This window comes from Oryx dammah, unplaced genomic scaffold (genome assembly GCF_014754425.2).
Source record: "Oryx dammah isolate SB20612 unplaced genomic scaffold, SCBI_Odam_1.1 HiC_scaffold_19, whole genome shotgun sequence".
Taxonomy (NCBI): Eukaryota; Metazoa; Chordata; class Mammalia; order Artiodactyla; family Bovidae; genus Oryx; species Oryx dammah.
Window position 1 is genome coordinate 60,979,990 of NW_024070203.1, and position 72,089 is coordinate 61,052,078.

At 37.6% G+C, this 72,089-nt stretch overlaps 1 pseudogene; it reads right to left on the minus strand.

Annotated features, from left to right (window-relative positions):
* Positions 1 to 24,985: 24,985 nt before the first annotated feature.
* On the minus strand, positions 24,986 to 25,761 carry LOC120878898 (annotated as a pseudogene).
* Between the last annotated feature and the right edge of the window lie 46,328 nt (positions 25,762 to 72,089).

Below are 72,089 nucleotides of genomic sequence, written 5' to 3' on the forward strand. Positions count from 1 at the left end.
ATGGGTATTTGTGACCATTAAAAAGACTTTAGAGCTTTGGCTAATTTTGAGAGACAAACCGAACAAAAGGAGGCAATAATAAAGTCCAAAGATTTGGGACTAGATCATGGAATGTTTTTCTCTTTTTAGTTAAAGATCTGGTGGCCTAACGTAAGCTATTTCTGATGATGTGAATTCATGAATCTTTCGAGAGTTTAGATTTTTCTCTACTAGAAGGCAAAAAGAGAGAAAGACAAACAGTAAATTTGGGATATTAAAGGTACTGATTCTAGCTGCCCTTCTAATGGGCATGTTTTCAAAAAAAAAAAAAAGACTGGAACACACACATGAAATAAAAAGACAGAATTATAGAGCACTACAACCTTTAGTCCCACTCTTTTGGGGGCAAGTTTCTCACAAGAGATGCATACAGCTCTGGTAATGTCGGGGACATGAGGCAAAATAAGATTTGTGAGGTTGTCAGGTAAGATAAAATTTCCCAGGCTGTGGTTTCCACGCAGCTTTGTGACCCCACTGTGCCTCATTTTAAAAAGGAAAGGTAAATATCATTGTTCAAAGTTATCAGGTGACTTCGGAATTCGAGGTTATTGATTCTCAATTTATTTTCCTCTTGGCTTTTGTGCTTTGTGCTGAATCGACTCAGACTCTTGTTCAGATGTGGTTTCTGAAGTTTGGGAGCTGTGCTTCACTTATTTTTTTTTTTTCTAAAACTCATGCCCCCCACACTTTCTTTTCTTAATCCTTACCAGGCTTGGAACAGGAAATAAATTATGATCTGTAAAAGATCTGACACTTGGATTTTTTTGTGGCTTTAGCTTACCATGCTATAATGAACATGATGTAAAGTGAAAGTTTCCTTGGTAGGTCTTGAATCACCACCACCATACCTGGAGTACCCGGAGCTTAAAGGGTAAATCTTAAAGTTTCCCTTTTATGAGTTAGACTTCTATTATCCTATCATCACACATAACCATTGGGACAGTCATTAAAGAGCAGTTTCTCTCTGGTGGTGACATCCCCTGAACTCTTATCCTCATATAAATGTTCTCTCTGGGTCAATTTACATCTTAATAGCTAACATTTCTTTTTCACAAACAGAGAATATGTATGCCACTTAGGAAAAAAAAAAAAAAAAAAGACCCAACATTAAATGACTTATTCCTAGCCCACCTTCCTACTTTCCTTTGTCCTCCCTCCTTTCTGTCTTTTCTTCCTTCCTTTCATCGTTTCTTCTTTCTTTCCTTCTTTCCTTCCCTCCCTTCTTGCTTTGTCCATTCTGAGATACTAGTATGAGAAATTCACTGCTCATTTCCCTCTTTTGCTGCACAATTGATCAGTTCTCGTATTCTTCCTCTCTGCTCTGCTAGGGCTGTTAACCATAGTATATGTGCCACTTCTAGACCCAGTGGGCCTCGGAACTATTCTGTGTCTCTCCCTTATTCTGTTTTCTCCCTTATTCTGTTCTCTCCCGTGGGAATGTCTCAGACTCTCATGTCAGCTGATACCTGTTAGATTTGCTCAATTTGCCAATAGAATACATTGGTTGAAAATCCGATAGAAAGGATTGAGAAATTCAAGATATTTCTCCCTCTTTCTCTGCCTCAGACTGCTCCCCCATAGGAGCTCTGTTTCCTCCATGGCTCCAGCGGTCTCACCTGGATGATCTGTGGCCATTGTTCATTTCTGTTAGCTGATTCTGGCCATTTTGTTTTTGCAGTGATGCAGTGACTTCCTGTTCTTAATCTGTCATTTTCCTACTTGTTCTTTTTTCGTGTCTCACCTCTCCTATTGCCCCTCTAAGGATTCCCTGCATTAAATTCCTTCTGTTGTACTTAATGTGACTTTTAGTTTCCTGGGTAGCCACTGACTGATATGGTATTGGTGTGGTTCTTTGTATGCTGTCTCATTCTACCAGACTTTGAAGAGAAAGGAAACTTTTAGAAAGGCATGCGAAGAGATGAAGAGAAAATACTGAGTTAAGAGTAAACTGTCTCCTTGTGAATTTCTCTACTGAACAAAAGAAATCCACTTAGTAAAAATTTCAGCATTCATCTTATTTTTATTTCATATTTTCTCCCCTTAAAAGTGATGACACCACTGTTCATATAATCAATATGTAGGAACACTAAGCTAACTGGTAATTTTGCATTTCATTAATTAGATCATTAAATGCATGGAGGTAAATCAGGCAGAGGCAAGCAAATCAGATAGAGTCAAAGCAAAAAGTCCTAGAGCTCAGATCTGCCATTTTGAAAGAGAGATTTCTGAGACTTAGATCTTAGCTTTCTTCTAATTTTTTTTTTTTTTGTACAAACAAAAAAAAGAAAGAAAAAGAAGAAAATAAACTGATCTTAAGTTTGTAAGAAAGGAAGATATAATCATACACTTCCGTTTCTTTTCACTTATATTTTTCTAATTTCCAGGGTGCTAATCTAACTCTTAATCCTCTTCTTATGTACACTGATTGGTAAGTAGTTAGTCATGTTCATGGTTTATGACAATCTTGGGAAGACCTTTTCCTCTGTTTCCTATACCAATAAAAACCCTCAGATTCAGACAGATTAATTAACCTGTCCAAAATCTCACATTTAATAAATGAAAGAACTAGAATCCCAATCTGTATACCATGGACTTGGATTCTTATATTATGCCGATGTGTTTTTCCCGCTTTTGTTCTTATCTTTTCTCTGTTGGTTAGAGTTCTATCAATTCTGAAAGTGAAAGTGTTAGTAGTTCAGTCGTGTCAAACTCTGCAACCGCATGGACTATAGACCACCAGATTCCTCTGTCCATGGAATTCTCCAGGCAAGAATACTGTAGTGTGTAGCCATTCCCTTCTCCATGGGGTCTTCCAGATCAAGGGATCAAACTCAGGTCTCCTGCATTGCAGACAGATTCTTTACCTTCTGAGCCACCAGGGAAGCAATTACATTAAAGCTGGCTTAAAAGCTGAAGGAAACAAATATTGGTGAGAATCAAAATAACATGAACTCTCATGGTTAGGACATGAAAAATGTACAACCACTCTGGAAGATATTTGGCAGTTTTTACTAAGCTAAACATGAGCTTATATGATCCCACAATTCAACTGAGTTGAAAATTATTCCACACAAAATCCTGCACATGATGGTTTACGGTGGCCTTATCTATAACTGCACAAACTTGGAAGCAACCAAGATGTTTATTAACCAATGTGAATGGACAAACCAACTGTGATAAGTCCCAACAATGGAATACGATTCAGTGATGGAAAGAAATGAGCTATTAAGCCATGGCAAGATATGGAAAATTTTGAATGTGTGTTGCTAAATGAAAGAAGCCAGTCGGGCTTCTTAGCATATTGTGTGAGCTAACTATATGACACTCTGAAAATTGGTAGCAGTTGAGTAAGATGCAAGTGTGGTGTAGGAAGAGATAAGGTCACAGAATTAGATAAAATTTAGTTTTATTAAATACTGAGTGGAGAATATTGAGCCAGATATGTGTTACAAGATGAACGCTTCCTTTTAAAAAGACTACACTGGTGTAGTTTGACTTGGATCATAGGGTCATCAGGCTGTGGAGAAAGGGAAATGGTTTGGAGCCTGTTATCAGGGACCAGATGAGAAGTCTTCAGGTAGCAGTAGTCTTTAGAGGGGAGGACTGAGTTGAAATTTCAGGTTCAGGGGTAAAGAATCTGCCTGCCAGTGCAGGAGATGCAGGCTTGATCGCTGGGTTGGCAAGATCCCCCAGAGAAAGAAATGACAGCCCACTTCAGTATTCTTGCCTGGGAAATCCCATGGACAGAGGAGCCTGGTGGGCTACAGTCCATGGAGCCACAAAAATTTGGATATGACTTTGTGATTAAACAACAACAACAAAAATACAAATTGCCCCACAGTTATAATCCATATATACAATAATATGTATGTACATAGCAGTCCTTTACACTTCAGTGTAAATTTTTCGCACTCTATGCACAGTGTAGAAAATGGAGAGGAGCGTGAGGACATTAGGAGCCTATTGTTGAGAAAGAGTGGTACACAAAATTCTGGTAAATTTCTGGAAATGATGCTATAAAGATGGAAAAGGCCAGCTTCTTCCATGCTACCATTTCTCTTGCAATGGCTTAATATGATAGGATGTAAAAATGTAATAAATCAATATACTGTAAAGATAATTAGAGCAGATGTTGATTTGCATGGCATAAAACCAACTGCTAAGCACAGATCACAAATTCACCATGACTGGGTGAATCTGTTTGATGTACAGTGTATGTTTTTCTGAATATATCCCCAAATGTATATATGTCCCCAAATGGATTTTAAAGATCAGTGCCAATTCATGTTGGCAAAAAGACATCATAAACCAGATTGCAAACATGTACACTAATATTTGATTATGATGTTCACTAAAATACATTATCACCAAATAAATTTTGAGGAGAATAAAAATATATCTTTGCTAATAAATTATTCCTATAGATTATTGCCCATGGTTAGTCTTTTCTAATGAAAGCAGAAGACAAATTTTGTCTATAGTTCCTAAAGAATGATGCTTTGCACTTCCTAAATCATCACTTACTTAACAATTCAGAATTTAGGCTGGTAAATAATTATTGTACAGAATTTTGATCTGGTAAGACACAGGTTCTGAGCCTTGTCATTGGAATATTATGGCATAGCAGGGGAACGCTACCATTTATTCCTTTTACTGATCATGAATTGGAAAAGAATAGTAACAGTTGGAGAACAGCCCATCTCCAGTCACCATCTGCTTGTTGTAACATAGCTGTATGTTGTCATTTTCCCCTCTTTTATTATTGTTATTAACACACTATAAAAACTGCATTTAAATAACATTAAGTTTGTAACACAAACCAGCAAAATGGAGTCCCTCAATCTTTAACTTGTTCTGTGGAAATTGCTTTATTCCTCTTCTTAGACGTTGTCTGGAGTCATGCAGTATCCTGCTGTTCAGTTATAGTAAAAACAGGTGCCCAGGAGAGGTAATTACCAATCTTACATTTGGTGCTTTCTTTTCTTTTGATTCAAAGCCTTTTGTTCATTTACTGTGTACTCCAATTGGTACCAGACTAATGTATGCAAGGATGTCTTAGAGTAGAATTGATCAAAGTTAAGAGAATTTGGCTTTCGTAGAAGACATGACAGTTTGTCAAGCAATATAATAAAGTTAAAAATAAAATAATATTAATTTAATAAACATTTATTAAATATATTAGAAAAACACATTGTGGTCACATTATTTTACATTGTACCTGATATTTTACCTCTAATTATTCACCTTACATATCCTGTCCAATTAATATAATCAAATTAATGAATATAAATTTTTATAACACATTCATGTTTTCTTAAAATATTTGAAGTTTTTTCAAAATGAAAATAACTTTAGCAAATGATACCTGATAAAAGATGAGAGCAAAAACATTTAATATTCTCTACCATGAGATAATCATTAGTGTGACGATCCATATGGACATCTGTGTGTGTGTATACAAATGCATTTTTACATAAAAGGAATTATACTGAGATACACTCCCTGAGAATACTCCTTAAAGTGTGGGTGTGCCTGTTTGTGTTTTTGTGTGTGTGTACTATACATACATATAGACCCCAAATTTGCAGATTCTTATACAGAGGGATGTTTTTCAGTCCCCACACTGCTGGTAAGCCAGCAGGATATTGAGGAGATTGATTAATAGACAAGCGCATCTGCCAAAGTCCAGTCAAAAAAACAGAAAATCCTTTAAGTTTCGAACAGAGGGAATTTAATGTAGGAAATTGATTACAGTGTTGAAAGGACTGAGAAAGTCAAAAGAGGAAGTGAGGTAATCCAGAGGTAGATGATGGCAGGAGCAACTACTCTAGGGAGAGAAACAAGAAAGGCGGCCTTGCGCTAAGGCTGGGGCGATCTGCCAGGCTGGTTGTGGAGCAGGGGCACTGAGAGAAAGGCTTGGTTTCTGGGAAACTGCTGCATTCTGCCATCTCCATTCTTCTTGCCTATGAACCTGCCAGGCCCTCCTATGAAAACAGGAAAAGCCTGTTCGAAGGGAGCCTGAGAAATGGAGTTTCCCAAGCCCTAGTCCCAGTGTCAGAGAGGAAAAGGATAGATGTAGAACCAAGAGAAATTCTAAGTAACTAACGCCACAAGTGAAAAAAAAACCAGAATCTTTGGGAGGCAAACCCTGGGAGTTGCCTATACTCTTGGATGATTTAATAGGTAGGGACAAAATCACTAAAGGGAATTTAAAGATTTTGCTTTTGCATTCACAGGCAGATGAGATCTGAACGTTTGGGCTATGTGTGTGTGTGTTTGTGTGAGAGACAGACAGAGACAGTAGTGGTTGGCTCATAGCAATGTCCCAAGCTGGTAGTTATCATTGTCATTTGAAAGCATTTTTTTTTTTTTAATGTGGCTACACCAGGTCTTAGTTGTGGCATGTGGGATGTGGGATCTAGTTCCCTGACCAAAGATGGAACCCAGGCCCCCTGCATTGGGGGTGCAATCTTAACCACTAGACCACCAGGGAAGTCCCAGAAACTAAATGTTTGAAGTTTTCACAGTTATTTTTACAAGCAAAAAATAATCACATTCTTTTCCCTTCTCGCATCCTTTCTCCCCACCAAAGTAATTTAATATGTTGATTTATCCCTTCATTTAACAGCAATCAAGTTTTTCTTAGGCAAAACCAAAAGGGTAAGAGTTAATTCGTTAAGGCATCCACCTAGTTATGTGGACTTCAAGATGCTGATGGTTAATAGTATTCACAAATACTCCTGGGAGAGGCATGATGCCATGACTAAGACCTCAAGATGCAGAGAACACAGAGAGTGCCAACAGCAGTGGAAGAGCTTGCAGTCTATATGGTGGTGGATGTGTAAGATGTAAAGTATGATGAATAACCACAAACAGAAGCAAAATGTTAAGCTTTACTATTTTTTCTCTCGTTTGTTTTCCTTTTCTCTTTCATACTCTTAATCTCTTGAAGTCTATCATAAAGGCAGCATAATTACTGTTTTGCCTATTTGGGTACATTCATTCAAGATGACAACAAACCAAAGCCAAGAAAAAAAAATGACAACAAAGCACATGGGCACGTGATGCCCAGTGCTCTCTCCTTCTGTTTTTATATTCTTTTCTATGTGTATAAGGGGAGTGTTTATTTTATTGTTAAAGCTGGAAGGCAGTGGAAAGGCAGAAGCTGAAGCAGAAAACAGGGGAGTCTAGAGGAAGCCGAACTAGTTTCATGTCTGGAGCAGAACTATGGGAAGAATATTATGTGAAGCCTTAGTATGGACCTGGATGTTGGTGGGCTCAGCTGCAGACAGATCCATAGAGAACTAGAGTCACAGTGAGACCCTGGCCAGGACCAGAGTGGGACCATGGAGAAAACTGGCAGACACTGAGTGTGTGAAACTTGTGATGCACTCGCTTATGAAGGTTCAAAGTATTGTGGCCTTGATCTCCTTCTAGATTTGAACAACAGAGCTTTTAATAACTATTTTTTCCTCTTTCTGGGACTCATTCATGAATCTGTGAGGCTGATCCAAAGAAGTGGATGGTGAAGACCACTGGCTTGTATCCTAAATGTATCACAGGCCTAACTGGCCAATGATCAGTGGATTTGCACAATTAGAAAACATGAAGAGGTCCAAAAGCAACACCAATGACCATCCCAAACAAGATCCGACAATATCTTTCTCCCTGTAGACAGTACCCACATGGCCTTACTCTAGGTGCATGCACGGGAATTCCCTCTCTCCCAGGAGACGCCAAGCACTCATATTCAAGTAGATTTCAAGTCATCTGCTTGTTTAGCCCCATAGATATGTCAAGATAGTTAATAAACTTGGTGTGAATATATAGTTTATGCTCAAATTTGGAATCTACAATATTTATGCCTAAGAAGTTAATTATTTTACTAGTGAACATGAAGACACAAATCAAACCCATAGTGACAGACCATTTCATACCCTTCACATTGGAAGCAGTTAAGAATATATGTACATCTATGGCTGATTCATGTTGATGTTTAACAGAAGCCAACACAATTCGGTAAAGCAATTACCCTTTAATTTAAAAATAAATTAACTAAAAAAAAAAAAAAGAAGTCTGAAAGGAGATCAGTCCTGGGTGTTCATTGGAAGGACTGATGTTGAAGCTGAAACTCCAATACTTTGGCCACCTGCTGTGAGGAGCTGACTCATTTGAAAAGACCCTGATGCTGGGAAAGATGAAGGGCAGGAGGAGAAGGGGATGACAGAAAACGAGATGGTTGGATGGCTCATTGACTCAAAGGACATGGGTTTGGGTGAACTCCGGGAGCTGGTGATGGATAGGGAGGCCTGGCTTCCTGCGATTCATGGGGTTGCAAAGAGTCGAACATGACTGAGCGACTGAAATGAACTGAACTGAATGATGTGTTGGTTCATGTGGAGTCATGTGAACTTTTAACTCACTGGTCAATTATAAATTGATCTTATAAATTATAAGAGCCACATTGTAGAACCATCAGCCTTTTCCAGGGAACCAACAGCTTCCCTCTTTGGTATTATCTTAGGGGAACTCTTGTGCACGTGCTCCAGGAAACCTGGGTGTAAGAACGGCCACGAGGGGACTTTTCGAATGAAATGTAAAGAATGCTTATAAGGGATCAAACCTGGGTCTCCGGCACTGCAGGCAGATTCTTTACTGTCTGAGCCATCAGGGAAGGATGTGTGTGTTAGTCGCTCAGTCCTGTCTGACTCTCTGTGATCCCATGGACTTTACCCACCAGGCTCCTCTGTCCATGGAATTCTCTAGGCAAGAATACTGCAGTGGCTTGCCATTTCCTTTTCCAAGGGAACTTCCCGACCCAGGGATTGAACCTGGGTCTCCTACATTATAGGCAGTTTCTTTACCATCTGAGCCACCAGGGAAGCCCAGGTATAAGGATGATTACCATATTTAAGATAATCAACATAGAGATGGGTTAGTGAGATTAAGATCAGTAAGGGGCATGCAGGTAAGGGTGTTTATCTATTTGGAGGAGGAGTTCAATTTTGGTGAGGAGCTCAACCATAACTGGTAAGGTTTTATTTCTTTGAGAGCAGGTTACATAGATTTGATATTATATTTGCTATTAGCTATTATATTTCCCAGGTTAAATATTAGTTTGGATTAGATGAAATTGCTTTTCATCTATAAAAATATCAATCTTGTGTTGTTCAGCCTACTATTTCATTATGCATTTTTAATTATTTAGAATTTTTAAAACATTACATTATAAAAAATAAAAAAAGCACACCTACGCATAGAAATATTTTTGCAAGAGTTTTTTGAATCTTATTGCAGAATGTCTTAATTTTGTTAACTCCACTGATAATCAGTCAATTATGTCTGTGCTATATTTAAATAATTGTGGGTTTGCTTCTTTAAATATTGATAGAAACGCCTATCCAAAAATCTAGAACACATGAAGACATCAAAAAGTCAGCACCATTGACAGTCTTTCTAGACATAGCTCATTTGTGTAAACACAAAGTTGTCTCCACACCGTTAAGAGTGAGCATAGGAGGTGCCTATCTATAGTAACCTGTCTTTGTCAAGGTCTTTGTTATTTTTTTAACTTATTATACAATGTTTATTCCCCATAGGAATTAAGAATGGTTTGGACTACTATGTAAGGAACATAACAGAGTCACACAGGAAGTTAAGTTCTTAGACTAACCACTACTCATTTTATTTTGACAAATTGTATAAAGGGTGAAATATATAAGAAATATATAACATGAAATAATAATGATGTGAATTGTGTCAGTTGAAACACTATCAAGTGAGTAATAATTTTACTGACAAAATAGTCAAGTCTTTCATTCTTACTGCAAGATAGTTTTAAATATCATGTGTGTGTTCTCAGATGTTCAGTCGTGTCTGACTCTTTGTGACCCTATGAAATACAGCCAACCAGGCTTCTCTGTCCATGCGATTTCTCAGGCAAGAATACTGGAGTAGAATGCCATTTCCTCCTCCAGGGGATCTTCCTGACCCAGGGATTGAACCTGCATCTCTTACGTCTCCTCCAATGGCAGGCGGATTCTAGTGGAATATTTAGTTTTGTCTTTCACTTTACTTTTTATTAACTCAGTGGAAAGCCTTAGACCACGTGCACGGGTGACTCCCTCTCTCTATTATTATTATTATTTTGGTCATTCCACAGGGCATGTGGAACTTCCCTGACCAACGATCATACCAGTTCCCAGTGTGAAAGAAGCATGGGTTCTTAACCATTATATCACTAGGAAAGTTCTGCATCTCTCTAGAGTTTTTTCAGTTGATGCTTTACAAACAAGTCATTGGATCTGATAAACTCTTATTTGCCATTAAGTCCTCAATCTCGAAATGAGTACCCAACACAGACAAACGATACATATTTCTGAATGATTCAACTTATTTCAAGGTTATTCTTTATTTAATATTTCATCTCTGATTAAAATCTTCCTTTTGAAGCTTTTTTCTGAGGGCTCTTGCTGATATGAGTTCTTTATCCTTTGAAGTGTCTTGTCTCTGCTACTCGAGGGTATGTTTTTCGAAGGCGGACTCTGTTTTGGCTAGCTTACAGGAGCTGGTATAAGGCATTTGATTTGGTAACACTCCAGTTGTGCTTGTACCTTTATTGTATGCTGTGCCTCTTTTTGGTTCTTGTGTGTTTCTTATTTTTCTACTTAATTTCTTTCTGAGAGCAACAGTCTCAGGTAGTTTGCAAGTAAATTTATGGGTATTGGAATAGACAATTTGGACAAGCAAGGGAGCTATTTCTACTTTAGAGCCAAACCCTCCTAAAGGTCTACAATTTGTTGCATATAAAGTGATAAATCCTCCATCAAAGCATGACTGCAATTTTGTAATTTCCACTATATTTAAAGAATTACCTAAGTTGATGAAATGTTAGGCCTGTAATTATAAGAACTGACCATGAATTGCCATTTTAGTTATGCTTCATTATTAATACATATGCTCAGGTATATACCAGGTGTTTGGGGGAACAATTAACATACAGGTCTCATAGTGCAGCAATCAGATAGAGACCATATTGTCATTTTGTCGACTATAAAAATTTGCACTATGGGATCGTTTTATAGTATTTATATTTTAGGGGAAAAATAATAAAAATAATTGGCCTTATCTAGGGATTACTGGGGTTCCCAGGTGGCATTAATGGTAAAGAAACCACCTGCCAATGCAGGAGACTTAAAAGATGCAGGTTCAATCTCTGAGTCGAGAAGATTCCCTGGAGGAGGGCATGGCAACCCACTCCAGTATTCTTGCCTGAAGAATCACATGGACAGATGAGCCTGGTGGGCTATAGTCCATGGGGTTGCAAAGATTCAGATATGACTGAAACAACTTAGCACACAGGGATTATCATATTAATCTTTTCCCAGCTCTGTGCTAGGTATTTTGCTTACATTTGTTCTATTTATTGTATCTATTTATTTATCAACTCGGAGGTTGTCCAGCAAACCTCAGAGGGAGATACAGCACATCATTTTCTAGTTTGGGAAACTCGTCCAAAGTAATACAAATGGTGAGTTGTGGAAGAGGGACTTAAATCCCAGTAAGTCTGACTCCAGAGTCCAGGCTAACTTGCTATGCCTTTCAGTTCTTATTATGTTATGGGGTCTCTCTTAGGCAGTTGTTGCTCTTGACCTCCCTCTGTTGCTTTATGTTTTGGCTTTCATGAGCCTATTCTAGCCTGGCTCTTGTCTCTGACTATTCCTTCTGTGGTGTCTTTGTGGGCTCTTCTTCCTCTAATTCCTCTTTTGAATTAAAAGTTTATTATTTCCCTCTCATTTCCATTCTTGAACTACTCTTCTCATTCCAAACGTCTAAATAATGTCATATTCACATTGTTTTAATTTGCTAGGAACTTGCTCCTTCCCATGGCCCCATGTGCAATAGACTCTCCAAACTTAACCCAACCTCATCTTCCTGCTTAGCCTGGCTTCTCTTCTTCTGCTCTTGAGTGTAGTGAATCCATGGTCTCAACTTCAAACTACTCCTCCCTCACCATGCTGGCACATGCTCAGATCTTATTCATCAATGAGGCCTTCGTATTTCGCATCATTTTTGTAGATCTAGCCTAGCTACTCTAGTCAAACTATTACTACTCTAGTTGAGGCTATCTTTTCTTAGCTAATGCTTAAATTAAAATTTAAAGCAAAATTTCTTGACTAGTCCTTTAGTCCTGTCCTTAATGCTGTTGAAAGAGTCATTGAAAATGAAAATCTCTCTATGCCACTTCACTGCATTAAACCCTTCAACAGCTTCTCATTACTATTGAAGGAATAACTCCTACATGAGGTCCTCTACAATTAGTCCTTGCCATCTCTCCCATCACTTCCTCTGTGCCTACTGCCATGTGCATTAAAGTTCCATAATTATAAACCTCTTTTATTACCCAAAGAAATCATACTGTTGATCAACCTCACTCCCATAATTAGGCTCACAATGCCCTTTTTAACTGAAATGCTTTTCAATCTTCACTACTTAAGGGAGCTTCACTAACTTCTATGAATCTTTTAAAATTCATCTCAGAAGTCACTTCTAGAAAGTGTTCCCAGACACTAAAAAAAAGCTTGGGGTTATTTATACAGAAACTTATTTACCTATGTACCTGGCTCCCTCAAAACATTGTGAAGTCTTTGAAGACAAAGAACACGTCTTAAGCATCTTCATAGTCCCAGGGCTTAGAACAATGCTGGCACATAGTATGTGTTTAACAAATGTTGAATAACTCCTCAATCTCTGCAAGTAAGTTTGTTTTCAAATTTGTGTCACTTCTTGTCAACTTGGGAAAAAAGTAACATTGGAATACAGGCAAAATGTAGTAAAGTGAATAGAGTCATTCTATTTCTCTTCATATACATTACTTTTGTGCTTGCTTTCTTCTGCCACCCAGCATGTTTCTAACATTCCTCTAATTTTGACTGAAAAATACACAGGGAAATGCTTCTAAGAGAAACTTTAAAAATATCACAAAATAACTGAACTTCAAAACACTCAAATGGGGCACCATGTATATTAAAAAGGATTATTAGCTATTATGTAAAAAAATATTTTAGGCCTCTATATTCAATATTAAAAAGTCTTTTGCCAGTTTTCTGAATGCCATGTACTGCTGCATTCTCATCACACTATGAAACAGCAATTAAAATATTACTCTAAATTTGCATATGAGAAAACTGGGGTTTAATGAAGTTCGATCAGTTTAACCTAATAGCAAGCAGGGCCAAAATTTCAATAGAAGTCCTTATTTAAAGCCTGAAATTGTAACTGCTGGCTGATTCTGCCAGACATTTGCTTTATTATTGAACTATATTCACAACACTTAAATAAAAACCACAAAGAAATAAACACTCCATGATTTTTTTCCTTTAATCCTTCCCTTTAGTTTTATCCCTAGGAAAGATAGCATTGGCTTTACCAAATCATGGATTCCATGTGGAAATTGTATTTGTCCATAAAGCATTCCTAGTTTTAGATCTAGGCATATAGAGATGAAAATGAATGAGAAAATATTTGGGGAGACAATGGAAACTCTTGTGGTAAAGATGATTCATCCCAAGGGGAACACAGGAGGAGAGACCATAAGACAGAGAGAACGTTTCCATCTGTGCCAAGTTCAGCTCAGCAGGACAATAGCAACTAAGCTGGCCACAGGGTCTCTTCTGCTACAAACCACAGAAATTCTGGTTCGAATCTCTGTACTTAAAAATGTAAAGAAAGCATAAACAAGAAGTTAGCTACCAGATGGGGACTCTTCTAATTAGTTAAGTCTGCTCTAATTTTTGGCCACCAGTTGGCAGATGCAACAGATGCCAAGGGAGTAAACAGAATATGTTGGCAGTTTTGAATTTTCAACCAGTATATCACAAATAGATTCAATTTAGAAATATTTCCCCCTTTGGTTAAACTCTGTAACTTAATTTTGTCAAATGTCAGGAAGTTAGAGATCTATTATGAAGCATTTCTTTTTAGACATTTCACATTTTTGCCTATAAGTCAAAGGCAATGAAATATATGTTTTCAGACATGTTATCTCAGACTCGGTACAGTAACAGTCATGCTTGCATAAAAGAAATATTTTATTATAAAAATGGACTAATATAGTATTCTGTGGTTAGAAAACCCAATAAAATGTAAGAATTGTGTTTGGGAAAACACATCTTGAGATGAGTAGGGATGTTAAGAAATTGAAGAGATCTGGTGATTATAATCACAATCTCTAGTCTCTGTGCATTGGTGGTTCATGTTTTATAGGCAGTTGGTAACTGGAAGCAAAATTACATAACTGTATAACTCAGAGGATGAAGGACAGTGTTACTCTGACTTTTTTTTTTTTGGACATAACTGCTTTCTTTTGAAATAAATACATAGGTGATGAAGTTATAATTTTTCCATTCCCAGGAATGATTAGCAAGTTTCCTTAAATTACTTTTCCACTCAGCTGCTATCATGAGTGAAGATGATTTTTAAATTATACTTTATTTACTATTGAAAATTGTGTCCTTGCTTTTATCTACATGTATTTAGTAAACCTTTGCAGGTACTTAGCATGTACTAGGCATGGTGCTTGTCCTGGGTCCACTGAGTTAAACAATACACAGTCCCTAATGATTGCTCATGTTGACAAGAAGCCTAACAGCTACCATGTATTATGACAATGTCTGCATTGGATGTAGGTCAAGTGTGTTCTAGGCATTCATGGGAGCAATCATAGAGGAGGAGAGGTAATTCTGCCTGATTTGGTGGGGTATTACAGAAATATTTCTAAAGGCAGTGATATTTAACAAAAAAAATTTTTTTTCTTTTTTTAGAAACTAAGACAAACAGATAAAGTTTGTGGGAAAGAGAATTACAAAAACAGAGACATATTTTTGGTAAAATGTAGTTTGGGGCTTTTCTAGTGGTTCAGTGATTAAGACTTGTGCTTCCAATGCAGAGGGCATGGGTTCAACCCCCAGTCAGGGAACTAAGATCCCACATGCTATGCAATGTGTCCAAAAAAAAAAAAAAAAATGTAGTTATATGGGACACAAATAATAAATGGGATCTTGATAAAAGAAAGAGCTGTTGGTGTTGGTAGGGAACAACCAGGCAAAAAGTAGTGATTAAGATGTTTCATAGGTTTTTGATTTAGAAAATTAAAAATGTTGTGCTGCACTTGATGGAAAAGATAGGAAGTGCAGGGGGCAAGCAGGTTTTATGGAAAGGATGAAGAGTTACATGTTATAAACATCAAATTAACATTATTAATATTGATATCAATATCATTAGGATATTAGTACATTGTGTTGATCATGCTAATAATGTTGGTGATGATCACATAACAATTATTTGCTGTTGACTTTGTGTCAGATGTTGAGACAAGTGTTTGATACTTACAAACACATTTAGTCCTCATCACAGTCTAATGAGATCCATGCAGGAATCAGAGGTATTCGAGATCGTGGTGGAGTTGTGATTCAAGTCCAGGTAAGTTAAGTCCATATTCTTTGATAATTCACACAATTTGGACTCAACTTCCACTGTATTCTGGTTGGAATGTCTGAAAAGCAGCTCGTAATATACTCTGGACCTTAAGAATAAGATCTGCATTAGAGTCATAAATTTCGTTTTCATCTGCCTTTAGATTGTAGTTAAAGCTATAAATGTAGGTTTTGTTTTTGTTCTGCACCTATGTAGGGCAGTGATTTCCAATATGGATGATCCTCAGCCATCGCCTTGAAATTATAACTAAATATTGTTGTCTGTATTTCCCTGAGGGAAGAAACATCCTAAAGATGTCATCACTCCATCAGCATTTTAAGAACCTTTAGGGTATGTTGAGAAGAGATCAGTATTATAATAATCCCTTGAATTCTTCATCTTGAAGAAACCTCTGGGACTGCCAATGCTTTATTGGATTTTCAAACAAAGTGATAATAAAGGAACCTAGGATAAAAGGTTTGAAGGACTAAATGTAGCGTGTAGAATCTTGGAATACAATATCTTAAGGTATTTCATTCTTGCATATCTGTAGCTTTCATCTTGGTTTGCAAGGGTGAGATGGTTTAACTAGAGAGGAAGTCATCTCATTGATTTGGTCTGTTTCTTTCTTAAACTGGTCCTTTGCTTCAGATATAATCAGGAAATCTGTCAACTCTGGTCCTGGGTATAAGTGAGGCTTTGATCTTAGAACTGATAATTTTACATATCTATCTTCTAGGCTCCTTACTCTTTCCTTTGGGAAATGATCTTGTGTTATGTGGCCCAATGTGGATGATGGTAACAAGAAGAGGTAGTTAGTTCAGTCACTCAGTCATGTCCAACTCTTTGTGACCCCATAAACAGCAGCACACCGGCCTCCGTGTCCATCACCAACTCCCAGAGTCCACCCAAACCCATGTCCATTGAGTCGGTGATGCCATCCAACCATCTCATCCTCTGTCGTCCCCTTCTCCTCCTGCCCTCAATCTTTCCCAGCATCAGGGTCTTTTCAAATGAGTCAGCTCTTCACATCAGGTGGCCAAAGTATTGGAGTTTCACCTTTAGCATCAATCCTTCCAATGAGTATTAAGGACTGATTTCCTTTAGGATGGACTGGTTGGATGTTCTTGCAGTCCAACGGACTCTCAAGAGTCTTCTCCAACACCACAGTTTAAAAGCAAAAATTCTTTGTCGCTCAGCTTTCTTTATAGTCCAACTCTAACATCCATACACGACCACTGGGAAAACCATAGCCTTGACTACATGGACCTTTGTTGACAAAGTAATGTCTCTGGTTTTCAATATACTATCTAGGTTGGTCATAACTTTCCTTCCAAGGAGTAAGCATCTTTTAATTTCATGGCTGCAGTCACCATCTGCAATGATTTTGGAGCCCAGAAAAATAAAGTCAGCCACTGTTTCCACTGTTTCCTCATCTATTTGCCATGAAGTGATGGGACCGGATGAAATGATCTTAGTTTTCTGAATATTGAGCTTTAAGTCAACTTTTTTACTCTCCTCTTTCACTTTCATCAAGAGGTTCTTCACTTTCTGCCATAAGGGTGGTGTCATCTGCATATCTGAGGTTATTGATATTTCTCCCGGCAATCTTGATTCCAGCTTGTGCTTCTTCCAGCTCAGCATTTCTCATGATGTACTCTGCATAGAGGTTAAATAAACAGGGTGACAATATACAGCCTTGATGTACTCCTTTTCCTATTTGGAACCATTCTGTTGTTCCATATCCAGTTCTAACTTTTGCTTCCTGACCTGCATACAGATTTCTCAAGAGGCAGGTCAGGTGGTCTGGTATTCCCATCTCTTTCAGAATTTTCCACAGTTTATTATGCCACACACAGTCAAACGCTTTGGCATAGTCAATAAAGCAGAAATAGATGTTTTTCTGGAACCCTCTTGCTTTTTTTGATGATCCCTCGGATGTTGGCAATTTAATCTCTGATTCTTCTGCCTTTTCTAAAACCAGCTTGAACATCTGGAAGTTCAAGGTTCACGTATTGCTGAAGTCTGGCTTGGAGAAAGCAAAGTGGAGAATAAATAAATAAAGTGCTTTGTCTCCTAAACTGCTATCTTTCTGTCTCTCAGTTTTAACTTTGTTGCTCCATCTTATCTCTCTAATGAATTTAGGTTATTTGGCAGAATTTGGCACAGAACCACTCTCCTTCATCCCTTATTTGTCATATCCTCATAGAGATCGATAATCTGGTGACGTGTTATATTTTTACTCATTCTTTTGCTCTTATGTATAAGGCATTTTTTGAATCACATTTTACAACTTTAGGAATTTTCCAGATGAAAGAACTATGCAATCTATCTAGTTATGCTAGTTAGGAAAAAGGCAAAAGTAAAGGAAAAAAGAAAATATTAGTTTCAATGCCTTGAAAATACCCAGCAGATAAGCTCTGTATGTTTGATTGAGTGAATCAGAATAAGAATTACCAGTACTTGAGAAGAGAAGGGGGCTTCCCAAGTGACTCAGTGGGTTAAGAATCTGCCTGCAATGCAGGAGATGCAGGAAGACGCGAGCTTGATCCCTGGGTTAGGAAGATCTCCTGGAGGAGAGAAATGCAACCCACTTCAGTATTCTTGCCTGGAGAATCCTATGGACAGACAAGCCTGGTGGGCTATAGCCCATAGGCTTTCAAAGGCTTGGACACGACTGAAACAAATGAGCACAGATGAGAAGAGAAGGAAGGGATGCCAAATTCCATCCCTTAGTAAATTTAAGTACTAACATAGCCTTAACAAGAGCATAAGACAGATTTTGCCTTAAAATGCCATTTCCTTACAAGGGCACTTAAAATGCAATTTCCTGGGAAGTATTAGTGGCAAAATGATAATCTTCTGGTCAAAACTCAGCCCTGCCTTGCCTAATGCTGGATGAGTGGCACAGAGTGCAGAAACTCATGGAGGGGAAATTCTGATGTCACATTAGCATGTTCTCACATATTGCTGGTTGCATACCAAGCCCATATGTCCACACAATGGCTCTTAGACGTGCCTATTGTGGTTATCCCTAAGAAGAGAAGCATCTAATAGTACAAGGTATATCTTCAAGATGTTTTGCTCTCCTTCTTTTCTGTGTTTATAAGCTCAGTGTAACTCTTCTTTCCTCCACAGTGGAATGACCCCTGACTTCTCTTTAAATCTTGGCTTTGGCATCTCTCACAAGACATCTTGGAAACTGAAGTGCTGCATCTTTGGCTGAATGTTTAAGACAGTTATTGCCTACTTAGTTTTGATAAGGTAAATCTATAAATTCTTAAACCTTAGTAAAAATGTACTCAAAAAAGATACGGAAAATTCTTTATGCCTTCCTATAAAAAAGAGCTATTTTATCTTGAATTAAACATTATTGGAATTTAAAATAATTCAATTTATATAATTTGTGACTAACAACTTTAAAAACAGTAGCTTACTTTATATTGAACCATTCCTGAATTAGCGGCATTTCAGGACAGCATTTAGGGTCTTCCCCAGTGGCTGGGTGGTAAGAGTCCACCTGCAATGCAGGAGACACAGAGACGCAGGTTTGATCCCTGCATTGGGAAGAGCTCCAGGAGAAGGAAATGGCAACCCACTACAGTGTTCTTGCCTGGAGAATCCTATAGACAGAGGAGCTTGGTGGGCTGCAGTCTTTGGGGTCGCAAAGAGTCGGACACCACTGAGCAACTGAGCGCGCCCGCACACACACACACACACACACACACACACAGGGCAGCATTTATTGTTGTTTTGTTGGGGTTAACGGTGTGGGTTCTTGAGATAAGCTAATAGTTTGATTTTCAGCTCTACCAACTGTTAGCTGTGTGACTTTGGGTAAGTCACTTAAACTCTTTCATGCCAGCAGTTAACAGGAAAATAACAATAATATTTAACAATCACATTTAACAACCACAAAATAAGATTGTTATGAGGTTTCACTGAGTTAATACATGTATATCTATTAAAAACATGCCTGGCACAACTTTAGCCAATATTTATTGATTATCAACTATTTCTTTTTGCTATGGTTCATGATGGACTAGAATGCTCTAAAGCTATTTGATAAATAATAAAGCTTCAGAAACGTTTAGTTTTAGCTAAATCTTTTTAAAATTTTAATGCAAATATATTACAATGTCATTATAAAATTTGTATAAATAAAAAATAAAAAGATAAATACACCTCCATCACTGACCATAGCTAAATTAATAGCTGTCAATAGCCCGATGTGTATTTTCTGCATTGTATGTTATTCATAAGCACACAGTTACCCTACAAAGACCCTTTGAAGATATTAGATCATTGCCTCCATATTATTCTCCAGATTGTGTTAGAAAAATAACTCAAATATACATGGCATAATCCTTTTGGGTTCATATGTATAGATCTGCCCTGTTCTTCTAATTGTGGCAAACTAGTCCTTAAAAGGTATGCATAATGAAATCTGTCTTATGAATGCCATTTAATTTGTCTCTAAGTGTTTGTTATTTCAAATAATGCCACCAATAACATTCCTATACATATAACAAAGTTCAATAACTGGCCCCATTGAAAGCCACAGTAAGAGTGAAGATTCATCTGGTTTGGGCTTCAAATTGTTTTATTTTTAATTTATTTTAAATATTTATTTATTTGGCTGCACTGAGTCTTAGTTGTGGTATATGGGTCTAGTTCCCTGACTAGGGATCAGACGTGGGCCCCCTGCATTGGGAGTGTGGAGACTTAGCCACTGGATCACCAGGGAAGTCCCTTCAAATTGCTTTAAACATTAAATAAAAAATGAGTCCACATTTATAAATCAAGTGAATTTAGATGAAAAAATACAGATTTTTGGATTATTCTCTTAAAAAAATCTAAAGATCAATAACTTCTGGGTCCTTTTCTTGAGTTGCAGTAACAAGATTTGACAGAATAGAGGCAGCTGTAATTATAAATTCATATCTATTCCACCTGCTACAGTTCTTGCCTTTTCCATTGCCTTGCACTTGGCTGGTTTTCCTCATTTATAGTACCTGCTTGATTCTCATGGGCCCTGAATTTGTGATACCTGAGATGTATCATTAAACATTTAGGTTGTATTACTAAATGATAAAGCCTAAGTTGTGAATTTCTGGGTCAAAGGGTAGAATCATGCTAAATTTTTGATAGTACTGTCAAATTATTTGTCACATTTTATTAAATACCCAGAGTGCTTTTACTTCTAGGCTCTCAGATAGACCTAGTATTTATGCAACATAAATCAAGTAGAAAAAAAAAGCAAAAATGTCTAAATTTCTTTGAATAGCAAAAAATTCAATGTAAGGATTTATAGAGGAATATTTAGAGATTGTATCAGCCTGAGTCCTGGCAAGAAACAGAATGCACACTCAGCCAAAATCTTGAGGAAAATGGGTTGAGGAACTACTCGCAGAAGCGTGGGGGGCAATAGGGCCTTCCCTGGTGACACAGCAGTAAAGAATTCACCTGTAATGCAGGAGATTCAGGTTCCATCCCTAGGTCAGGAAGATACCTTGGAAGAGGAAATGGCAACCACTCCAGTATTCTTGCCAGGAAAAAGTTCATGGACAGGGAAGCCTGGAGGGCTACAGTCCATAGAGTGGCAAAGAGTTGGACACAGCAGAGCACAGGTAGGATTAAGAGAACCAATCAAGGATGTGGAGTTTGATAAAGAAGAAGTTTGTAACCTCAATCTGGTGGGAAAGCAAGAGGACATGATATTTCAGGAGGATATGGTATTTCAAGAGCCCCTGGAAACTGGACTTCCTCATAGGAGTGGTCATGGGACACAACCACTGCTAAAATTTGCTACTGAGATAAAGTGGGAGTGCGGCTCAGCATTTTCTGGCCACTGTCTCCTTCAATCTTGCTCTCATCTGATGGTGCCTGCTATTGGTTAGGCCCCTCCAAAGCCATACAGACTGGCTGAAGCAGTTCTTAGGAGTCAGAACAGGAAGTATGGAGAATACACAGGGGAGGAATATACAAAAATAGAACGGCTACCACCGGGCTGTCTGGTCTCAAAGGTCCTAGAACACTTTCACTCTTATCATTTTCATGATCATTACATTTAAAAAATTGTATTACATCATGCAACCATAAAAAAATCTGTAGTTTATAAATATTTATTGCATTGATGAGTTTAAATGATTAAAGTGCTTGTGGGGAAATCCCCCACAATAGTAATAGAATGCATATAAAGTCTTTATCAATTTAAACAATGCTTATATTTTTTAAAGTTCATGTAGAATTACTTCAACCTTTTTAGCTTTACCAACAAGATAAAAATTTAATGAAAGCTCCCATAGGCTGAACGTAAAGAAAAACCAGAAATGTATTTTTCAAAGGGGAAAAAAATCAGATACCTAAATAATTATGTATTTGGGTAGAGAGTGATGAGAGTTTTAGATAAAGGACTTTGGAAGTTTGGAAAAAAGAAAGATCACAGTGGTTTAACTCCCTTGACACAGCTCCAGTAAGAGGTCTTTCAAAGTGCCCTTCCCTCCCACTGTAAGGAAAACTGAAATCTACAGCAAGCTAACAACTCTGCTCCTAACACTCTTCCCCTTCTGGTCCCTCCATCTGTGTTAAATTCCTATTAAGGGTTGATTGTAAATCTGATTATGCTGTTAAGTAAACCAAATCTGATTAAGCCAGTTTCGCTAATATGATGACTCAAAGCATTCAATATTAAGTAAATGAATGAATATGAATTTTAAATGAAATTTATTTTTACAAGGAATTCTAAGTGGAATGTGTTTTTAAAGAAATCGTTGATATACGAGCTAAGAAAAGTTTGCTGTTGAATTAGAAGTAGAAATTTTGAAAGTTGGAAAAGTTCATAAAATGCAAGACTGATAAAAATTTTCCAGTGTAAACATTTTCACTGTATTTAGAGTGCTTTGCACATCCTAAACATCTTGCTGCATCTTGAAGAAATAAAAAGTGGGCATCATATATTATGAATAATGGATGTGTTTTATGCAAAGAGTAGAAGGTAGAACTCTGAGGATCACTCATCAAAGAAGACTCTTGTCCTCATCACAAGTTGCAACCGAAGCATTTGTCTATGTTTCAAAATTCATTAACATTCAATATGTGTGTAGCATGTAAAAAGTATTTGTGGCTATCATATTTTTGGATTAATTAACTCATTGGAAGTCCTAAATGAGTCAGAAGAGAGCTTCCTCTAATTTCAGCTAAGAAGATAAGGCACTTTCCTAAAGAAAGGGTAATTTTCTGCTGGGCCCTTGCTAGATATCCCATTACTAGCCTTATTTATATAAGGAATCAAACTCTTCCTCAGTGAGTAAATCAATTACATTGAGCAAACATTTATTGAATTTCCATGGCCTTCAGGATAAAAGGGAAGTTATTGAACATGGCATAAAAGTATATTCATGATCTGGTTCATCTCCCATTGCTCCTCCCCTAACTTATCTTTTCAGAATAACAAGACAATGTACTTGTGAATTTTAAACTCCTACTATGTGTCAATATTGTATGCTTTTGTACGTTCTCTTTCAGAGGCCTGAAATGCCTATCATGTCATCAGGTGTGTATTGAATGCTGATTATTCTTGAAAATTTGTTCATTAAAAAAAAAATCAGATTCATTCCTCTGCAATTTTTATACCAAATTTTCATTTCAAAGGAGAAAGACTTATAGATAACTACTTATTAGAATTGTGTTTCTAATAATTGTATTAAGGATACTCAAAACCACACACACACACACAATATCACGCTACTAGAGGATGTTCTAGTGTATTAGAACAAATAATTTAAAATGATGCTTGTATAGAAGTCATATTTACAAAAGGACTTAAGGTTAACTAAAAGTATTTAAAGCTCAGTACATTGTTAAATGCCTGGTACATGTGTTGTCAGAAAACACATCATAAGATATAGTGTTAACCCAATGATATAAACAAAGGTGGACAGAAAATAATGAAAAAATGTCTAAAAATTTATTGTGTGTAACTCTAGGTGGTGGCATTAGATTACAGCTGTTATTTTAGTCTGTATGGTCCAATCTTTAAAAACAGTTAATATGCGTTACTTTGATAACAAATAAAATATTTAAACAAGTCTCAATACTTTGTTCAAGGGTTATCACTTTTCTTATGAAGTGCTCCTGAATCATTCATCCTTACCAGGCATTACCTTCTCTCCACTGACATTATTTTTTACAAATAGTAGCAAGTATATTGAGTTTATTTCTCTACTTTTGTGTCTCCTCAACAAGACAGAAAACTTTTGAAAGAGATTGTTTCAAAAACTTCTCTCCAATATTAATGCATATTATAGTATAATCTGAATATTGGGCATGTTTGGGGTTCAAACAATATAATATAACATGAGTTTCTTCAACAAAATTAGCAATATTCTCTACTTGGCAGAAGGGAAGAGGGGAATGCTCCTTATGTGACTTCTCAACATTAGGCCCAAGTCCTATAAAACTCCATGATCTTCTCCTAGGTCGAGACAGTGCTAAATAAGTTTTAATACCATCAGGCCATGAATATTATATAGTTCAAGACAAAGTTTTCCCTGAATTTTCTTGTGTTTCTTCAAATACTTATTATTTGTTTTTGGAAAAAGCCTAAGGAAATTGGCATATTGTTTACTTTTTAAAAAATATTAACAATAAGTATCAGAGTTTGATTTTTTCACACTAGTGAGCATGAGTCATTTTTTAAAAAATCTGTTTATTTTCTAATTATATATTTTTATATTGAGTACCTTAGGGAAGAAAATAATTGCAATGATTTGAATTCATAATATAATTAATCCCTGGGTTCAATAAATATCCTTTATAATTATACCCAGTCAATATTAAAAATGTTTGTAGACACTAAGTCAGCTAACAAAATAAGTAAAATAACTATATGAAATATAAATGTCAGGAATGGGTAACATCCATGATCAGTTAAGTCACTTTGCCACTGTTTTTTTTTTTTTTTTAACATGATTCATATTTACTTCAATCACAAACACATTCATTGCAAGTGTTAACTTACACCACTGATGCTAGCATCTTAAAACTAAGATCTTAAAAGAAACTTCAGTTTAATGCAAAGAAATTCAACAAGAAAATTTTTGGACACTTGATCAGAAGATTTTGGTGGCTGTCAAAATACTCATGTGTACACAAAGGTACAGGAAAGCCTGAGAAAGAAGAGCTGTTTCCGTTTCCCATTGAACACAGGATCCAAGAAACAAGTGAACCAAATATTCTATTGAAAGTAGCCATCCAACCATACAGTGCCAATAAAGAACTTCTTACGTTAGTAATGGACCACATTTTAAAAGCCTTGGCAAATGTTACAAAAACAAAATATTTAGAGTAATATTTATAAATACAAACATAATTAGTTTTTTGCCTTCTATAAGTAATAATCTTTGAAATGCTAAAAATGAGGTCCAACTGTGGTTCTTTTCTGGTGTGGCAAGCTGTAGGTGCACACGGTCTACTGATTTACCTTCTCGAAGTTTTCTTGGAAGCAGTTGGATGGGGCTTAATTGCAGGAGAAGCTGATGTCCTATTGGCTGGGCAGACTCCTGCATTGGTTTCCACAAACTGAAATGCCTTCACCAAGCAGAGGGTTTCTTCCATTCTTCAGCCCACTGGGAGATCACTGATACTCAAATGCTTGATGGCTCCATTGGCGTCAATTGTCAAAAGAACTCACAGTGAAGGATCAGAACCTTCTCACTGCACACTGTAGTGTCGAGGGAGCTGTTTAGTCAAATCTGACAAGAGCTTACTGTTCATGTGGCCCAAACCAGTGTTCTTCCTCTGTGTGTTTATCTAGGCCAGGTGGCTGAAATGGGAACCCATTGATACTGCAGCAAGTTCACAGTTCACATCATGAAATTCATTGGCTTTGTCACTGAAAGCAATTGTGAAATTTCTGTTCACAAAAGTGAAATCCAAAGGATAAAAGAAGAGCACCAAATATTTCCCCTTAAAGTCATCAGTTTAGTTGCTCAGTTGTGTCTTTGAACTCTCTAGTGCCAATGGCTGCACCCTTAATATAGGGCACTTGCTGGGTGATGGCAAGGATATGGTGTGAGGAACTGATGCTAGAGGCCAATTTTGCTTGGCGAGAACCAGACCACAATGCATTTGTCAAGCACGTTCTTCCGCAGACATAAGGGCTGCATAGACAGAAATGCCTCAAGGAATGGTTTTCACATGTCAGACAAGCGATGCCCAGAGTAACCGTCTCATCGTGGAGGCCATATGATGACTTGTGATGACCAGTGATAGTCTCTTATTGAGCTTAAAAACTTTTTTTTCCTTAAAGTTTCTACCAACTTCATGAGAAAAAGACTAAAACCTGTATTTTTAGCTTTTAGACAAATGACTCGTTTGCCTCATTTCTGGTTTTTCAGTTTAAATTAGTAAGTACATAAGTAAATTGAGTGCTTTTATATCTATCTCTCTGCTAGATGAAAGAAAAATTAATGACAATAAGAATAAGTTGCCCTAGCATGAGAAAATGGACCCCAAAGCTGTATTTGAATTGTGGTTGGAAGTGTGAAGGTATGGTTGGAACTCTGGGAGCAGCATAGAAGAGGTGAATGAATTGCTTGAGTGGCCTAGGTGTGAGAAGTGGCTTTTTGGAGGAGGTGACCTGGTTGCCAAGCAGCAGGTGAAGAGTGGACCAAAGTGAGAGCAAAATAGCACAGGGATTAATTGTGAAGACATATTTGTTCACTACAACTGCACTATTAGTTGAAGCTTTGTCGCATCCTCTGTTTTGGGTATAGGTAGTTCACACTCTGCATTATTATCAGCAGAAGGAAGTTCAGATGAGCTGAGCAGGCTTGTGAGACCAGCTATCTGTGAAACCCAAGTTGCTCAGTGGGGAAGACAGATACTGTATACATTCTAAGATGCGTGTAAAACATGATGAGAAGGAAATGGTGGTTTGGATTTATATGTAATAAAGTTGGAAACGTGGGAAATCATGAATGGGACTCTATAGTGTAGGGGAAGGGAAGGAAGTTCATTATATCTTTGGATAGGAGAAAGTCTACTCTTAGGAAATGATGTTTGAGCTGATAAATGATGAAGTTGAGATTATTGGATAATGGGTTGGATGTGTGAAGTAAAAGGGTGGAAGTGTTACTTGCTCAATCTTTTCTGACTCTTTGCTATACTATGGACTATAGCCCACCAGGCTCCTCTGTCCATGGAACTCTCCAGGCAAGAATTCCCAACCCAGGGATAGAACCTGGGTCTCCAAGGTTCAGAGGCAGACTCTTGACCCTCTGAGCCATGAGGGTGGAGCTAAGGATTATTCTCCAACTACCGGCATGGACAGCTGAAAATGGAAATGCTATCACTTGTCTTGGAAAACTGATTTTGAGATGCCTGGGAGGCATCTTGAGTAGATAAATGGACCACATATTTGGGTTTGAAAATTAGACAAGGTCAGTCTGGACTAGAGGTGAGATTTACTGAAGCCACAGACATATGCAGGATCACTTAGGAAGGTTCAGAAAGAGATGAGCATGCAGTCAGGGATAGTGCTGGTAAATTTCAACATTTAAAAAATGGGTAACAAATGACAAACCACAAAGAGACCTGGACAAGACAGCTAAAAAAGTGGGTGGGAAAGCAATAGTGTGTGGTGTTGACACTGAATTAAAAAGTGTGCAAATGTGTGTGGTTAAAGGAAGGAGTGGTTAACAGGTCAAATGTCATGGCTAGGTCGAGCAAAATAAGAATTAGGAGTCTGTTGGATTTAGAGATATGGGTAGAGATCATTGGATATCTCAACAAGAAGAGCTTCTTCTTGGAAGAAGAGAAAGCTGCTCTGAATGAGTTAATTTGAAAAAGAGAAGTGAAGAAATGGCAACGCTGATTGAAGATAACTGCTTTGAGAATTGTGGCTTTTGACAAGATGAGAAAGATAGGGTTGAAGCTAACTCAGTGTGAGGTAGCCTCTATTACTGTCCTGGTTTTAGACAAAAGAAAACTGAAGGCACGGAGAGGTTAAGCAGCTTGCCCAAGGTCACATGGTTAGAGTGAGAGTTAGAATTAAGCCCTAGGCAGTGGACTCTAAAGCTTGTCCTTTTACAGAAACAGCGTGTGCTGAATTGAGGAGTGTATGCTCTCTTGCCTTGTCACCTGGCATAACCTATTATTCCACTTTTACAGCTGAGGTCTGAAGTCCTGTTTGAGATTGACCAAGGTCATACCATAAGTGACAGAGATGGTATTTAACTTCAGCTATTTCTACTCCTTGTCTTGTGCTTTTCCCCCTTGGCCATAATTGAATCGCCTCTGTGTCTAATTTCAGGCGCAGTGATTCCCTTTTGCCCTGAGTGTTGTTTGCACCTCCAGCCTGTGTACCGCCTGCTCAGTAATGATCTAATACTTACTGTGTGGGCTTCAGAATTTATTTGATTTGGAGCAACTGAAACGGCCTGTTGGCAAGGACTAAATATAAGATTGTGAATCCAGGGACAAGGATGCATATTTCTGGCCAAAGAGGATCTTGCTAGCTATGGTAAAACACTGCAAAGTATTGGCAACAGTTGCTATAACGAAAATGAATTCTCTAATTCTAAATGCTTGTGGTATGTAATGTAAATTCATATGAAAGGAAGGAATACAGAATGAAAGCAATGAAGTTTAATATTTCTAATGTATTGCACCCAGTTTAGAAAAGTGGAGTTTTTCAGTTTGCAAAGCAAAATAATTTTGGGAGTCTTGCCTTGACAGTCACACGCCAGAGTCATTATTTTGCACAACACATGCACCTTGCAGAGTTCGGAATAGATTACTTTTGTTGTTACCTCCCTTGTTTCTTCGCAACATCCTATGTTGTGACTGGCCAATACATTTTGCTACACTGATTTGACTGAGGGAGAAACCACAGCACCGTGTGGTTGAAATGACTCATTCAGTCTCGTAAAAGTGGCCTGTGTGAGAGCCAGGGTTAGGATTTGGATCTTCCATCTTGAATGCCACGCTTTGTGTTAAACCACATGGTGTTCCAATATATCACTTGGCCCATTTAAACCACATGGATAATTCATTTTTCAACACCCTGGTTATATGTCATCTTAGCTGTCATTTCCATTAGCTGCTTACACACCTGCATGTAGCTCACACCAGCCTCCTTTTCTGCCTGTTCTGACATCAGGAGCAGTGCTTATTAAGCAATAGAAAAAGACTGAAATGCAACAACGACAACAACACCCTTCTTTGTTCAGCCCTGGTGTATTTTACTTCCGGCTTCTGTTCATACGGAATTCAGTATCACTTTACCTCTATGATACTTGCCTAGGGGAACTCTCTCACTATTCCATTTTGTTGCTTGAAAACTTTCAGCATCTTTCCGTATAGGAGAATAACATTTTTGCATTTATGTCTGATGGAGCTTTGGAAATATCAGAAAACCTTTTACCACTATCTTGTTTAAGTAACACAAAAGGAGCTGGGGTTGAAACCCAGGGTACAAACCCCCATGACAGATGGTGTATTTTCAATTCAGGTTCACCACCAACACGTTCTTAGGCAGAGAAGAAATACAGAATCGCATCCCACAAGCCCCCCTTCTCCATATGGTTCCAGTTTAGTGTCTGCCAATGAAAGGCATTCACATGAGATTTGGAAGACAGAAGAGAAGGAAAGATTGAATAGAGGAGGGAATGGCCCTGGTTCATACATTTGTGCATCCAAAAAAATATTTATTAAGATCCTACATGTGGCAGACATTCTGAAAATACAGCCCTTAGTCTCACAGAATTCATCTATTCTGAGTGAGTGAAGAGACCAAAATAAAAAAACAAAAACTCACAAAAACAAAACAAAAAGTGAACTAACAAGAGAATATAAAGATATGTTTCAGTAGTATATTATACTACTATAATCAGTAGTATTATAAAAACAGAACAAAAATATGGTAGATGGGAGATTTTAGAGAAGGAAGTAGATATACTTGAATTTTTGTTTAGGAGTATTCTTAAGTTCTAAAAGATGGTCTAAAGTTGATTTCTTGAGGGACATTTTATCTTTTGAAACCTTTCTGGAATGTCTTAATTGTTCAGTTTCGATTGAGTTGGATATCATGCACTTGTGTAGTTAACAGTGATTTCTTTAAATACCCAGTGGCACTAGCTGCTGTGATCAGAATGCTGTCTTGATCTGTGGTTTGAGATGCTGTTTGTCTGGCTTCTGAAAATCCATAATACTGTCCCCTTTCACAAAACCTGTCAGATCAGGAACAAATGGAATTTCAAGGGAGTCACTCTAACTTACCAATGGTACCTGGGACTGTGTTCCACAGATTTCTGTAAATTTTATACTGATTTGCTCATATGCTATCAGTAGGTCACCTTGGTCCTGTACTTTACGGAATTCGACAGGAAGGTGACATAATAAGCAAATGTCTGAATAGATTTGGAGAACACTCTGGATAGGCTCAAATAGGGCAGATTTAACCCAAGCTTCCCTGTCCCTCTCCTTAGGTAGTGATGAACAAGCAGGAGGCCTTCTTTCTATGGACAGAATTGAGTGTCTCTCCTTTGGAGATCGACGTTGATTTACGAGGAAGTGCACAGAGTGTGTCTTAAGGGCATCGAGCTGTAATTGCTCTCCTTCAAAGTGGACTGTTGTGCCCTCATCCTTCAGCTAAAGGGGAACTGCATAACACCATGTGTTTATTTGACTTATGATTTATTTCTTTTGAAGGGATTATGTCCTTTGTCAAAACATTCTTTTCACTGGGGATGGGAGATTTAAGGAATAAAGAGACTTTAGTCTTAGCAGGCTACTTTTTCTGTTAATTTTGCTTACCTCTGGGATCCTTTTATTTAAAAAATTCCTTATGTTTTATATGCATGTATCTACTTTGAGATTTATAATAAAAATTATCTTTCTTCATTCTCCTCCTTTCATCTTCATTACCCACCTCTGTACCTTCCCTACCTTTCACATCCATCACATTTAGGTCTTAAATTGTGCTGGGAAAATAGTCCTTTTCTTTCCAGTTCAACTTCTAGAAATAGGAGCAAAGAAGTTGGATTCTGGCGAAGGCTTTTTACTTGATTACTTTGGTAAACTGGAGCCAGACACTTTCCTTAGATATGGGGATCTGAGTTTCACTGCCTTATTTGTGGAAAGAAGGAATTTTATTAGAAAAGCATTGTTAAACATTATAGACTCAGGACCCCTTTATATTCCAGAAGCATTTCAGGTCCTGGGCTTCCCAAGTGGTTCAGGGGTAAACAATCTGCCTGCCAAGCAGATGTGGGCTCAACCCCTGGGTTGGGAAGATTCCCCTGGAGAAGGAAATGGCAACCCACTCCAGTATTTTTGCCTGGAAAATCCCATGGACAGAGGAGCCTGGTGGGCTACAGTCCATGGGGTCACAAAGAGTCAGACATGACTGAGCGACTAAACAACAGCAAACAGCTTCAGGTCTTATAGAGTTTTTTTTCTCTGGGGAACGTTAATCCAGTGTCCATGCTGTGAGAGCCAATTGTTAACTAGTCAAGATTTCTACAATCTTGTGGTTAAATCATTAGTAGCTTGAAATCAACCATGGAGGGAATATTTATATCATGGAAATTGGCCAGTGCTATCAAATTGTTTTTTTTTTTAATTAAGTGAACTGATTTATCAGAATGTTGCTGACTTATCATGGAAGAAATTAAAATTGAGAAATTAAAACATATTTGTTAGGAAATTAAAAATAAAAATAGGTGCAATATATGCTATTCTAAATCTTTTCATAAAAGTTAGTTACATTTTCAGAAAAAAAACATTGAGTGGCTTTTCCAAATACTTTTGATGTCTGACTTTATAGAAGACAACTGTATTATTACATGAGCTTCTATATTCAGTAGGCTGCGATATAGGTCATGAGCATTGGATAAGTTCAGTGTTTGCTTATGAAAGAAAGAACTTAAGTCAAATACTATCTTCATATTATTAAAAATAGTTTTAATTAATACTATCTTCATATTAAAAATAGTTTCAACCTCATTGAGCCACTGAGGAGGTACCTCACATACTTCAGATCATACTTTGGAAACCACTGTGTCAGAGAATTTCTAGAGTCATTTCTATCCCAGAAAAAAATAAAATAAAAATTCACTAGTCTAAGTTCCCCTTTCATGTGTCTGTTTTGGAGGGGTGTGACTTAGTTAGGGAGGAGGCCCCTTGGCAGTTGAGGGTGGGTTTGAATAGTGGAACTCACATTTAACAAGAGTGGGGACTCTCCCACTGCTCATCAGTGTGCCTGAACCGCCATTATCTTTCCTCCCTTCTTTTTTCACCTAATTTTTATTTGAATATAGTTGCCTTACAGTGTTGTTTTCATTTCTACTGTACAGCAAAGTGAATCAGCTCTGTGTGATTCACTTTAGATTTCCTTCCCATTTAGGTCACATCAGAGTATTGAGTCGAGTTCCCTGTCCTACAGAGTAGGTTCTCATTAGTTACCTATTTTACACATAGTGGTGTGTATATGTCAATCCCGGTCTCTCAATTCATCCCACCCCCTTGTTCCTTGGTGTCCATACGTTTGATCTCTACATGTGTCTCTCTTGATTCTTCTTCTTTCCTTATCATTTTCCAGTCCACCAGGCAAAGTGAGCAGGAGTCGAGGAATTCTAAGGCATTGACCATGTGTGCCCACTGCAACAGAGTTTGAGCTCAAGGGAAAGCAGCAGCCAGCTTAAGAGGTGGACCATGATGGACAACTTCAGCCCTGAGAATAGAAAGGTGTTCTGAGTGTGTGTGAACTTGAGAGACTGCTGTTCTCTCCAGGCACACCAGGGTCACAGCCATCTTTGTTGCCTTTGAGTAGAAAGAACTATGAACAATGGCGTAGAGCAGAGTTGCCAAACATTTTCTGTAAAGAGCTGGACAGTACTTTCTTTTTTTTTTTGCTTTGCACGCCATACAATCTTGATGCAACGACACAACTCTGTTATAGTGCAAAAACAGCCATAAACAATATGTAATTGAATGGGATTGGTTATGTTCCAATAATCCATTATATGGGAACCTCAGTCTAGGCATAAAACAAATTGATTTTGTCTACTGGTAAAATTTGCTTTCTTACTTTAACATGTCTTGTTTGATAGAATCTCCAAAATGTCTGTGCAACTTAGACCTTTGTACTGAATGGCAAATGCTGGATTGTCAAAGATATCTGACTAGCTGGGGTAAATCTAATGAGGTGGTTGGTAGAAATAATAACAAGGATACTACTTGCTATGTGCCAGATACTGTTCTAAGCACTTAACATGATTTAATCCTCACAGCAACCCCATAATTAAGCACAAGCATTATTATTCTCATTTTATTTCTCAGGAAATGGATGCATGAGAAGATTAAGTAATTTGCCCAAGTTTATGCAGCTAGTAAATTATAGAGCAAGGATTTGGACCTAGGCAATGTATCCTATACCACTCTGCTGCCTGATATCTAAAGGTCTTATGCACATGGGCACACATTTGGAGGTCAGCTGGATATGGGGACTAATTACGGTGGGGAGCAGCACCCTGAATTTAAATTTAAAGTTGGGCATAAGGCCTTCTTGGGCTTTCCTGGTGGCTCAGCTGGTAAAGAATCCTCATGCAACGCAGGAGACCTGGGTTTGATCCCTGGGTTGGAAAGATCCCCTGGAGAAGGGAATGGCAACCCCCTCCAGTATTCTGGCCTGGAGATTTCCATGGACTGTATGGTCCATGGTGTTGCAAAGAGTCAGACACGACTGAGCGACTTTCAGTTTCATAAGGCTTTCTCAAGAGCTAGATAATACATTTATATAGGATGTTCAAAATTCTCTCAAAGTCAGACGCTCTAATCACACAAAGCTTATAAAGAAGACACACTAGGGAGAACAATATTCTGACAGCAGCATTCTCAGTATCACTAATGAAAGAAAAAGTGAACATATTGAAGGACAGCGAATGGTACCATCTCATGAATGGAGAAAACCGAGCAAAGAAAGGAATGATAAATAGAAAAAGAGAAGTAAAGTGAATGCCCAGAGTATATTTAAACAAATCTTTAGACTATTAAGTACATTATTTTTTAAATAATAATTAAATGCGATTATTTCCAATGGAGCATTTTGGTAGAAGCTGTGTATGTTTTCTTAAATGACTGTGCAAAGCGAGTTTGAACAAGCTAAATTGTCTGGAATTAACTTTCAAGGTTAAATTAACAGAAAAAGCAAAAGGAAGAGTAGAACATAAGGAGAATAAGGAAGGAAGCCATTTCCATAGATTCCTCCTTTCCACGAGCCCTCTGGACTGTTTGTTTTTTTTTTTTTTTTTTTTTGCTCCTCTGAAGTGGTGTTCTGTAAAGTGCCTGCCTGCATGCATGCATGTTCAATCTCTCAGTCGTGTCTCTTTTTGATCACATGAGCCAGCCAGACTCCTCTGTCCATGGAATTTTCCAAGCAAGAATACTGGAGTGGGTTGCCATTTCCCCCTCCAAGGGATCTTCTCGACCCAGGAACTGAACCCACATCCCCTGTGTCTCCCGCATTGGCAGGCGAATTCTTTACCACAGAGTCACCTTGTCCCTCTCCAGGTGCGGTGGCTCAAAACCATCCATTGTGGGACAGAAAGAATATGCTAGAACTTTCATTTCTGTTTCGTTCTCTTTCTCGTAGAATAATCTAAGTCATGCAATCCAGGGTTAGATTGGCAGCTTTGTGATGATTGAAGACAGATTCATTCTGTCTTCCTATTCTGTCCCTCTAAGGCATTTCTCATTTGCATAAAGACAATTCAGTGCCAGGGCCACCTTCAGTTCAGTTCAGTTCAGTTCAGCCACTCAGTTGTGTCCGACCCTTTGCGACCCCATGGACTGGAATACGCCAGGCCTCCCTGTCCATCACCAACTCCCGGAGATTGCTTGAACTCATGTCCATTGAGAGTCATAAAAAGAGAAGGATTTGAGAAAGAGGAGAGGACAGTCAGGAAGTCCTATGTTTTCCTTTCCCCTTCTCTTGGCCAGAGGTTATTCCCAGGGCCATACACAGCTGCAAAGGGGAACTGAGAAATATAAACCCCAGCTCTACCTGCCTGTACCTGTCTTTTACTAAAGAAGAGAGGAGGATATAATTGGTGACAACTAGCTGCCATCCCATAATATTTAAAGGGGATTTTAGACTTAAAGATCAGTTATGCATTTTCTTTAACAAAATATGAGAATGACAGTAAGTTTGCTGTGTTGACTAACAGCTTTAGGAAAGGAGCTCCACTAACAGTCACGAAAATCAATATGTATGCAATATTTCTCTTTAAGGTGATGATGAGAAAGGATTTTTTAAAAATACATATGCTATGGAGGGAACATTTTGTAAAAAGATACTTGAAATTGGATTAATTTTTTGGCTAAATAGTATCCAAGTGAATCACCTATAAAATATTTTATACAGTATGCTTAAAATTTTGTAAATAGAATTTTTAAGTCTTCCAAAGTTGTTTCAATGCATTTATAATCAATTTATTAAAAGTGGAAAAATGTAACATATTTGCCTTAATATGTGTTTTAGATGTATTTAGATGAACTACTTTTTCATTACTATGTGAAAAGATGAAATTTGACTAGCCCTATTAAAACCTGAAACTTTGGTTACCTGTAGGAGAGAAGGAAAAACTGTCAACAAAGTATTTCTCCAAATGGTATGTACAAACTCTTATAAGATTTCCTTTTATGCTATAATGGACCTTAAATTAGATATCAAAAACTATTAAGTTATATTTATTAGGGCTCTAATTTTACTATTAATTTTTAGCATTATTTGGAACATTATTAATTTGTAACATTGATAAATGAAGCAAAATGAAAATCTTTACAGATATTATTCACTTAATTTTTCTTTCATTTTTCTTTGATGTAAATATGTTTGTGAATACTTAATAATATAGCCAACTTAATGGTATGATTTTATATGCCATGTCTGTAAGGATAAATCAATAAACATATGAATGATGCTGGTATATTAATTTTAGTGATGTAGTGGGAAATCAAAAAGGTTTGGAGAGCAGTAGTTTTCAAAGGACTGTTTTTGCTCCAGGGGGATGGAGCTTTTACTTTTTCAATCAGAAATAAGAGAAATAGGCTGTACTAAAATTTAAAGTGTAGATTGACACTGATGAACTCACATGCTATATATGCAAAAGAGCCCAAGTTATCCTCTCTCGTCTCTGGATTAGTTTAGAAACAAAACTCTGGATGCTTTGTGAGGGGCTGAGTCCTGAGCATTCCGAGGGACTAGTGGCGCCAGTGTCTCCCACCTGTGATTTTAAGACTCTAGGAAACGTGCACCCATGGCCAGTGCTACTTGCTGGGTGGGAACACCCTTCACTCTATTTTGCCCACGTCCCTATTTATCTTCTTACCAGTTTGCCTAACTCTTGAAACTAAAATTCAGAGTTTCTGGTAGCTGAGTTAGCAAGGTCATGTGAAGAGTTTGCTTAATTTCAGTCCTACAAAGAGCAAATATATTTTGATATCAACAACTTGCAGCCCTAGGAATCAGGAAAATTGGGCAATGAAAGACCCCAGAGAAATGTGTGTGTGTTTATTTATTTATTTTTTATTGAGCATTAGTTCAATGGTATATTGCTACTTCTGCAGTTACCATTTTCTTGGCCATAGGACAGAGTACTTGTCAAACTCTTATAACTCTCTATACCCCCTGAAGACATCATGGCTTCCTAAAGTTACTTTTCTGCATTAACTTTTAGTTTAAACTCTCACGGCCTATTTTTGTTCTGTGACAGTTCTTCATTTTTCAGCCTTCGCTGAGTTTAACTGAAAAATCACACACAATGGAAATTGGAGCTTTTCTCATCTAGGTCCGTTGTTTTCTTTCATCTTTTAGGGGACATTGGTGCTTAGTTTCAGGTTGCTTAAAACCCATGAAAATCTCGAACTATTTGAGATGTTACTAATAAATACCCAGTAATTTATTCTCATTAAAAATTTCTAACCTGCATAATTTGTACCTGTTATTCCTAGCCCATTCCTCTAGTACTTCATTCCTCCTAATATGATTTAATCATCTTTTTTAGTCTACATTCTTTTAGGGTGAATGATATTTGGTTGGTAGCCAGTTGTCCATTGGTTGATAGTTGCCACCTGTGATGTCATAGTACTTAGGTTCTCATCCTCAAATTGTCCTTGGCTCTATCTGGAGATCCCCGAAGGAATTTTCAAGCTTTTCAGCCATGTTGCCATGTGCCTCAGCTCTGCTTTGGCTCTCACTTGTCCGTATCTATATTTGCTGCCTGCAGTGAAAAACCCAAGATTTCCAAACCTTACAGAAAACAGTGCTGGGGACCATGCCAAGAAGAGGGAAGGGGCACCTCCCTCCTCTTTGTGTCTTAAATTATCTTCAGATGCCAGAATCAGCTTTTCACTCTGTCATCAACTCCCCTCAGAAGTTCTATTAGCTTCTTCCCATTTCTCTATAGTTGATTTGCACCTAACTCAAAGGACAGGTGGGATAAAGATCCTATCCTTCTCCATTCTTCAGTTAATTCTTCCTCTCCCACACTTGCTCCCACCCTATCCTTCTGCATTCTCACTTACCAATAAATAAATAAATATAAAGCATCCACACATAGAAATGAATATACTTTACCATCGGACTTGGAAGAAAGTGTATAGGGGATGGGTTTGACATGAAGGGTTAGGGGTGGTCTCTTGACTACACTAGTAGAAATTAGTTAAATATGCTCCCTCATAATTATTAAAGAGAGTTTTCAGCTCATTTGCCATCTCAGTAGCCTCTCTGCATATGTTTCCATTTGTTAATTTTTTTTTATCTTGAAATGGGACACATAATTGAACTAATGTTCCAGATGTGACCTGATTAGGTCAGTGCACAATAGTATAGTTAATGCCATTCTTCAAAATCAAATCTAATCAAAGTGGCTTCCTGCTTACAGACCTCAGCTGATTCCCTTTCTTGGTATTTGCCAATCATACTCAATTTATATTGATGACCTTGCCCTCACTCATCCCAATTTCCTTCCAAGCAACTGATGTACAAACTTCTCAGAATTTATCATTTTTCAGTCTTTCTGTGAATGTTCTTCTCCTGATTGTCACCAAAAGAAAATTTTTATTCTTCAAACAGTTTTTTCTTTTATCAGGATTAGATGGCCTCTCCAACGTCATAGCATAACCTTTTATGGCAATTATCTCTTAAGTCTATATCTCCCACACATTTTCCAAATATTGAGGGCAGAAAATACATATTATTCACTTCTGTGTCACCACCTTTGACCCTCTGCTCCACACGTGGAGATGTTCAAAAATTTTTTCAGCCAGTTAATGAATTATTGTGGCCCTAAACTATATTAACTATTTAATTTTAACAATTGCTTTATATTTATCAAACTATGAAATGTGAGATGGCTTGTTAAGCTTATGTTTAAAATATTGAATTACTCAGCTTTATTACTAAATTAATTAACAAATGCCCATATTAATGTTCCCAAATCAATCCTGGCAGAAATGGCTGATGGTTTGTATTTTCCTACTTTTTAAGTTTTTTTCTTTTGGTCTTGTCATCTGTCACTTGTACTATAATCATTATTATCATTTTAAAAAAAGAAAATTGAAACTCAAAGCATGTGATTGCTGAATTTTTCATAACTGGTTGGTGGCATCAGAACCCATGTCATGGAACTCCCCTAGTGGTCCAGGGGTTAAGAATCCATCTGCCAATGCAGGGAACATGGGTTTGATCCCTGGTCCAAGAACTGAGATCCCATATGCTCTAGAGCAACTAAGCCACACACTGCAGCTAGAGAAAGCCCATGTGCAGCAACTAAGAGCTTTGCTTCCCAACAAAGACTCAGTACAAGAAAAAAGCACTCACACACAAAATAGATTCAAGTTTTTGCTTTTTTAAAAAGTATGTGTTATTCTACTTTCTACTATTATTTCTAATTCATCTTTCATAAAAAGAACCTTCAGCTGGATACTTTTTGCTACTTATTTCCTTAGTTCCTAGATAATTCATGATAACAGCACAGGATTGAAAATCAAACCTCCGATGTTCACTACGCTGGGTTTGAGTCATCGTAGTTTGTTGACCTTGGCAAAGTAATTCAAGCTTTCTGGGCCTCAGTTTTCTTATCTATGAAATGGGCATAATAATTGTAACTACTTCATAAGTGATTGTGAGGAGTAAGACATTTAACATAGGTAAAGCACTTTGATCACTATATATGCAAGCACTGTGTGTGTTTGTTATTATGATAAGAGTCATCCACTACTCTGTGCTTTTTTTACTTGTCACTAAACTTTATGGCTCTCTACTATAGCTCTGACACCATATCTCAAACAATTGGCCAATATCTTGGATTCTCTCTATATTTTTAAGTAAAATTTTTATTTCGGAGTAGTTTTAAACTTGGAACTTCCCAGGTGGCTCAGTAGTAAAGAATCCACCTACCAAGAAGGAGACTCAGATTAGATCCCTGGGTTGAGAAGATCCTCTGGAGAAGGAAATGGAAACCTATTCCAGTATTCTTGCCTGGAGAATCCCATGGACAGAGGATCCTGGCAGGCTACAGTCCATGGAGTTGCGAAGAGTTGGACACGATTCAGCGACTAACAACAATTTTCAGCTCACAGAAAAGTTGCACAGAGAGTTACTATATACCCTTCACCCAGCTTCCTCTAACATTAAGCCTCTTATATCATGGCTGTCCATTTGACAAAACTAGGAAATTAACGCGGATACAATATTGTTGACTAAATTTCAGACTTCCATGGGATTTCACCAGATATTCTGCTCAAGTCCCTTTTCTGTTTCAGGACCTAGTCCAGAATACTGCATTGCACTTAGTACTCCATTTTTTTTTTTTTTTAATGCTCCTTTTAAAACAGGCACCTATGATTGGACTTGAGAGTGCTAATACAGCAATTTTGTCTGGAGGATAGAGGCACTATTACCACTTTCATGACCAGGATGCTGCACTTTAAAGACATCTAATCACCCTAATCTCCTGACAGAGACCAAAGTGAGCAGACAGGGAGATAATTGGTTGCCCTATTTGAAGGTTGCACTTTCAGCAGTTAGGGAGCACATGGGAATAAATAGAGGGTAGGAAATGGAGCTGCTGATCAGAAAGCTCTGTCAGGCTCCTGGGATTTGGTCCAGGTTGATGGCTCAAAAGTAAAGAGAGTAAAGGCAGAAATCTTCCAGTCTCTTCTGTTAAGAAAGAAAGTTTTTCGACACACTTACTCATCTATTCAAATATTTATTGAGCAGTTGATATGGGTAGGCATTTTTTTGGTGATAGATATTATTTAGAATCTATGAAAATGGTACAATCTTTCTCAAATTAATTCCTTCTTGCAATATAAACAGTAAAGAAATATTAATTTTTAAAAATTGTATTGAACAGGAGTAGATTTAGCTCCTAGAATATGTCTTTTTGGTACAAGGATTATTTTAGGCTGATTATTTTAAAGAAACAGTAGGAATTGGAAAAGCTATGAAAACCAAGAAGTTACCTTCTTGTAAGAAACGTTTCCTTTTATAAAAGGAAAATCTCCATTTGTAAGTGTGTCTTCCTCTCTGTACCAGAAAGAGAAGGATGACTAAATCTCTAGAAACTCTTTTGGAGAAAGCAACTGACTTAAATCTGCATAAAAAATTTATAATTGTTTACTGTGCTTTGCTTGATATCTTTCCACAACTGGATCTTCCCTCCCAACATTTTTTTTTTTTTTCTGTCTTTATCTGGAGATGGTATTTCAGGTGGTGACTTGGACCATTTGGAGGAAGTACTGAGTTTTCATGGGTATCTTCCATGCATACAGGAGCTATCAGTTCAGTTCAGTTCAGTCACTCAGTCGTGTCTGACTCTTTGTGACCCCATGAATTGCAGCACGCCAGGCCTCCCTGTCCATCACCATCTCCTGGACTTCACTCAGACTCACGTCCATTGAGTCAGTGATGCCATCCAGCCATCTCATCCTTGGTCATCCCCTTCTCCTCCTGCCCCCAATCCCTCCCAGCATCAGAGTTTTTTCCAATGAGTCAACTCTTCACATGAGGTGGCCAAAGTACTGGAGCTTCAGCTTTAGCATCATTCCTTCCAAAGAAATCCCAGGGTTGATCTCCTTCAGAATGGACTGGTTGGATCTCCTTGCAGTCCGAGGGACTCTCAAGAGTCTTCTCCAACACCACAGTTCAAAAGCATCAATTCTTCGGCGCTCAGCCTTCTTCACAGTCCAACTCTCACATCCATACACGACCGTAGGAAAAACCATAACCTTGACTAGACGGACCTTAGTCGGCAAAGCAATGTCTCTGCTTTTAAATATACTATCTAGGTTGGTCATAACTTTTCTTCCAAGGAGTAAGCGTCTTTTAATTTCATGGCTGCAGTCACCATCTGCAGTGATTCTGGAGCCCCCCAAAATAAAGTCTGATAGGAGCTATACATGATATTAAACTTTGGTTTGTTTTTCTTGTGTTATTTTGTCTTTTGTTATCTTAAGGTCTCAGGAAGAACCTAGAAGGGTGGAGAGTGCCAACTAAGACTGTCACTTACCATCTGGTCCTAGGAGGATTGAGCCATTAGTCCTGTACTTGCTGACCTTTAATACACCCTGAAAGGAACTCAGGGTGGAGATCAGGAATGAAGCACTCTGTGCTGTGGGAAAAGTAGCAAAACAGGTTTTCAAGTAACTCTTTTCAGGAGAAAATTTTATGAACTTCAATTCTTGCATCTTCCCATACTTTGAAAAACACTAAAACTGTTAAGACATCTGTTCCTCATGACTAGCAACAACATTTTACTGAGAGGTGTGCTTGATTGCATATACCTTTTCTCCAAGTGTGTTAGGCACTCAGACATGTCTGACTCTTTGTAATACCATGAACTGTAACCTGCCATGCTCCTCTGTCCATGGAATTCTGGAGAATACTGAGAATACTGGAGAGGGTTGTGATTTCCTAGTCCAGGAGAATTGTCCCTACCCAGGGATTGAGCCTGGGTCTCCCACATTACAGGTAGATTCTTTACCTTCTTAGCCACCAGAGAAGCCCCCTTTCTCCAAAATCACATATATACTGATCTCTCCTCTTACTTCTTCAGAGAGGTTCCTCAGAGATAACTGAAATGCTGTCTCCTGGACTATAGTCCTCAGTCAGTTCAGTTCAGTTGCTCAGTCATGTCCAACTCTTTGTGACCCCAAGGACTGCTGGACACCAGGCCTTCTGGTCCATCACCAACCCCCCCGAGTTTACTCAAACACATGTTCATTGAGTCAGTGATGGGATCCAACCACCTCATCCAATTGCAAATTCTTTGAGGACAATGACTATCCGTGCAGTTTAGTCACTCAGTTGTGTCCGACTCTTTGTGACCCCATGAATTATAGCACGCGAGGCCTCCCACTCCATCACCAACTCTCGGAGTTCACTCAGACTCACATCCATTGAGTCAGTGATGCCATCCAACCATCTCATCCTCTGTCGTCCCCTTCTCCTCCTGCCCCCAATCCCTCCCAGCATCAGAGTCTTTTCCAATGAGTCAACTCCGCATGAGGTGACCAAAGGCCAAAGGACTGGAGTTTCAGCTTTAGCATCATTCCCTCCAAAGAAATCCCAGGGCTGATCTCCTTCAGAATGGACTGGTTGGATCTCCTTGAAGTCCAAGTGACTCTCAAGAGTCTTCTCCAATGCCACAGTTCAAAAGCATCAATTCTTTGGCACTCAACTTTCTTCACAGTCCAACGCTCACATCCATACATGACCACTGGAAAAACCATAGCCTTGACTAGATGGACCTTTGTTGGCAAAGTAATGTCTCTGCTTTTGAATATACCATCTAGGTTGGTCATAACTTTCCTTTCAAGGAGTAAGTGTCTTTTAATTTCATGGCTGCAGTCACCATCTGTAGTGGAGCCCCCAAAAATAAAGTCTGACACTGTTTCCACTGTTTCTCCATCTATTTCCCATGAAGTGGTGGGACCAGATGCCATGATCTTCATTTTCTGAATGTTGAGCTTTAAGCCAACTTTTTCACGCTCCTCTTTCACTTTCGTCAAGAGGCTTTTTAGTTCCTCTTCACTTTCTGCCATAAGGGTGGTGTCATCTGCATATCTGAGGTTCTTGATATTTCTCCTGGCAATCTTGATTCCAGCTTGTGTTTCTTCCAGTCCAGCGTTTCTCATGATGTACTCTGCATAGAAGTTAAATAAGCAGAGTGACAATATACAGCCTTGACGTACTCCTTTTCCTATTTGGAACCAGTCTGTTGTTCCATGTCTAGTTCTAACTGTTGCTTCCTGACCTGCATACAGATTTCTCAAGAGGCAGGTCAGGTGGTCTGGTATTCCCATCTCTTTCAGAATTTTCCACAGTGTATTGTGATCCACACAGTCAAAGGCTTTAGCATAGTCAGTAAAGCAGAAATAGATGTTTTTCTGGAACTCTCTTGCTTTTTCCATGATCCAGCAGATGTTGGCAATTTGATCTCTGGTTCCTCTGCCTTTTCTAAAACCAGCTTGAACATCTGGAAGTCCACGGTTCACATATTGCTGAAGCCTGGCTTGGAGAATTTTGAGCATTACTTTACTAGCGTGTGAGATAAGTGCAATTGTGCGGTAGTTTGAGCATTCTTTGGCATTGCCTTTCTTTGGGATTGGAATGAAAACTGACCTTTTCCAGTCCTGTTGCCACTGCTGAGTTTTCCAAATTTGCTGGCCTATTGAGTGCAGCACTTTCACAGCATCATCTTTCATGATTTGAAATAGCTCCACTGGAATTCCATCACCTCCACTAGCTTTGTTCATAGTGATGATTTTTAAGGCCTACTTGACTTCACATTCCAGGATCTCTGGCTGTAGGTGAGTGATCATACCATTGTGATTATCTTGGTTGTGAAAGTTTTTTTTTTTGTACAGTTCTTCTGTGTATTCTTGCCAACTCTTCTTAATATCTTCTGCTTCTGTTAGGTCCATATCATTTCTGTCCTTTATCAAGCCCATCTTTGCATGAAATGTTCCCTTGGTGTCTGTAATATTCTTGAAGAGATCTCTAGTTTTTCCCATTCTGTTCTTTTCCTCTATTTCTTTGCATTGATCGCTGAGGAAGGCTTTCTTATCTCTTTTTGCTATTCTTTGGAACTCTGCATTCAGATGCTTATATCTTTCCTTTTCTCCTTTGCTTTTCAACTTCTCTTCTTTTCACAGCTATTTGTAAGGCCTCCTCAGACAACCATTTTGCTTTTTTGCATTTCTTTTCCATGGGGATGGTCTTGATCCCTGTCTCCTGTACAATGTCACGAACCTCATTCTATAGTTCATCAGGCACTCTGTCTATCAGATCTAGTCTCTTAAATCTATTTCTCACTTCCACTGTATAATCATAAGGGATTTGACTTAGGTCATACCTGAATGGTCTAGTGGTTTTCCCTACTTTCTTCAATTTGAGTCTGAATTTGGCAATAAGGAGTTCATGATCTGAACCACAGTCAGCTCCTGGTCTTGTTTTTGTTGACTGTACAGAGCTTCTCCATCTTTGGCTGCAAAGAATATAATCAATCTGATTTCGGTGTTGACCATCTGGTGATGTCCATGTGTAGAGTCTTCTCCTGTGTTGTTGGAAGAGGGTGTTTGCTATGACCAGTGCATTTTCTTTGCAAAACTCTATTAGTCTTTGCCCTGCTTCATTCCATATTCCAAGGCCATATTTGTCTGTTACTCCAGGTGTTTCTTGACTTCCTACTTTTGCATTGCAGTCCCCTATATGAAAAGGACATCTTTTTTGGGTGTTAATTCTAAAAGGTCTTGTAGGTCTTCATAGAACCATTCAACTTCTGCTTCTTCATTGTTACTGGTTGGGACATAGACTTGGATTACCGTGATATTGAATGGTTTGCCTTGGAAATGAACAGAGATCATTCTGTCATTTTGAGATTGCATCCAAGTACTGCATTTCAGATTCTTTTGTTGACCATGATGACCATGCCTTCTTATAATTTTTATTATTTAATTTTGATTTATTGGTTTATTTAATTTCATGTATTATAACAGTAGTGAGAACATTAAAAACTAAATACCAATTAAAAAATCTTAACTATGTGTCAGGAACTGTGTTGAATCAAATGAACACTCATTGAATTCTCTAAAGTAGAGATTTTTCTTTCACTCAGAGAGGTTGATGGCTGACTGAACTTCCTCCTTGTGACCTGAAGACTGTTGGGTTCAGAGGATGGATTTAACACCATCTTCTGTGAAAGCTGTATTTCAAGATTGTATTGCCTTATTCTGTGAAATAGAAACAGATCAGGACTCTGTGGGACTTCTGGGCACAGAAGTCTTTTTGTCCCCTTCCAGCCTCCATGATCTTCCCTGAGTTCCAAAGGGCAGATTTGAATAGTTGCTAATTAGGGAATGGGAAAAGATGTAAAGACATGGGAGGGGCAGGCAGGAAACACTAGTACAACCTTGGGGCAGGGCCCTAGTTCTATCTCAAAGAATATACATAGTGATTTCTTTAAGCCCTTTATAGAATTAAAACCCAGCAAACAGAAGTATTCTTCTTGCTGGAGAAGACCACCTTGTTGTTGTTCAGTTGCCCAGTTGTGTCTGACTCTTTGCAACCCCATGGGCTGCAGCATGCCAGGTTTCCTTGTTCATCACCATCTCCTGGAGCTTGTTCAAACTCATGTCCATTGAGTCAATTATGCCATCCAACCATCTCATCCTCTGTCGTCCCCTTCTCCTCCTGCCTTCAATTGTTCCCAGCATCAGGGTCTTTTCTAATCAGTCAGCTCTTCCCATCTAGTGGCCAAAGTATTAGAACTTCAATTTCAGCATCAGTCCTTCAATGAATATTCAGGATTGATTTCCTTTAGGATTGACTGGTTTGATTTCCTTACTGTGCAAGGGACTCTCAAGAGTCTTCTCCAACACTACTTGGGGCCAGACTAAAGGAATCCAAAAGCTCATCAAGAAGATTACCTGAGATGGAAATGGTAACACACTCCAGTATTCTTGCCTGGGAAATTTCATGGACAGATGAGTCTGGTGTGTTGTAGTTCATGGGGTCAAAAGAGTTAGACAGGACTTAGTGACTAAGCCACTATCAAAGGAAGTGAAAGTGAAGTCACTCAGTCGTGTCCAACTCTTTGCGACCCCATGGACTGTAGCTTACCAGGCTCCTCTGTCCATGGGTTTCTCCAGGCAAGAATACTGGAGTGGGTTGCCATTTCCTTCTCCAGGGGATCCTCCAGATCCAGGGACTGAACTATCAAAGGAGGGCAGGCCCTATACAAGCCTGATCTTATCAGCAACCCTACCCTAGAACCATTACCATAAATCTCCTCACTAAACTCCCCTGCCATTGGGACATAAAGTTTTTGAGGGCAGGAGCCTGCTGTGTCTTCCTTTGCCAATAAAGCTCTTCTTTTCTACCTCACCAAAAACTCTGTTTTGAGATTTGATTCAGCACTGGAGCATAGAGGCTGAGCTTTCAGCAAGAAAATCAGAGTTTGGAAAGACTGTTTGCTAAGCACAGTTTGCATGAAAGTAAAGAGCTAAGGCTTACTATTCAGACATAAGTTGGAATCTGCTCATTTATGAGGGGAGAATGAAGAATAAAATGTTGTTTTGTTTATGTGGTTGAGAGTGAGACATTATTGAAGGATTAAGGGAATCTGAGGAGAGGGCCATAAAATAAAAGTTTAGAAAAGAGAGTGGATTTTCTAAAGCAAAAATAAATTGATCAGAAGCGAAGTCAATAAATCTTATATCTTTTCTGTAGTGGGAAGTAATGAAAAACAAAACACAACACAAAACGAAGCCAAAGAACAGAACAGGCTTGGGAGAGGCCTCAGTCTGGCGTAGCCCTGCCTCATTGCTGGGTCCTGTCTCTGCCCTCTTCTTTCAGGTGGCCTTGTCTACCTCTGCCTCAGACTCAGCAGCACCCCGTGGAGGTCATGGGTGGACACGGGTTGGCCATCAGAGGAGGAAAGGCTGAAGCTGCTGCTGTATTACCCTGCTGCCCGGGCTGAAGATTTTATTTTTCCATTCTCTCATAGCACAGATTATGACATATAACCTAATGAGGTTGTGCCATTGTTCAGTGTCCCATGAGGCTTCCACAGGCTCATTTCCAGCATGTTCTTTCAGAACAGGGTTGTAGTAAGGCTCATCTGTAGAGGAATGTCATCCTTGCCTTTGATGAAGGACAGAGTATCACACCTCCTGTTTTTCTGAAGGTAACCTAAAATCTCTTTTGCTTCACCTCTGTGCCTTTATTGTGCTGATTGCAGCTACTTTGAAAGAAGTTCAGGGAATAATTATGGTTAACAACTATTGTGTGTTACCATTTTTGGGGGGTGGGGTGAGTGACTATAGGTCCTGAAGGATTCCTCGAGATCAACTTAGAATGTGGTCTTCAGAAAAGATTGATACTCCAATCTGAAAGTGGAATACCTATTACGAAGAACTTTACATGCCTCCTGGTTGAACTGTACTTCATTTTGTAGACAAAAAGGTTAAATGCTTTTCCTAAGGCACAAAGTTAGCTATGGGTTCAGCTGTGACTCAAACCCGCATCACCTCATTTCAAAACCAGTATTTTTTCTAACAAGACACTAAAAAAGAAGAAAGGAAAAAAAAAAGTCAAGAAATCCACTTATAATAAGATACACACACATGCATATATATTTATCTAATTTGGTTGGAACTAAAGTAAATAGTTTCTTGAATTTTTAAAAGAATTTTTAGAGGCCTATGTTGGGTAAACACCAAAATTTTCCACTCTTCTTGAAAGCCTTTTAGAGGTTTGGCTGTTGGAAATGATTGGCAATTTTAAGATTAAGGAGACATTTCTATAAGTAAGTCATATTTCTGTGATCAAGTCAAGCATTCTGTTGAGAAACCCATTATATAGTGGTTATTATTTTCCCTCAATAACTATGGAAATCAACTTCATAAAGTAAAAAGAAGCAAAAGCTTCATAGGATAAAAAGATACCAGGGCAGAAGTATTTGTTTCAGCTTCCTAATTTAGAAGCCCTGTAGTAATTAACACGTGACAAATGGTAGCCCAATAGGTAGTAGACCACCAGCAACAGTGCATTAAATTCAAAACTATTATAAGGGAGAAAAAGGACAGAGCAGAGCCTCAACTTGTTACTCATTTTGTGCCTCAGGCATTTGATCCTTTCAAAAATTGATCTGCCACTATGATTCTGTTACAAGCTGTGGTAGTTCTCCTTATTAGAGAGGAAAGCAATGGGAACAGACCTTGGTCTCACTTGCCATTTAACTTGTGATACCTCGCTCTTACATAAGGTCTATGAATATATATAAATTAAAGAATTATGCTATGTCCAGCTGAATTCTTTTATTCCTAATCACGTTTGGGAGGGAAGCAGAGTTTTCTGAAATTCTTTTAGTGGAAGGAAACAAGGCACAGACACATTTCTACTGGTAAGATTAGTTTTCTAAGTACTTTGACTCTGTAAAATGAGGACATGAGGGTAGATTATCTTTCAGATATTTTCCAGTACACAAGCCACAAGATTTACAATGTATATATATATCGCTATTTCCTCTCTTCTTGGTGATGAAATAGATAGATCTTGAAAATTTATGAGCATGGGGAGGAACTACATATACACACACATTTCTTTCTCTGTCTTTCTCTCTCTCTCTCACACACACACACATGCATTTGCCCAAATTGATACAGCCATTAACAGGTAAGACCAAGCTATCTGATGCCAAATTTTATGGCTTATACTAGAGGATCAACAGAAAGGTCTGGAAACTAGGTAGGAACAGGAAGAGCCCAAGTCACATCACCTTTATTCTCAAGACTGCATTTTATTGCTCTTTCTTGGCAAGTACTAACTACATTCTCTGTCTCTGTCTTTCTCTCTCTCTTTTATTTACTTCTTTCCAAAGGCATTTTAAATGTTTTCTTAGTCCATCTCTCTGATTCCAAAAGAGGATAAACACACAAGATGAATCCCATCTGTATTTCCTATCTTGTTCCTTTGTTTTCTTAAAAGTAGATTTTGGAGAAGTAACACGATAACGTGGAAAGGACTTAGTTTGGTTTTTTTAGTTTCTTGGTTTGTAATTTGAGAATGATAAGACATCCCCTGGGATTATTATTAGTTATGTAGCCCCACTTGATGCTTTAGTACCACAAGACTGGTATATGCTTCATCACGTTCATCACGAAGGGTAATCTTCCCATAGTGTTGATAAAATGGGATGGGGAAGACTTGGGGAAAGAGGAGATGTGGTTGCCTAGCCCATCCCATTTTATCAACACTATGGGAAGATTACCCTTCTCCGCAAGATGCTGACACTTGCATACAAAATGTGCAGAAGGACTGGAGAAGGCGATGGCACCCCACTCCAGTACTCTTGCCTGTAAAATCCCATGGATGGAGGAGCCTGGTGGGCTGCAATCCATGGGGTCGCGAAGAGTCAGACACGACTGAGCAACTCACTTTCACTTTTCACTTTCATGCATTGGAGAAGGAAATGGCAACCCACTCCAGTGTTCTTGCCTGGAGAATCCCAGGGATGGGGGAGCCTAGTGGGCTGCTGTCTATGGAGTCTCACAGAGTCAGACAGGACTGAAGTGACTTAGCAGCGACAGCAGCAGCAGCCTATGTAGTAAGAATGTCAGTTTTCCTTTACAGTGTATATTGATATTAGCAGAAGAAGATATTCTTTTAAGGGAGATATGATCCTGTGGAGGTTCTTGCTATGAGCCACCTGGACTCTTACATCTGGTGCAGGTGTAACTGAAGGGCCCTGTACCATGCCAAGGCACATCCAAGTGGCACCATCTCTATTTTCACATGTTGCTCAATATCTCTCTGTTAATAACAAATTCTGGTTATGACCAAGTCTCAACTGGCATTAAAAATCTTCAGGGAAATGATGAAGATTAAGAAGTAGTGTTATTGGAGATTAGATGTCACCAGATATATTCATTCCCTTGTTTCATATTACAAGGATTGAATCATTTCTTTATTCATCCAACATTTTTGAGTATTACAATGAATCAGTAGCAATGGAATAAACATAAATAACAATGACAACTAACATTCATTAGGTGTTTCCCATGCCAGACTTTTTATATTTCATGTTTTATAAAAATGTCGATTATGTAGTTCTCATAACAAACCCATAGAGTAGATACTGTTATCATCCCATTTTAAAAGTGAAGAACTAAGTAGGGCTTGAAGATTAAAAAAAGTTTATACTTTAGCAGGTATGATTAAATAATAAACAATTGGAAAATGAACTCTGTAACAGTGTTTATTATTCCACTGCAACACAACCTCTTTCACAAGAGTGATTAACTCTGACTAGAGGCATTAAAACAAGATATCAACTTGAGTTCATTCTTAAACGATGATGTGAAAAAAAAAAAAAAATCACCTGGTAGACAAAGCAGAGAGGAGTATGCAGACTGAAATGCTATCTCTAATAGGCATGGGTATTTAAGAGAAGTGTGGCTTCCGCAAGGAAAATAGAAGTAGTTCAGAATGGTTCAGTTGTAAGGATCTATTCAAGCTACAGAGATCAGAAATATGCCTATCATTAAAGCTTTTGAGTTGTAGAAATTCAGATTTTTATTCTCTAAGCAAAGGATAAGAGCTGTGGGGTTTTTTATGACCATAGAACTGCCACGATGCAACTTAAAATTGATTAAAAGGGAAGGGGGTGAGGATAGGGGAATCTCTTAATAAAAATCTGCATTAATCTTTGTGAGAAATAATTAGGAACAGATTGGTAGTTATTGAATTAAGAATAGAGAGGAGGGGGCAAATTTAACAGACACTTAAAGAGTTAGAATCTCCTAAACTGGGTTAGTAGGAGGAAAGATTGAAGCCGAATTGCAAAAAGAAGCACAATCAAGAGACCAAGAGGAAAAAGTCTTGATCATGCTTGATTTTGTAGCCTAATTGCTGAGGCTCAGCTGTACCCCTGCCTCTGTGGCTTGGTTACATCAATTCCCTTTTTGTTCTAAGCTAGTTCAAATTGGGTTTTTGGCATCTTCAGCAAAAAAAGATTTTTGACTAATATACCCAGGAACCACAAACATTTAAGTTTTAGGAAATGGAAGAGACAATCCAATACAGGATCTGATCTCACAGATGTGGATTATTGAAGTTGAATGTTCAGCCGAATAGATCATTCCACTTTCAAGGCATGAAAACATGATGCTCTTATGTACCTCTTGATATCATTTGGGACTAGAGGTGCTGATCCTTAATCCAAGCTTGTCCCTTTGCATAGAAATGATGTGAAGAACAGAGAGTTTCCAGAAGAGTTCCTCTTCAATTCACTGCTGTAAATTGTGTTGCTATGATTGATGCCATAATGAACTAGATTAAAAGGTGGGCAAAATTTGTGAAATATTGAGCGAGTTGAAATAATTTAGCATGGAGAAAGGAAGGCAAGAGCACAAAATTACTGTCTTGAGTTATTTGAAATGTTCTGAAATGGAGTTCCATGACAAATGTTTCTTTCTCTCCACTGAGGCCAGAGCGAGAGGAAATGGATTCAAGTTGAAGCCGGATCTATTTAGGTGAATTATATTAGAGAGCTTCCTGACCTTGAAGGCTATTTGGCATAAGAATGGATTGCTAAGCCAGGTCAAGGAATCTCTTTCTCCAGAGAGAGAATCAGAAGGATGAAGGGGATTTGGGAAGTCATTTAGGCAGATGGAAATTGATCCTCATTTTAAAAACCAAGCCCCCACAAGGAAGAAAAGCTGTGCCTTCATACCAGTTCCTAACAACCTTCACTTTGCTGTCAAACTTGCCTTTGCAGCTTTAAACCATTTTCTCATTTTCTCTTTCCATTTAAGGTGGAGAATAGTTAGTCAGCATCTTTAAAATACTTGGCTACTCTAAAGGTCAATATTAAACCACCATTCACATCCTCCTTGCACGCTAAATAATCCATTTTCTGTAGCCTTTTCTCTTAAGTATTACTTCCTAATCCTTTAATTGTCTTTGTGGCTCTCCTGTGAAAAGTCTCCAAGATTTCATATCTGTCTGTAGTTCAGAGCCCCAAACTGGACACAATCGTCTAGTAGGGATTTTAAATGCTGAATACAGTAGACCAGTTGTTTCTGAGTTGTTACTTTTACTCCTATTCATGTGATTCAATTTAACTTTTGTGTTTCTTTTTTTTTTTTTTAAAGCAGTGATACCTTGAACAATGCATGCTTACATTGAGCTTGTTACATTTGTCTTGTGTTCTTATTTTTCCCCCAGTGTTAACTCCTGGCATCTCATAAAATATCCAATAATTGAATGAAGGAATTAAAGTTCTAATGACAACATTTTGGAGAGCTAGTTGTGTTGTTGGGAGGATCCAATTAGATCATTTTTCAAATTTTCTTTCTTTTTTTTTTTAACTTTTGGCCCTTGCCTCACAGTATGTAGAATCTTAGTTCCTTGATCAGGGATGGAACCCATACCCTCTGAACTGGAAGTGGGAGTCTTAACCACTGGATCACAAGGAAGCTCCCAAATTAGATAATTTATGATACAGTTCTTCATCAGCTGAATGCATGCTTTTCTTTCACAGAAAAATTTGTGTGCTTCTAATTTGAATATATTCCTTCAATGTTCTATCATATAGTTCAAAGTAGTTTTGAAATCATTTGTTTTTGCAATATGTATATAGTCAAAGGCCACATTTTCTAGTTTGTTTATTGTTGGTCATTAAAAGTTATTAATATAATGGCAAAGAAATAAAATTTTATATAACAATATAAAGCAAAATTAAATATCTCTTTTTCCCCAGAGCCAGCCAGAGCCCAGAAGTAATGACAGTCAAAAGTTTTCTATTCTGGGGCTTCTCTGCTGGTCCAGTGGCTAAACCTCCAAGCTCTCAATGCAGGGGGACTGGGTTTGATTCCTGATCAGGGAACTAGAGGCTTCCCTGATAGCTCAGTTGGTAAAGAATCTGCCTGCAATATGGGAGACCCTGGTTCAATTCCTGGGTCAGGAAGATCCCTTGGAGAAGGGATAGGCTACCCACTCCAGTATTCTGGCCTGGAGAATTCCATGGACTGTATAGTCTATGGAGTTGCAAAGAGTTGGACATGACTGAGTGACTTTCACTTTCAGGAAACTATATCCCACATACCACAATTAAGAGCTCACATGCTGTAACTAAAGATCCCACATGCCAAAAGTAAGACCCGGTGTAGCCAAATGAATAAATATATTTTTTTTAAAAAGAGTTTTTTTTTTTTTTTAATTTCTCCTCTGTTACACAAATGATATCTTCCTGCATATAATATTTATTATCTTTTTTTTTTTTCACTTTTCTCCCACTGGGTATGGTACTTTAAAATATAGGCAGAATCTTATAATCCTTCTAATCCTCTTGTGTCATCATTTTATCCCAAGCCACACCATCTCTTGTGAATTATTGTAATTGCCTTCTAATTTGTCTCCTTGCTTCTATTTTTGCATCCGGACTCTATTCTCCTCACAACAGGCAGAATGGTCTTTTAACATAAGATGGATTTTACCATCCTCTTGGTTTTAGGCCATGTCACCCAGCATTAAAGACAAATTCTTAGAGTAAGTACCATTGCTGTTATTTATGCCCCACATTTACTCAATCAGCCCAGCTTCCTTGCTATCCTGAAATGTGCCAGGTATAATTCCCTCAAATCTACGTGCTGGCATTTCATCTTCCCAGAATACTCTCTCTTCTTAAGTCCACAGAGCTATTTTATCACTGCTTCCACATCCCTTATCTGATGCACCTTATCAGAGAGGATTTGATTAATAGCACCCTAAGCCTGTGTAGATGTTAACCCTTCTTACTCATATTTTGGATCTTCCTCTTCATTCTGGAATGGACTAGGGATAGGAATTTTGCTTACCCAAACCCCAGTACTTAGAAAAATACTTAGGATATAGTAAGTGCTCAATAATTGTTTGATGATTTAATAAATGATCTTCATAACCATATGGTATAGGCTTCCCTGGTGGCTCAGTGGTAAAGAATCCACCTGCCATTACAGGAGACACGAGTTTAATCTTGGGTCAGGCAGGTCCCTTAGAGAAGGAAATAGCAACCAGTATTGCCAGGAAATACTGGAGAACCAGTATTCTGGCAACCCTGGTTGAACCAAATGGCAACCACTCCAGTATTCTTGCCTGGGAAATTCTACCGACATAGGAGCTTGGCGGGCTACAACCCATGGGGTTGCAGAAGAGTTGGACATGACTTAGCAACTAAAACAACAACAAAACCATATAGTATGGTGATCATTCTATATCAGCAAGTATGAGCTCTACCTTCTTTGGTTTTTAGTTATATGGATGTATCATAGATTATATGGATATATCAGATTATTATGTTATTAGTCATTTTTGTTTTTTATTTTCCTATTAAAATATGCTGCAATAAAAATGTTAATCTATTTTCCACTGTGTATTATTGCAATAATATGAAATATTGTCTTTAGGATAAATATGAACATCAGATATTCAGAATCAAGATACTATGAAATTTTAATTCAAAATTTAATTCCTTGGTATGTTGCCAAATTTTATGGTAAAGAAACTGTGGTGATCTAGAAATGTGAGTATATGAGAGCATAAGGAGAGAGTTTGAGCATGAATACGGCAGAGAAAGAAACATTTGTGATGCTTAATTTGCCAAAGAGACATGATATTTGAAGTTGGGATTGAACTGGGAAATCTGAGGAAAATGTGTGTGTGTGTGTGTGTGTGTGTGTGTGTGTGTAGATGTTGACTGTTTCCATGTGAATGAATGTGCCTGACAATGTGACCATTCTCTTGCTAGTGAAAAATATGTGTAGAATCTTTTCTGGTGTGTGATTATGATCAGTACTTCTCAAATACTGCTCTTTTAACATTATTTGCATGGATGCCAATGAGGCCAGGCAAAAAGGTCACACTGAGAAAGACTGAGCCTCTTCGTCATTCAGAAAGTAGGTTATTACCCTTGTTGCATAAAATTCCACCGTGTATATTCTGTACATCCCTTCCAATTCAGGAGATTGAACTGTTTTACTCATTCTGAGAAAGAACACCCCAATAAGTTACACAGCAAACAGTAAGTGATTTGCCTAAACCCACACAGGAAGCCACCAGTATACAGGAATAGAATCAAAAGTTTCTGATTCCCTTTCCTTTGCTGATGCCACTAAATAATGTGTCAAAACACTTCAAGGTCCTTCTTTCAAAGTAAACGGAAAACTTTTCATGAAAGTCTGTGTTTCTGAAATTCACCTTCTAAAGGAAGAATATTTTAAAAAGAGTTGCTAGAAAACAAATATTGCAGTTATATGTTTTCCAAAGCTACTCTTTGGAAATACTAGCTTCTTATCTCTCTTTTTCTATCCGTTTTGTTTACTGTCTTCCCTTGGGGCAGGGTTTCCATGATGGCACAGTGGTAAAGAATCCATCTGCCAATGCAGGAGACTCAGGAGACTTGGGTACAATTCCTGAGTCAGGAAGATCCCCTGGAGAAAGTAACGGCAAGCCACTCCAGGATCACATGGAGAATCCCATGGACAGAGGAGCCTGGCAGGCTACAGTCCAAGAGTTGGACATGTACAGAGCGTACACACTTGGGGCAGAGTCGAGAGGGAGCCATTCCAAAGGGGGGATCTGTGGGTCCCTCTGGGAAGGTTCTGTATCTGCCCACCTGACTCAGTGCCAGGATATAGGAGGCACTTGAAACATGGTCATTTAATAAATTAGTGAATAAGAAAAAAGATGCATAAAAAAGTATTAATATGGAGAGTGACAGCTTCACAGGGTACAAGATTTCCCTTTGGGCTACTGGAAAATGTTCCACAACTAGATGCTGGTGATGTTTGCTAAATATTGTGATATTCACTGTGATAGTCATTGTGATACTTAATGCTCTTAAATTATATACATTAAAATGATTACAATGGTAACTTTTATGTGTATTTTGTTATGATAAAAATGTTGAAATATTTTTAAATTAAAAGTTGCCTTGCTCATTACCTCTTAGCTGAGAAATTTAATCTGCCAATAGACATCCTTTTTGAGTGTCAGCGATTAGTTCAGGTGAATTTGCAAATGAAGACATCTGAAGTAAATGAAAATAAGCATCTCATTCTCAGTCATAAAGCTTTATGAATACAGTTGGCCCTTCATATTCACAGGTTCTGAATCCACAGATTCAAACATTTTCGTGTGGATTGAATATATATATAAAATTCCAGAAAGTTCTAAAAGCCAAAACTTGAGTTTACCATGTGCTGGCAACTATTTAAATTGTACTGACAACTATTTCATAGCATTTTACATTGCATTAGTAGATATGATTATGGGAGGATGTGCAGGGGTTACCTGCAAATACCACACCATTTTATATAAAGGATTTGATCATCCCATGATTTTGGTATCTGCAAAGGTCCTGGAACTCATCGCCTGCAGATACTGAGGGATCCGTCTACTTTGCCACTGATTAGTTTAACTTCTTCTAGAACTTCCTCTACATGGACTCATATGTACTATTTTGTGTATGACTTCTTTTACTCAGCATATTTTTGAGATTCAGTTTATATAGTCATATTTTTTCAAGACTAAAATGGAACTTACAAAAGCAAAGTTTTGAATGAGGTCCTCCAGTGCTTACAAAAATGGCATTACTTAAATCTGTTGACTCTGAAAAACACCAGCAATAAAATCTAGACCTCATCGAGGGATATATAAAAAAATTTCAAGTGGCTGAGCACTCAGAAAACACATATTTAGGAATATTACATGAATCATACTGACAGTGAAAAGTACAAAACACATTCCTGTTTTTCTCTGTGCCCTGTGGAATTGCATACAGGAGTTTGTTCTGGAGTCAAAGACGTAGTGTTCTTTCTAAAGTCAGCAAGAGCTCCTGCTCAGATCAAGTCAGTGAAGGATGGAGCAAAACCAGATACAGGCAGATCTTCATCGTTAAAAACCACGCATCTGCTTCCAATGATGGGTACCAAATCATCTGTCTAGATATTTTATATTTTCTTACCTAAAGTGTGAAACGTCGTATACCTAAAAGCAACAGGATACATTTAACGAAATCCTGCTGCCCTGTTTTCTAGATGAAATGGCCATCACAGGGAGAGCTGACAAAACTGAATTCTATTGCTGAGCAGTTATATTTCAAGCTTCAATTCAAGTGCTTCAAGTTTACTTTAAATGACCTGATGCAAACATGTGATTTAGATCTTTAAGTAAGAACTATAGAAGCTCTGCCAGGCTCCATTATTTAGTCTTGAAAGTTCCATTATTTCCAGACATCCCAAAGGCAGAGGCTGCCAAGAAATGGGAGGAACAGAAGGCCCTATCAAGAGATGTCCTGCCAGGGAGATGACAAGATAGATATAATTTCAACACCATTCTAATTTGCTTTGCTGACCAGAAGGGGAAGATTCCAGCTTTCTCCATCAACAAAATCTTCCACAACTGAGAACTCTATTTTAAATCCTGTCAGCTGAATTCTCCTCCCACTCTCCATGCATGCCTGTATTTTCCAGGTGCAAAACACAAGTTAAATTTTGAAAATGTTTTGCATAGGTTGAGGGAGAAGTGAGCAAATATGTAGAATAGCAACAAGTAAAATCTTTGAGAATAAAGCCTACTTGTTTTTTACCTTTATAGAATTCATTTAAAAATTAATGCAATAGAGAATTTGAAAGAAGTCCTAAAGCTATCTAGAACTCCAAATTGACTCTCAAAGTAATTTCTTAAAGAATGTGAGACATCTTTGTTCCTGAGTTTACTTAAAAATAGATAAAATTTTCATCTGTCTGAATGTAGAATGATGTGGCTGATGGTAGGCTAAGGAACTAGATGATATCAATATTTATTACATTTATTAAATAACCTTTATAAATCCATTGAAATAAAATAATTTAATTTCCCATTCAGTAATAAATCACAAAAATATTTTATATTTTCTGGAATGATAGCAATTAAATTCTCAAATTTTAGAATTATATGCCAATTTTTAAACAGTATTTCTTTAACTGAGTGTAGATTTCAAACAATAACTCACAGTTAACCTATTGACTTCTGTTAAATTTAAAGGCAGGGTTAAATTTTAATAAAGTCAAGATTAGAATTTTTTATTTTAAAATGACCATTTGTTTTGCATTTTGCTCTTTCATCAGAAATTTTTCCTTGTGTTCTTTTTTTTCTTGTGGATTTTATTAATAGTACCCTAGATAGTAAGCTAAACTTTGTGCATTTGATCTTTTTTGCCTCCGTTTATTCACTTACTCAATGAATATTTATCAAATACCTTCCAATTGTCAGGTTTTGGGCAGAACAGCTACTGGACTCCTAGAGGTTTCACTCAGGCAGGAAGTTCACTGTTATTATTTGAAGATACTCAGAGATTGGTCGTACCTTGTGCATGCATGCTCAGTTTCTCAGACATGTCTGACCCTGTGTGGCTCCATGGACTAACCAGCTCCTCTGTACATGAACACTGGAGTCAGCTGTCATTTTCTTTTCCAGGTTGTGCCTTACTTAAGCAATATTTGAAAATGCTGCAAGATTCTATGTATTTACCCCCAAAAGTCAACAAAAGAATTTATTCCTCAGCTGAATCAAAATGAGCCCCTTCTAACTGAGAAAATGAGAATTATAGACACAGACCTTAGTAGGGTTGTTTTCCCCAAGAGCTCATACTTTATCAGAATATTGATCAAATAGTATGCATTAACACAGACTTGAATGGAAAGTCACTTTCTTTTTGACTCATCCAAATCACTGTTCTCACATTTTCAATATCCTGTATACCAATCACTCTTTGAATTTTTGGAATGTCTCTTGTCAAATGCTAATTTGACAAGAGATTGCATTTTCCAGTATTTTTAATTGCTCTTTTGTGTGTCATTTTCTGTGACAAATGAAATTTGAAAAATACAGAAAATAAGAAAAGAAAAAGGTCTTTCATGGTTGAATTCTCCTTTCCTTTTAATATTTTTCTAGCATGAGCTTTACTTTTACATGGATGTAATCCCAGTTTATATTCAATTTATGAAGTAGTTTCTCTTTGACTGTAATATTGTTAACATTAAAAAATTTTAATACACTGATTATAAAAGTTATTTTAATGGTTACTTAATATCCTACTGAGTAAATCCTTCAAAATGTGTGCTTAATTCTTAGGTCACCACACATTCATACGTTTTATGTCTTTCAGATGGAGGTTTCCTGTTAAGTAGTGGCCCTCTGTATCCCTAATAATTTCTTTTACATTTAACTCATTTTTATAAGTGCATGTAAATATATATAACTTTGTTTTAATAGTAATTGTCAAGTGTATTGTTCTATACCTTTATCTCCAGTTCTTCTATCAATGTAATTTAGGCCCATCTCTTTGTAAATACCTTGCAATTGGATTTTATAATTTAATCTGAAAATATTTTTCATTAATTTATTATATATCAGAATATATATAGTATAAAATTATATACTTATATTATTATTTCTATACTAAATATATGGTTATATTTATTATAGTTAATTTATCCATCTTTTTTAAAGCTTTTTGTTTTGAAGTAATTTTAGATTTACAAGAGTTGCAAAACTAGTATGCAGATTTTACAAATACCTGCACCAGGCTTCTCCAAATAAATCTCACATAACGTTAGTGTAATTATTCAAGCCAGCAATCTAACATTAAGGCAATAGTATTAACCTAGTTACACACCTTATTCATATATAATCAATTGTCCCACTAATATCTTTTTTTCTTGTTCAGAATGCAATCTAATAGTCCACATTACACTTAAGTGTTGTAGCTAGCTTTATTATTCTCCAATATAAGACAATTCTTCAGCATTGTTTATAACCTTAACAATTTTGAAGAATTCTGTCCAATTATTCTGTAAAATGTCTCTGTTGGATTTTTCTGTTGCTTTTTCACTGTTAGATTGAGGTTATGCATTTTTGGCAAGAGTATCACGAAAGTAATATTTTGTGGTTTTCAATACATAATATCATAATGTACCTGATATATATATATATATCTATGTCCCATTACTGGTGATTTTTAACTTTAATAATTTGGATATGATGATATCTCTCAGGTTTACCCACAATAAATTACTATTTTCCCCTTTACAATTACTAAGTGTCTCGTAAGAAGATACTTTGAGGTAAGATATATAGTCTCATCATATTTTCACTTGTTAGTTTTCAATCTCCATCAGTGGTTTATGTCTGTAACAGTTATTACTGTGTTGTTTGTCAAGGGCTGATTTTTATTTCCATTATTCCTTTTACATTTATAAACTGGACTTCTACTGTAGAAAAAATTTGTCTCTTCCCCTTCATATATTTATTTTTTCAAATATTTATGCCACTATAGATTTATAGTTATTTTATTTATGGATTATAATCCATTACTATCATCACTTACTGTGTTGCTCTAATTGCCCAAAATTTAGTTTTGGGAGACTACTTCAAGTTTGCTCATATATCCTTTCAACACGCTCCCATCCCATTTTGAATTCTTCCATACTTTGTGGTACCACATTATCTCATATTTTCTCTGCCCCAGTGCTGGAATCAGACTATTTACCATGTAGTCCGTGTTCCCTTTACTACTGAATGGCATGTAGAAGTCAAGATCTGGTTGCTAGATGTGCTCATTGCTTTTGCAATGTCATTGCTTCTAGAGCCTCTTAAGAGATCAAAACTACTAAATATATGTATGTACACACATGGGCTTGAGCGTAGGCATACCCCTGCACCCATTTCTGTCCGTATATATATATTAAAAACCATGTGTTCATAGTAATACCTCTGATATCTTTTCTTATTTGTAATTTCTTTTTCCAACATTGTGGCTCAGCTGGTAAAGAATCTGCCCACAATGAAGGAGGCCTGGGTTCGATTCGTGGGTTGGGAAGATCCCTTGGAGAAGGAAACGGCTACCCACCCCACTATTATGGCCTAGAGAATTCCATGGACTGTATAGTCCGTGGGGTTGCAAAGAGTCAGACACAACTGAGCAATTATCACTTTCACTTTCCAACATAGATGATTGAGAGAACTGGCTCACATTATCTGCAATATATTTGATTATTTGCTCAACCCTAGCTGTATGGAGAAGGCAGTGGCAACCCACTCCAGTACTCTTGCCTGGAAAATCCCATGGACGGAGGAACCTGGTAGGCTGCGGTCCATGGGGTCGCACAGAGTCGGACACGACTGAAGCGACTTAGCAGCTGTATTCACTGTATCCTTGGGACTCGAGCGTGTGATTTTCTCACTTCTCCTTGAGCGTGGGATTTTCTCACTTCTCCTGCCTTGCTTCAACTTTGGGTGTGGACTCGGTGTGTATCCTTTCTTTCCTCCGGAAGTAGGATTGTTTTCCCCGCTTTCTTCCCCTTAGCTTCAATGTGTATTCACCTGTGCTCCGTGTGTTGCCCTGCTGCTGCGAAGTCGCTTCAGTCCTGTCTGACTCTGTCCGACCCCATAGACGGCAGTCCACCAGGCTCCTCTGTCCCTGGGATTCTCCAGGCAAGAATACTGGAGTGGGGTGCCCTAAGAATGTGTTTTTCTACTCTTTCCGTATAAATTAAGGCTTTTGCTCTACAGGGAAGAGAGGGGACAAGAGGCTAAGGGAAATTTCAGGCTTCTCTTCCATAGTAGCTGTTCTACTGCCCCTAGATATGCACCACAATAGACTCTTTCTTGAGGGTATGCAGACACTGAAGTTGATGAATGCATTTAAGCTTCATCCAGTCTATCAGCATTCTCTCACCTTTCAGTGATTTTTTTGGTTATTCTTGCAAATTATTCTTTGGTTGCATCTCATCCAGGTAAATGGGTGCTTGCCTGTCCTCTCTCTTTGAAGATGTTTGTCTGTCCTTAGGTTGGGGCGATGGTTGATGTGTGACTTCAGTGTCCAAGGAGTTCTCAGAGAGTTTTGAATTCTAAGTTGTCAGTTCTTTTCAATTTGGAGGGTGGGAACGATGCTCCTCTCAACTCTCATATCCCTTAATGAAAGGCAGATGTGATTCAAGAATTGTGCTTTTGTGTATTCTTATTTATTCTTTCTTGTTCTATATTGTTTTAAAGAGTGCTTTAAAAATGGATTTTAAGAAATTATCTTTCACATTCAAGGCTTTAATTCACCAAGTAGTTTTTTATACATAGTTTGATTTTTATATATGGTAATGAGATATAGCTATATATCTATATCACCTACATCATGATATTATGTACTGAAAACCACAATTCACTGAGAATAGATTTTTATGATATAACTTGTATGATTTGACTTGACTTTTATATATGGTTTGAATTTAATTTCATTTTTCATGTGCTATTGAATATTTTTTCCCCATTCTCCACTGGTCTGCAAGGCTACTTCTGCATGTATATTTATGTCTGGCTCTGTTTTGGGGCTCTTTATAATTTTTCATTGCTTAATTTTATTTCTGAATTAATGTCAGATTATCTTAATTTTTATAATTTAAACTAATCTTAATTCTTGGTTGGCAAATGCCACTCCTTTATTATTCTTTTGTAGATGTATCTTGACTCTTTTGGGAAATGTAAATTCTAAATAACAATTTCCAAATAAATAATTAAATTTCCAGATAATTTAAATCAGATTGTCAGGTTTCTTAAGAATAATCTGTTGGCACTTGGAATTAAATTGAAATGATTATTAAATATTGAAATAACTGATATTCTTATACAGTTATTTTACTTACACTGTCACAGGGGGCTTTCCTAGTGACTCAGATGGTAAAGAACCCACTTGCAAAGAATGCCAGAGACCTGGTTTGATCCCTGTGTTGGGAAGATCCCATGGAGAAGAGAATGGTTACCCACTCCAGTATTCTTGCCTGGAGAGTTCCATGGACAGAAGAGCCTGGCAGGCTACACAGTCCATGGGGTTGCAAAGAGTGGGACACGTGACTGAGTGACTAACACTTTCACTTTCACTTTTCACACTGAAACAGGATAAGTCTCTTCATAGGTTGAGATCTGTTTTAATGTGTTGAAGACAATTCCAGTCAGGATACGCTAACTTTTTTTTTATCAGTTCAGTTCAGTTGCTCAACTAAAGTTTCAGCTTCAGCATCAGTCCTTTCAATGAATATTCAGGACTGAGTTCCTTTAGAACGGACTGGTTGGATCTCTGTACTTAGTTAATATTAAGTGCTTACTAATCATCTTTTTCAATTCTTCAGAGGATTAATCTAATATTTTTCTAATATCTTAAATTGAGTTATATTTCACCTGTTAATTTTGAGACCTGATTATTTTCTAAAATAAGCAGAGACAGTTTAATATTTCTTCTATTACCACTTTTTTTTATTTTGGGATATCTTTTTTGGGTGGCTCTTTTAAAAATTTCATTTTTAAGTATTTTCCTATGTAGTTAATCGGAGAAGGCAATGGCACCCCACTCTAGTACTCTTGCCTGGAAAATCTCATGGATGGAGGAGCCTGGTGGGCTGCCGTCTATGAGATCGCACAGAGTTAGACACGACTGAAGTGACTTAGTAGCAGCAGCATGTGCTTAATATTCTATACCAGACTTTCAATTACTATAGCAGAAAATTTAAATAGGATTTTATGTAGATCTGTAGAAAAATTGAAGAATAATTACCTCACAATGGTAAATGTTGAGATTTACAAACATGATATATCTTTTCATTTATAAAATTCTTCTTTAATTCCATTGCAAAGATTTGTAGATTTTATTGTACAGATCTTGAACATATTTTGTTAAATATATCCCTAAGATTTTAATGCTATTTTAAAAAGAAAATTTAAATTTAATTTTCCAGTTCTTCATTGCTAGTAAGTAAAATACAATCAGTTTTTCTATATTGTTCTTTTTTTGTACTATGGCCTCACTAAATTTTCTTATTTGTTTTAGTAAACATTTTGCAGAAGTTTTAGGAATTTTCATATCCATGATAATGCTGGCAGTTAATACCTACAATTTTATCTCCTTCTTTTCAATACACATGGCTTCTTTTTTTCTTATTATTATGCCTTGGATTTCCATTATCAGGTTGACTAGAGGTAGAAAAAGCAAATACCCTTGCCTTATTTCTAGTCTTTGGTTGAAAGCATTTTATCTTGCACCATTTAAATATGATATTAAAATAAAAGTAAATTTTTGATAGATATTCTTTATTTGGGTAAGGAGTTCTTGCCTGTTCCTAGTTTGTTTACATTTTAAATCATGATAGATTTTTAGTTTGGGCAAGTGACTTTATTGCCACCATTTATATGTTCTTTTTTTTTTTTTTTTTAATTGTGAGGCAACATTGAATTTTGAATGTTAAAATAAACTTTCAATTCTAGAATAAATTCTGCTTGAAAGAAAGCATTAGCTACTCAGTTGTATCCAACTCTTTGTGACCCCATGAACTATAGCCTGCCAGACTCCTCTGTCCATAGAATTTCCCAGGCAAAACTACTGGAGTGGGTAGCCATTCCCCTCTCCAGGGGATTTTCCCAACCCAGGGATTGAACCCAGGTCTCCCACATTGCAGGCAGATTCTTTACTGTCTGAGCCAGCAGGGAAACTGTATCTTCTTGCTTTTTAATACATATTGCTTGATTCAAATTTTAATCTGTGTTGTTAGATTTACATTTTAAAAGAAGTTTTGGTCTGAGTTTTTGTAAATTATTTTCCTTGTAAGCCTTTCCTGGTTTTGGTATCAGTATAATGCTGGCCTCAAAGAATAGGTTGAAGTGTTTATTCTTTATATTTTGAAAGATTGAATTCAGAACTGGTGTTATTTCTTTCCAATGTGTTTGAAAGAATTCACCAGTAAAGCCATTGGTTTGGAGTTTTTTGTAGGAAGGTTTTTATAAATTTATAAATTTAGAATTTACAAATTCAGCTTAACAAAAAATTAAGCATATTTGGATATTCTGGGTAAGTCCCTCAGTCGTGTCTGACTCTTGTCATGACCATAGTCGTGACCCCATGGACTATAGCCCTCAAGGCTCCTCTGTCTGTGAAATTTTCTAGGCAAAAATACTGGAGTAGTTTGCCATTTCCTTCTCCAGGGGATCTTCCTGACCCAGGGATTGAACCTGGCTTTCCTGTACTGCAGGCAGTTCTTTACCATCTTGCCACCAGGGAAATACTTTGGATATTCTATTTCTTCTTAAATCACTTTTGGTAATTTGCATCTTTTAGGAAATTTGTCCATTTTACCTGTGTTTCCAAATTAGGCAGCAAAAAGTTATTACTAAAGTTCCTTATGTTCCTTAATATATTTTAAGTTCTGTAAGATTACTTCTAGTAATGTCCCCTTATTCATTTGTAATGTTGGTAAATTGAATCTCCTTTGTTTTTCTTACTTGATTTAGCTGGCATTTACCAATCTTCCTGATCTTTATAAATATTTGATTTTTATTGTTTGTTTTCTATTATACTTGTTTTAGCTCATCTTTGTTATTATCTTTCCGCTATAATTTCAACCCACAAATATTGATATTTTGTGCCTCTCTTTCTGAATTCCCTTATGATTAATACAAGATTTTTTAAAAGGGTATTCTAAACTTCCAAACATTTGCAGATTCTCTAGACAAGTTTCTGGTATTAAATTTCATACATTACCATCTGATCAAAGAACTTATTCCATAATTTCATCCTTTTAAATTTATTATTTTTAATAGTGCAGCCTATTATTTCTTTAAGGGAACATTTCATACAAGGATGGGCACAATAAAGGACAGAAACAGTAAAGACCTAAGAGAAGCAAAAGGGATTAAAAAGAGCTGGCAAGAATGCACAGAAGAACTACACAAAAAAGGTCGTAATGACCCAGATAACCAAGATGGTTAACCAACATGGAAGGACTGATGCTGAAGCTGAAGTCCCAAAACTGGCCACCTGATGTGAGGAGCTGACTCATTGGAAAGGACCCTGATGCTGGGAAAGATTGAGGGCAGGAAGAGAAGTGGGCAACAGAAGATGAGATGGTTGGATGGCACCATTGACTCAATGGACGTGAGTCTGAGCAAACTTGGTGAGACAGTGAAGGACAGGAAGCCTAGCAAGTGCATTCCATGGAGTTGCAGAGTTGAACGCAACTGAACTACAACCACGACTTTCTTCACTGAGTTTCTTGAATCTCTGGCTTTGTAGATTTTATCAATTTTGGAAATTGTTGGCAATGATTTTTAATATTTTTTTCTGTCTCTCTTCCTCTTGGACTTACTTGGTTGTCTGCTTCATATTTCCCTCTTTTGCCACTGAGTCTCTGGATTTCTCTTTCAATATTCCTTTTTCCTTTTTTTTTTTTTTTTTGGCCACAGGACTGGAAAAGGTCAGTTTTCATTCCAATCCCAAAGAAAGGTAATGCCAAAGAATGCTCAAACTACCGCACAATTGCACTCATTTCACACACTAGGAAAGTAATGCTCAAAATTCTCCAAGCCAGGCTTCAACAGTCTGTGAACTGTGAACTTCCAGATGTTCAAGCTGGATATAGAAAAGGCAGAGGAATCAGAGATCAAATTGCCAACATCCGTTGGATCATTGGAAAAACAAGAGAGTTCCAGAAAAACATCTACTTCTGCTTTATTGATTGTGCCAGTCTTTGAGTATGTGGATCACAACAAACTGTGGAAAATTCTGAAAGAGATGGAATGCCAGATCACCTCACCTGCCTCTTGAGATATCTGTATGCAGGTTAGGAAGCAACAGTTAGAACTGGACATGGAAAAACAGATTGGTCCCAAATAGGAAAAGGATTATGTCAAGGCTGTATATTATCACCCTGCTTATTTAACTTATATGCAGAGTACCTCATGAGAAACGCTGGACTGGAAGAAGTACAAGCTGGAATCAAGATTGCCAGGAGAAATATCAATAACCTCAGATATGCAAATGACACCACCCTTCTGGCAGAAAGTGAAGAGGAACTAAAAAACCTCTTGATGAAAGTGAAAGAGGAGAGTGAAAAAGTTGGCTTAAAGCTCAACTTTCAGAAAACGAAGATCATGGCATCCGGTCCCATCACTTCATGGCAAATAGATGGGGAAACAGTGGAAACAGTGTCAGACTTTATTTTTTTGGGCTCCAAAATCACTGCAGATGGTGATTGCAGCCATGAAATTAAAAGATGCTTAGTCCTTGAAAGGAAAGTTATGACCAACCTAGATAGCATATTAAAAAGCAGAGATATTACTTTGCCAACAAGGGTTCATCTAGTCAAGCCTATGGTTTTTCCAGTAGTCATGTATGGATATGAGAGTTGGACTGTGAAGAAAGCTGATCTCCGAAGAATTGATGCTTTTGAACTGTGGTGTTGGAGAAGACCTTGGAGAGTCCCTTGGACTGCAAGGAGATCCAACCAGTCCATCCTAAAGGAGATCAGCCCTGGGATTTCTTTGGAAGGAATAATGCTGAAGCTGAAACTCCAGTACTTTGGCCACCTCATGTGGAGAGTTGACTCATTGGAAAAGACTCTGATGCTGGGAGGGATTGGGGGCAGGAAGAGAAGGGGACGACAGAGCAAGAAATGGCTGGATGGCATCACCAACTCGATGGACATGAATCTGAGTGAACTCCGGGAGTTGGTGATGGACAGGGAGGCCTATTGTGCTGTGATTCATGGGGTCGAAAAGAGCTGGACACAACTGAGCGACTGAACTGAACTGAACTGAACTTCTACAATGTGCATTCTGCTGCTAAAGTCATCAACTGAAGTTTTCATTTCAGATTCTTTTTCCTTTCTATTAGTTCCATTTGATTCTTTTAAAAAATATATTCTGTTCCATTCTCATTATATTCATATTTCCCTTATATTCTTGAACATATTTATAGGAACTCTTGTTTACTTCTTGTCTGATTACTCCATTGTCTCTCTCTCTCTCTCTTTTTTTTTTTTGTCTCTCTCATTTTGTTCTTTTTCTAGTTATTGAATTTATTGAATTTTCCAATGGTGATAGTTCCCATTTTCCTGTTTCTTCACATTTTAGTTAATTTTTTTTATTACATATGGGATGCATTGAATTTTATGTCATTGATGCTGGATTTTATGGTTTTCCTTCTGAATTTGTTCTGGCAGTCAGTTAAATTAAATATGGATTATCTTAATCCTTTTGAGTTTGGTTTATGTTTTGTTAAAGTGGATCTAGAATAGTTTTCATCTAGACTAGTTTTGCACTCCTGTTAAGATATACAGTGTTTATTGAAAGCCCTGAATATCACGTAGGATTTTTCATTCTCACTGTTTGGAAATGGAATGTTTCCCAATAATCTGTGATTACTGGACATTTTAAACTGCATTCTTTGCATCCACAGTTAAGATCTCAGCACAGATTCACAGGAATGCCAAATTCTGGGCTATTGCTTTTCTATCTCCTCCATTTCTGATTTTCTGCCACACAAACTCCAGTCCTCTCAGCTATGTCAAATTCCAATCCTCAATTCCAATCTCCTCAATTTAGTGAGACTACACTAAACTTTCGGGATTTCCTACCCCGAAAGTTCTTCCTGGACAAAATTAGGGCAATAGTAAATTTCATCTCATATGGCTTTGTCTTCTCAGGAATCTGAGGCTTGTTCCACAAATTGTTCAATGTTTGAAAACTGCTATTTTAGGAACCTTTCCTTCAGGAAGATCTCCTGGAGAAGGGAATGGCTCCAGTATTTGTGCCTGGAGAATTCCACGGGCAGAGGAGCCTGGTGGGCTGCATAGTCCCTGGGGTCACAATGAGTCAGACACAAATGAGAAACTAACACTTTCATATTTTGACAAACTTCATCACATAAAACAGGAATGCTACCAGCCTGTGATCAATTTTTCTCCCTTCTAAGGTCCTTGCCTAACATGGAAGCCTCTTGTTCGTCCTCTTTATAGTGCCACTCACTCCATGATTATTATTCTTCTTTAAGTGACTATTTAGCCTTTTGCCCTTAAGAGAACTCTCTTTCGAGTAGTGTGTGCTAAATATTTTGAACCATGTTCTGTATTTTTTTTTTTAGGGAGTGTGTGTGGGTGGCTCTTAGAGATTTTCTTTTCTTCCTGAAAGCACAGTTACAATAAAAGTTTGTTTTCTGCAGGATCTAGTTATTTGCAGCAAGAGTGCCTCTCAGATTATTTTTTTTTTACTGTATTGCTGGATGTAAAATTCTTCTGAATTTGTTTTTAACAATGAAGTTGATATATAGACATTATTTTAAACATTATTTTTGGATTTATATTTGTGCACTCTTCAACTGCATTTTTAAACAATGCTGTTGCCTTATTTCATGGTTTTCTTCTCATTTCCTGTCTCTTCTTGCATTAATATTGTTTTTCTCTTGTTTTGTCTAAAAATTTGTGTGTTGTGTTGGTTGATTTTACATGTCAATTTGGCTATAACACCCACATATTTGGTCAAACATTATTCTAGGTGTGTCTGTAAGGGTGTGTCTGAATGAGATTAACATTTAAATTGGCAAGTTACCTTCCAGAATGTGGGTGGGTCTCAAGCAATCACTTGAAGGCCTTAATAAGACAAAAGACTGACCTTTCCAAGCAAGACATAATTCAGCCAACAGAATGCCTTTACTTGGACTATATCTCTCCCGTGAGTATTCAGCTTGCCAGCCTATCTTGCAGATTTTGGATTCACCAGGCCTCAAAGTTTCTGAGCCAATTTCTTAAAATCAATCTGTGTCTTATCTACATAGTTCATCACTATCTATTCTCGTTTCCCAATTCCTAATCATAAGTGATCATTAACCTCCAATACTCTCTCATCTGTTTTACATGCTATTGCTTTCCTGTATTGGTTTGCTTTATTAATAAATTAAAATTGCTTATTTTTTATTGTAATTCTTTTATGCACATGTCATTCTTAACATGTACATATTTTTAAAAAGTATTCATTGCATCTTTAATTTTATTTATTTGAATATTTTATTTGACTACCTTCTTCCTCAAGTATATCTTTCAATGTAATTGGGTTAATATTAAAAAGAGTAATATTCAAAGAGTTTTTGAATAAAAAAATTTCATCTTTATTGGGATATGTCTTTTATTTATGCTCAATTTTAAATTATCACCTAAATGGGAATAGAAATTTTAGTTCAAAATTATTTTATCTTAACAGATGGAAGGTACTGTTGGTATGACAAATTCTGTTTTTATAACAGCTTCAGTTCAGTTCAGTTCATTTCAGTTGCTCAGTCGTGTCTGACTCTTTGCGACCCCATGAATCGCAGCATGCCAGGCCCCCCTGTCCATCACCATCTCCCGGAGTTCACCCAGACTCACGTCCATCGAGTCTGTGATGCCATCCAGCCATCTCATCCTCGGTCGTCCCCTTCTCCTCCTGCCCCCAATCCCTCCCAGCATCAGAGTCTTTTCCAATGAGTCAACTCTTCACATGAGGTGGCCAAAGTACTGGAGCTTCAGCTTTAGCATCATTCCTTCCAAAGAAATCCCAGGGTTGATCTCCTTCAGAATGGACTGGTTGGATCTCCTTGCAGTCCAGGGGACGCTCAAGAGTCTTCTCCAACACCACAGTTCAAACGCATCAATTCTTCGGCACTCAGCCTTCTTCACAGTCCAACTCTCATATCCATACATGACTACTGGAAAAACCATAGCCTTAACTAGACAGATCTTAGTTGGCAAAGTAATGTCTCTGCTTTTGAATATACTATCTAGGTTGGTCATAACTTTTCTTCCAAGGAGTAAGTGTCTTTTAATTTCATGGCTGCAATCACCATCTGCAGTGATTTTGGAGCCCCCCAAAATAAAGTCTGACACTGTTTCCAATGTTTCCCCATCTATTTCCCATGAGGTGATGGGACCAGATGCCATGATCTTTGTCTTCTGAATGTTGAGCTTTAAGCCAACTTTTTCACGCTCCTCTTTCACTTTCGTCAAGAGGCTTTTTAGTTCCTCTTCACTTTCTGCCATAAGGGTGGTGTCATCTGCATATCTGAGGTTCTTGATATTTCTCCCGGCAATCTTGATTCCAGCTTGTGTTTCTTCCAGTCCAGCGTTTCTCATGATGTACTCTGCATATAAGTTAAATAAGCAGGGTGATAATATACAGCCTTGACGTACTCCTTTTCCTATTTGGAACCAGTCTGTTGTTCCATGTCCAGTTCTAACTGTTGCTTCCTTACCTGCATACAGATTTCTCAAGAGGGAGGTCAGGTGGTCTGGTATTCCCATCTCTTTCAGAATTTTCCACAGTTTATTGTGATCCACACAGTCAAAGGCTTTGGCATAGTCAATAAAGCAGAAATAGATGTTTTTCTGGAACTCTCTTGCTTTTTCCATGACCCATCGGATGTTGGCAATTTGATCTCTGGTTCCTCTGCCTTTTCTAAAACCAGCTTGAACATCAGGGATTTCACGGTTCACGTATTGGTGAAGCCTGGTTTGGAGAATTTTGAGCATTACTTTCCTAGCATGTGAGATGAGTGCAATTGTGCAGTAGTTTGAGCATTCTTTTGCACTGCCTTTCTTTGGAATTGGAATGAAAAGTGACCTTTTCCAGTCCTGTTGCCACTGCTGAGTTTTCCAAACTTGCTGGCCTATTGAGTGCAGCACTTTCACAGGATCATCTTTCAGGATTTGAAACAGCTCAACTGTAATTCCATCACCTCTGCTAGCTTTTTTTGTGGTGATGCTTTCTAAGGCCCACTTGACTTCACATTCCAAGATGTCTGGCTCTAGATGAGTGATCACATCATCATGATTTTCTGGGTCATGAAGATCTTTTTTGTACAGTTCTTCTGTGTATTCTTGCCACCTCTTCTTAATATCTTCTGCTTCTGTTAGGTCCAGACCATTTCTGTCCTTTATTGAGCCCATCTTTGCATGAAATTTTCCCTTGGTGTCTCTAATTTTCTTGAAGAGATCTCTCGTCTTTCCCATTCTGTTGTTTTCCTCTATTTCTTTGCATTGATCGATATTTTCTCACCTTTTAAGTATTTTTCTTTTCTTTCTTTTTTTTTTTAGTTTAATGTAGTTTCATCATGCTGTGTCTAATTATAGAATTGTTTTTATTTCACATCTTTGAGACTTGATTTTCTTGCATGCTGATGATGTAAGATTTTTATAATATTTGGAGAGTCTTCATCTATCATCTTTTATTTTAGTGTCTTACTCTATTTTTCTCTTCTCTATTAAATGTATATCAGCTCTTCTCATTTTATTCTGTATATATTTTAACTTCTTTTTTATACATGCTGTGTCTTACTTCTCCCTGTTGCATAGGGACATGTCGTGGTTTCCTCATTTTTATCTTTTAATTTGCTGAGTCTATTTTAGCTGAGTCAAATTTGCTGTTTACCCATTTGTTTTGCATTTTAATATCTATTTTATACACTTCAACTTCTACTCTGTGTATCTTTTTAAAATTTGAATATTCTACTGCTACAGTTTTTTCTTTAACAATTTAAATAAATGAGTTTTCCCTTTCAGATTGTTCTGCTGCTGTGTCACTTCAGTCATGTCCAACTCTGTGCGACTCCATAGACAGCAGCCCACAGGCTCCCCCGTCC